Genomic DNA, 72,089 nt, shown 5'->3' with positions numbered 1-72,089 from the left:
GGTCAAACAGTTAATGGTCAGAGATAAGGGAAGGGCCTTAGTACGATAAGTTCTCATGTTCCGTGTTGCATAGACATACATAAAGAAGCATAGCAATACAATAGTAATCATGTTTGATAATAATCAATTTAAATACAACATGCAAACAATAGTTTTTCTGGACATGCTTGTCCACCCCAAAACATAAAAACTGAAAGTAGGGGAGTGCGTGAATACTCACAATGTTTCGTGTAGGCACAAGTGGTACTTCAGAATGCACCAACGTCTTACTACTGGGATCCTACGACATCAAACACACACTAGTGAGTTTCCATGTCGAAATCTAATGCTAATATACTAAACTCAACATATAGTGAAATGCCAATTTATGTTTTAGTATTAGATTTTATATTAATTGGTTACACTTTTTCTGAAATAATGTGTAAGTGGATGTAAAGATTCATCATCATAGAGCATGCTGCATCATGTTGAAGCTATTATGAAGTTATATTTTGAACAATGTTGTTTTGGAAAAACTTGTACTTTTGTTTCTTTTAAGCTATGGGTTGTAAACTTTTAAATACTGCTATGGTGATGTATCTTTATCTTTGGAATGAAACCGTTATCGTTGTCATATCTTGCGTTTCCGCTTTAGCGGGGTGTGACAGAAGTGGTATCAGAGCTAAAGTTAGAGAGAACATTGGTTTTTCTTTAAGAAAACACAACCTATAACTAAAACTTACAAAGAAATTCTTTTTACATCAAACATATTACTAGAATAATTAGGTTGGGAGTTGTACCATTGGACCTCGATTAAACATAGCCTGATCACCTATGTTTAATTAAGGAAAGATTTATACAAAGCCTGAGCTAATTATAATGGGAATATGCTCAACAAAAGTACTTGAGAAAACTTTATTTCAAAAATTCAAAACGGTTAATTTTGGTGTGTGTAAGCATTGCATATTATAGGCATACATTGTCATTTATTTTATATCTCATTGAAACTATGTCTCAGTCCACTATGTCAACATCGTCATCTTCCAGTGCTACCCCCTCAGCTAATGAGTCCGGCTACGTCACTGTTATCCCTCGAAGTAATCCCCCCGCCTCGGTAGAAGAAGACCTATCGGAGGACACAGAAGATACAGGGAACTCGGTGGAGATCAGCAATGATAACGCACCAAGTCAACGACGCGAGGCATCACCTTCATCGGTGTTGCCACAGCCACCACTTTATGGGCTTCGCATTCGGAGGACGGCGAGGAAGAGTGTACGCATTCCAGGAAGGATAACCACCAACTCAGCAGGATTTGCCACGACAGGACCCAGCGTTGCAGGACTGAGAGCACCGCCACCGCAGCAAGTTATAGTGATACCTGTCAGGTAGTCAGGTATGGCCCCGGAGGAGTCCCGGAGGATGCATTCGATGGCAGCGGATCCGCGCCACAACCTCGCTGTAATAGCCGGGCATCAGGAGGTGTTGAACGAAGTGATGATAGGGATGGAAATCATGTTTCAGCATTCGATGGAGGCTGCTGACACTGCTAGTGCTGCTAGACGAGAGGCAGGTCATGCGATGACAACATATTATGTGTTTGGTGGGCTATTACTGATTGTGGTGTTGATGCTTCTTGTTGGGATAGCGATTGGCTTTTGGTTCTGATTTCAGTATTTTATTTTATTTTGTCATGAAATGAAAACCCATGTTGGGTGTCTTTTGGGAAAAACATTTAAAACTTTATTTTGGGATTGATGTATTGGTTTGGTTTTAAGATTATCTCAAATGGTAATGAAGAATTTTATTTTATGTTTGAAAACTTTTACTATGAGGTCAAACCCTAGAATTTATTTTGTAAATGGTTGAATAAAAGAGATTTTTCTTTTCTTTTCTTTCAAAAATCTATATGCCTAGTATTAATGCAAACCAATGATTTGACAACACTTACAGTTTTCAAAATAGTAGTGAACTACATATTATACATTATTTTATGTATTTATACGTATTTCTACTCTTGTGTCTTAAAACCATGTCGGAAGGCCTAATCGCGGGCGCCTACAGAACGAAACACCCGATGTTGCTCAAGTTATAGCACAACAACTCATTCAAGCAATCCCAAACATTGTTGCTCAAGTAACTATAGTACTTAATGCTAACCAAGGAAATAGTGGAGGAAACCGGGGAAACAATGAAAGAGAATGCAACTACAAGTCATTTATGGCCTATAAACCTAAGGAGTTCCATGGAAAGGAAGGTGCGGTTGGGTTGCTGAAATGGATTGACAGCATGGAGTCAGTCCTTCACATTAGCAAATGCCTCGAGCGCAACAAAGTTGAGTATGAAACTTGCCTACTCCAAGAGAGGGCATTAACCTGGTGGAATACTCTAGTGCAAACCCGAGGCCGTACAACGGCATATCAGCTAACGTGGGAAGACCTAAAGAAGCTGCTGATAGAGGAGTATTGTCCCAAGGATGAACTTCAGAAGCTTGAATCTGAATTCTGGAACCATTCTATGGTTGGAACACAAATAGAGAAGTACACAGTCCGATTTCATGAACTAGCAAAACTGGTACCTCACATGGTTACTCCTGAGGAGAAATGGATAGATCGTTACATCTGGGGTCTAGCACCAGAGATTCGGGGAATGGTTACCTCAGCAAACCCAACTACTATTCAAAGTGCAATAAGTCTAGCAAATCGACTAACCAATGATGTGATAAGGATGGGAGCAACGACAAAGGAAAGATCTAGTAGCAAGAGGAAGCCAGCAGATCAGGGAGAGAAGAAGTATGGAGGCAAGTCAGGGAGGAAGCAGAAAGTCTCAAGAAACTTTATGGTAAGAGCCCAGGAGCAAGAACCAGTGAAAACTCAGGAACAGGGAGTCATGGAAGTGCAGGAGAGAAAGCAGTACTCAGGACCACTTCCGAAGTGCAATAAGTGTAACTTTCATCACAAGGGAGCTTGCCCAGTGTGCCAAAACTGTAAGCAAACAGACCATTACTCAAAGTATTGTAAGCTGAATAAGGAGGGAAAAGGGCATGTTACGAGTGCGGGAGTACTGATCATCTCCGTAGAGCATGTCCCAAACTAAACAAAGGGCCTGGTAACAATGGACAAGGCCAAGCCAGGAAAAACTTCCAAGGAAATCAAGTTGGACGGCCAAGAGGTGTAGCCTTTGTGATTGGTGCAGAAGAAGCTCATCAGAACCCTGAAGTGATAACAGGTACGTTTCTCCTGAAGAATCATTTTGCATCAGTAATATTTGATGCGGGAGCAGATAGGAGTTTTGTTTCTTTAGCATTTAGACCCTTAATTGGCTTGAAATCGAGAAAGATGAGGAATGCTTATGCTATTGAACTTGCTGATGGGTATGAAATTAGGGCTAATGATATAATTCCTGGTTGTACTCTGAATTTAGTTGATAAACTCTTTAGCATTGACCTAATTCCTATAGAGCTAGGTAGTTTTGATGTGATAGTAGGGATGGATTGGTTATCCAAAAATAGAGCGGACATTGGTTGTTATGAGAAATTCATTAGAGTGCTTCTCCCTAATGGAGAAACCCTTATCATACACGGTGAGAAGCCAGGAAGAAGTTTAAACATAGTATCAAGCATGAAGATTCACAAGTACCTGAAGAAAAATTGTATTGCATTCATGGCCTACGTGCTAGAAAGAGAACCTGAAGCTAAGCAACTCAAGGAGATTCCAGTGGTTCAAAACTATCCCGAGGTGTTTCCGGAGGAATTGCCCGGTCTACCCCCTTACAGACAGGTCAAATTTCGGATAGACTTAATTCCCGGAGCGGCACCGGTAGCAAAAGCACCATATCGCCGTGCACCATCCGAGATGCAAGAACTGTCCGGACAACTTCAAGAACTTCTAGACAAAGGGTTTATTCGACCAGGTTCTTCACCTTGGGGAGTCCTAGTTTTATTCGTCAAAAAGAAAGATGGTTCGTTCCGAATGTGCATCGATTACATAGAACTGAACAAGTTGACAATCAAGAATCGATATCTCCTCCCTCGAATAGATGACTTGTTCGATCAGTTGCAGGGCGCTTCCTACTTCTCAAAGATCGACCTTCGGTCAGGGTATCATCAACTAAGAATTCACGAAGGGGACATTCACAAAACAGCATTTAGAACCCGTTATGGACATTATGAGTTCTTAGTCATACCTTTTGGACTAACGAACGCACCCGCTGTTTTCATGGATTTGATGAATAGGGTCTGTAGACCATACCTAGACAAGTTTGTAATTGTATTTATCGATGACGTACTTGTTTACTTGCAAACCAAAGAAGATCACAATAGATATCTAAAGCTAGTGTTTGAGCTGTTGAAGGAGCAGAAATTGTATGCCAAGTTCACTAAGTGTGAATTTTGGATTCGGGAAGTACATTTTCTTGGTCATGTGATCGGCGAAAGAGGAATTCATGTAGATCTAGCTAAGATCGTGGCAATCAAGAAATGGGAAGCCCCCAAAACCCCGACAGAAATACGGCACATTCCACGTCTCCAACCTTAAGAAATGTCTAGCCGACGAAGCATTGATAGTACCCCTGGAGGAAATTAAGATCAATGATAAGCTAAACTTCGTTAAGGAACCGATAGAAATCCTTGACAAGGAGGTAAAACAACTTAAGCGGAGTAAGATCCCGATTGTGAAAGTTCGATGTGTAATAACCCGAAATTTCCGTATCATCTCTTGTAACTCTTTCGTAGTACAATTCATGCAACTAATCGTCGTTTCCAAATTCGATTTCCGGTCTTCTGTTTAATTAAGGCATTAACTGGTACGGATATAAAATGACTTAATGGGTGTCTTAATACATTTAGAAATCATTTTAACACCCCACTTTAGTGATCGGAATATTTCTAGAATTTACCGTATCGGGTTACGGCAACCTAATCGGGTACGACCAAAAGCCTCGTCTCACGCCGGTATCATGTAGAATTCCACCGTGTCAAAAACTTAGACACTATATAAAGTGTTTTAAGACTCCATTTGAATCCTTTGGCCATTTTCTCATAAAACTCTCTCAACTTCTCTCCTCATCCATAATCAAAGGTCCAAAACAAAGATTTAAGGCTTCCAATCAAAGAGGTAACTCCCCTAACTTGTTATTCAACCACTTTAGCCTTCAAATTGATGTTTAAACTTAGTTTTGGGACCAAGAACATGATATTACGGCCAAGGATCAAGCTTGGTCCGTAAACTCCTCAAAATGGGATTTTTGAGCCAAATTACCCTTCCAAATCATAGTTGGGACTTAGATATGACATTAAGGCTTGCTAATCGGGACTTGAAACATCTAAAAAATGAATTATATGGGACAAAAGAGAGTTTACGGCCAAGGCTCCTTCTTGGGCCATAAACTCCTCTAAAATGGGGATTTAGTGCATTAAAACATGTCCAAATGCCTTGAAACTCAACCAATAGCCTTGTGGTAAATCCTAGATTCATCTAAAAGTAGTTTAAGGGTTTGTAACACATCAAAAATTCCACATATAGGATTTTACGGCCTAGGAGCATACCCTTGGCCGTAAACTCATGAAACTTTGTTAAATGATGCATCAAATTCACTTTAAGGGTTTGCATAAATTTCTAGAATCACATGTGATTGTTTTAAGCATCAAAAACTACTTTTTGTTAACCATAATAGAGTTTACGGCCAGAGAGTATGCATCTGGGCCGTAAACTCATACAAAGGTGTTAAATGAAGCCACAAGTTGATACCAAACCTTAGAAAATTACTTAGAATCACATGTGATTGCCCCTTGTGCCTTAAAACAATTTTTCTTGGCCATAGGTGAGTTTACGGCCGTAAACTCCAAGGGTGTGGCCATAAACTCCCTTTTAAGTGATATAATTCCATTCAATCGATTCCAAGGTATTTTAGAAATCCATTCCAACAATCCCCATGTCCAAACAAGCCATTAAACCCTCCAAATGACACCAACATGAGTTTTTGGCTGTAAACTCATGTGTGTGTGTGTGTTTTATGGTTGTAAGCTCCTTAAAATGTTTACTCTTGGGGAGTAAACTCAAGTCCCAAATCCCTAGTGCCATTACACGTCCGAAGATGTCACCCGGGTCACTCCAAACGCTCATTTTGAGATGATTAACCTCGTCGGAGTGTAATGTTCCATATAATTAGTGAATGTATCCCTAATTGAATATATATGGACATTATTTTATTTTAGATAGGGACATCGCGAGTAATCACTCCCTGAACCAACGTCTAGTGTCCAAAAGTGACGCATTTCCGATTCCGGTGAGTTCATACCCTTACTTTTTTTTTTCACTGTTTTCACTATTTTCAGGGGGGAACACAAGAAAAGTACAAGGGAATTCTTGTACTCAAAACATGTTTTCAAATGTGTGTTTCATATTCCATATGCTTTTAATACTGATTACTACAACTGATAACCATTTGAACATGCACATCACGTAACACATATTTGTGAAATGGGTCTTTAAACTGTTATGTTTTACACATATTTCACAAATGGATTTCCACAATTTATCAGTTAAAAGCATGACATTAGACATTTGAATCTAATACTTGTACACTGTTTTGTCCTCGGTAACACTCCACACATATACGCGAGTGGAGGACTACACCCGTAACCAGAATCTCTGGTATTTAGAGAGCGTGACTTGAGTGTATAGATCTATATGGGGCTGACTACCCCATGCCTGGCTGCTAGCTACAGCCGAACTGAAATGGTTCAAGGGTGACGAAAATCATAAGTATGTGGACTACTTATTGCCACATGTGGACCGCTTATTGCCACAGGTTTAGTCCGTCGTATGGTTTTGGAACTCGCAATTAGGATAACAGAGATTTACTTAAAGTAATAATGAACCACTTTATACATCTTTAACATCTTTCACGTACAGTAATCAACATTCAGGAAAGTATGGGACTTTCCTGGGGAAAACATGGAACCTAACCACGTTTACATCTTTTACATCTTTTACATCGTTCACATTGGAAACCAACATGCAGGAAAGCATGGGGCTTTCCTGGGTATCTCCTACATAACTAGAAAGTGTAACAAACTGGGTAACATTACATCTTTTACCATTGGTAATTTACAATAAGGAAAGTATGGGACTTTCCTGGGAATACATTATAAGTAAACAGAACAGTTTAACAAGCCGGATAACCAAACTATACATTTTCACATGAGTAGACATGTTTTCAGTGTACAAACTTACTCTACTTTACATTTGTGAAAAAATAACCAACTCTTAAGAAAATATGGGATTTTCTTGGTGTGCGTAACATTTCAGAAAACAGAAAGGAAACTTGAACATTTCACAAACAGAAACCACTTATGAACTCACCAGTGTTATGCTGATTTTTAAACCGCTTGTGTTCTCAGGTCAGCGTTAGCACATGTACCCGAAGATCCCTTTTTGGTCAGAAGACGGAGTACATGAATTCCCGTTTCATTTTTTTTATATATATGCTATGTATCACAACTGTACAAACTTTACTTTTGAAGCAACTGTAAAACTTTTCTTATGTAATGTAATGGTTGTTTTACTTTACTTACTATGTGCATTGGATTTGATACTCAATGTGGAGTCAACCCCGTAAATGTTTCCGCCTTCGGTTTTCGGGGTGTGAAAGATTGGTATCAAAGCCCTTGTTTATAGTGAATGAAGTATACCAAACCTTACATGGTATAAAACTATAAACACTAAAGGGGCCTAAGTGCTCTGAATTAAAAGTATCTTCAAACTACAAGTATTTTCAAAAAAAGTATACAAGTATACCGAACCGTCGTCATTCGTAACCACAAGTAGAACAGAACATAAGTAATTGGGCGTTGTATGCTATGGTTAAACTCGGGCAGTTATGTAGTCGTGTCTAGGGTAAATATAGCCTGGCCAAATATATTCATTCGAGACATGGCCAACATGTGCTTGGGAGTGACTGTGGTATGCGACATGCCTAAAACTTACCCTAATATCCCAAACATCGAACCATTTTCGAAATCAAATCATGAAATACTATGGGAGTATTTCTCAAGCCAATCCTCTGTAGAATTCCTTATTCGAGTGACTTTTTGTGATTATTCTTAGCGATAAAATTTATCTGTTTCGATAACTCTTTCCTGCTTTATCGCTTATTCGGATCATATAACTGCCATATCTATCGATTCAATGTAGAGGACTTACCATCCTCTCTTTCTTGATCTTATTAGATCAAGATGCCGCCCCGAAAGAGACCCAGCTCAAAGAACAACAACAATCCTTCTTCGCCACCACCTCCTCCCCAATTTGACCTAGCATCGCTCCAGACGGTCATGACTGCTGCAATGGTGGCAGCCATGTCACAAATGAACCCTGGTTGTTCAGGAAGTGGTCCCCAATCCCAGAACCCCGAAGTTAGCTAGGGACAGCAAAGAGGGGGTTCCTATAAGGATTTCATGAATGCGAAACCAACATCCTTCAATGGCGCTGGAGGTGTCATTTCTTTATCCCGATGGTTCGAGAAAATCGAGTCCATCTTTGAAATTTGTGCTTGCGCAAAATCTGATAAGGTCAAGTTCGCGGCCTGTACCTTCGTTGATAAAGCCTTGACTTGGTGGAATAGCCGAGTCAAATCTCTGACCTTACTTGTAGCCAATGCCATGAGCTGGGAAGCCATGAAAGAACTCCTCATTGTCGAGTACTGCCCCCGTGGTGAAATGCAAAAACTAGAGCACGAGCTCTGGAACCTGAAGATGAAAGGTTCCGACATTGCTGCATACACTTCCCGGTTCGATGATCTCGCACTTCTCTGCCCGGAATTAGTCACTCCTGAAAACAAAAAGATCAAAAGGTTCATTTGGGGATTATCCCAACCAACAAAGAGTCATGTTTTGGCTGCCCGTCCGGATACCTATGATAGTGCCAAGACTTTAGCTCAAACTCTGATTGATCACAGCGACGACGATAAGGAAATCACTACCACTTCTGAGCCGACTCAAAGGAGTGGCGAAAAGAGAAAATTCTGGAAGAAGAAGAAGGGTCAATCTTCTCAAGGATCTTCCAAGAAACAACAGACATTAGCAGTCCATGCTACTACTAACCCTATTGTTGCTGCTTCTGTTGTGGGATCCACAACTCCAACCCCTACCCGTAAATATGCTGGTAATCTTCCTCTGTGTGACAAGTGCAAATACCATCATCATCCTGGTCCCTGCCGAGAACTATCCTGTACCAACTACGGTAAGAAAGGGCACACAGTTCGATTCTGCAAAACTCCTACCCAATCAGCCAACCAATCATCTGGAGCAGGTGTTAGTCAAGCCTGCTACAACTGTGGAGAAGTTGGTCACTTTAAAAGGAACTATCCCAAGAAGTCAACTGCTGATAACACCGGAAGGATTCTAACCACGGGACGGGAGGAAGCAGTCGTTGATCCCACTATTGTTTCGGGTACGTTCCTTCTCGACAACTCATATGCTAGTATTCTTTTCGATTCGGGTGCTGAAAGGAGTTTTGTTAGTCATGCATTCAAACATAATCTAAAACGTAATCCCCAACCACTAACTGAAACGTTTACCGTCGAGATGGCTAACTGTGAGAAAGAAAGCGCTAACGATGTATTCATAGGTTGTATGCTTACCCTAAATGATCACTCATTTCCTATAGATCTCATGCCCGTTTCCATTAAGAGCTTTGATGTTATCATTGGCATGGATTGGTTGAGTTCCAATCATGTTGATATCCTTTGTTACGAAAAAGCCATTCGTCTCAATCTTCCTTCAGATCAAACTCTCGTAATCTATGGCGATAAACCCAGTTCCAATCTTCATATCATTTCCTACATCAAAGCTCGAAAGCTCCTACGAAAGGAGTGCATTGCATTCTTATCCCATGTGATCAACGAGAAACAAGAAGTTAGAGACCTTGTGAGCATCCCCGAAGTCAGTAACTTTCTTGATGTGTTTCCCGAAGAGCTTCCAGGAATTCCTCCCGGGCGTCAGGTCGAGTTCCGTATTGACCTAATTGCTGGAGCCACTCCCGTAGCAAAGTCTCTGTATCGTTTAGCTCCAGCAGAAATGCAGGAGTTATCTAGTCAACTCAATGAGTTGCTCAGTAAAGGATTCATTAGACCGAGTTCCTCACCCTGGGGAGCTCCAATACTGTTTGTCAAGAAGAAAGATGGATCCTTTCGGATGTGTATCGACTACCGTGAGCTGAACAAGTTGACCGTTAAGAACCGATATCCTCTTCTGCGAATTGATGACCTCTTCGATCAACTCCAGGGACTCGGTATGGACATTACGAGTTCGTAGTGATGCCCTTCGGTCTAACCAATGCACCGGCAGTGTTCATGGATCTGATGAACCGGGTATGCCGTCCCTTTTTAGACAAGTTCGTCATCGTGTTCATTGACGACATCCTCGTCTACTCCAGGAGCGAAGAAGATCACAAGCAACACTTGAGGTTAGTGTTGGAGACCCTTAGATCCGAAAAGCTATACGCGAAATTTTCCAAGTGTGAATTCTGGATACAGAAGGTAACTTTACTCGGTCACGTGGTAAGCGAGGAGGGTATTCACGTAGATCCTTCCAAGATTGAAGCGATAGAGAATTGGTCGACACCGAAGACACCCACAGAAATTCGTCAATTCTTGGGTCTCGTTGGCTACTATCGGAGATTCATTTAGAATTTTTCCAAAATCGCCAAACCCTTAACCACTCTAACACAGAAAGGTGTACCCTTTTGCTGGAGTGATAAACAAGAAACTGCATTCCAAACATTGAAGAGAGCCCTATGCAGCGCGCCTGTTCTGTCCCTGCCCAAAGGGACAGAGGACTTCGTTGTCTACTGTGATGCATCCAATCAAGGCTTAGGCTGTGTGCTTATGCAAAGAGGAAAGGTGATTACTTATGCTTCAAGACAGCTGAAAGCACACGAGGTCAACTATACCACACATGACTTGGAACTAGGAGCCATAGTCTTTGTATTCAAGATTTGGAGACATTATCTCTACGGAACCAAGTGCACGATCTTCACTGATCACAAGAGCCTGCAGCATATCTTTGATCAGAAAGACTTAAACATGAGGCAACGGCGATTGGTAGAACTACTCAGTGATTATGAGTTTGAAATCCGTTACCACCCCGGCAAGGCCAATGTGGTAGCAGATGCCCTTAGCTGAAAGGATAGTGCAGACCACAAAGTGAAGAACCAGACGATAACCATCCATTCCAACTTACCCATGCAAATCCGAGAAGCCCAGTTAGAAGCCCTCAAACCCGAGAACATGTCAAATGAAGCCTTGAGAGGAATGGAAAAGAAACTTGAGATTAGAGGTGACGGAGTTTACTGTTTCATGGATCGAATCTGGATTCCCAAGTCCGGAGGATTCAGGGAAATAGTCATGGAGGAAGCACACAGAACCAAATACTCTGTTCACCCAGGTTCTGACAAGATGTACCTAGATCTCAAGAAGCAATACTGGTTGCCAAACATGAAAGCTGAGATAGCTACATTCGTGGGAAACTGTCTGACTTGTGCCAAAGTCAAAGTTGAACACCAGTAACCCTCGGGTCTGCTCCAACAACCCGAAATCCCCGAATGAAAATGGGAGATGATTACCATGGACTTCATCACCAAACTACCCAAGTGTTCTAGTGGGTACGATACCATTTGGGTAATTGTCGATCGTTTGACAAAATCCACTCACTTCATTCCAATCAAAGAGTCATACAAGATAGAAAGACTCGCGCGAATCTACATCCAGGAGGTAGTACGTCTACACGGTGTACCTGTATCCATTATCTCTGATCAAGATAGGAGGTTTACCTCCAGATTCTGGCAATCCCTTCAGAAAGCCCTTGGAACCAATCTACATATGAGCACAGCGTATCATCCTGAGACCGATGGACAGAGTGAGAGAACAATCCAATCCCTGGAGGACATGCTTAGGGCATGTGTCATTGACTTTGGAAAGTCGTGGGACACACATCTATCCTTGATCGAATTCTCATACAACAACAGTTACCACACCAACATTAGGGCTGCTCCGTTTGAAGCCCTATACGGTCGTAAGTGCAGATCCCCTCTGTGTTGGGCCGAGGTAGGGGATACACAGTTAGCCAGGAGTCGAGTCCCTGACAGTGCTCTCACTGGTCCTGAAATCATCCGCGAAACCACCAAAAATATCATTCAAATCTGTAACCGATTGAAAGCTTCACGAGATCGCCAAAAGAGTTACCTTGATAACCGTCGAAAACCACTAGAATTCCAGGTTGGAGACCGTGTCCTGTTAAAGGTCTCACCCTGGAAAGCCACTGTACGCTTTGGTAAGTGTGGGAAACTTAATCCAAGGTACATTGGACCCTTCGAGATCCTCTCCAGGATCGGTCCAGTTGCCTATAAACTTCGTTTACCTCTCGAACTCAGTAACATTCATCCTTTCTTCCATGTCTCAAATCTCAAAAAGTGCCTATCCGATGAAACCCTAGCGATTCCCATAGACGAGATCGAGATCAATGAAAACCTCAACTTTGTGGAGGAACCGGTCAAAATCATGGATCGAGAAGTCAAACGTACAAAGCAAAGTTGCATCCCGTTAGTGAAGGTTCGCTGGAATGCCAATCGGGGACCGGAATTCACTTGGGAACGGGAAGATTCAATGAAACAAAAGTATCCACAACTCTTTCCAGAATCATGGTTTGTATCTTGTCTTGTGTTTTAAACTTTGAATTTCGGGACGAAATTTCCTTTAACGGGGGGATAATGTAACAACCTTAAATTTCCGTATCATCTCTTGTAACTCTTTCGTAGTACAATTCATGCAACTAATCGTCGTTTCCAAATTCAATTTCCGGTCTTCTGTTTAATTAAGTCATTAACTGGTACAGATATAAAATGACTTAATGGGTGTCTTAATACATTTAGAAATCATTTTAACACCCCACTTTAGTGATCGGAATATTTCTAGAATTTACCGTATCGGGTTACGGCAACCTAATCGGGTACGACCAAAAGCCTCGTCTAACGCCGATCGAAAACAAAGATTTAAGGCTTCCAATCAAAGAGGTAACTCCCCTAACTTGTTATTCAATCTCTTTAGCCTTCAAATTGATGTTTAAACTTAGTTTTGGAACCAAGAACATGAGTTTACGGCCAAGGATCTAGCTTGGGCCGTAAACTCCTCAAAATGGGGTTTTTGAGCCAAATTACCCTTCCAAATCATAGTTGGGACTTAGATATGACCTTAAGGCTTGCTAATCGGGACTTGAAACATCTATAACATGAATTATATGGGACAAAAGAGAGTTTACGGCCAAGGCTCCTTCTTGGGTCGTAAACTCCTCTAAAATGGGGTTTTAGTGCATTAAAACATGTCCAAATGCCTTGAAACTCAACCAATGGCCTTGTGGTAAATCCCTGATTCATCTAAAAATAGTTTAAGGGTTTGTAACACATCAAAAATTCCACATATAGGAGTTTACGGCCTAGGAGCATACCCTTGGCCGTAAACTCATGAAACTTTGTTAAATGATGCATCAAATTCACTTTAAGGGTTTGCATAAATTTCTAGAATCACATGTGATTGTTTTAAGCATCAAAAACTAATTTTTCTGAACCATAATAGAGTTTACAGCCAGAGAGTATGCATTTGGGCCATAAACTCATACAAAGGTGTTAAATGAAGCCACAAGTTGATACCAAACCTTAGAAAATTACTTAGAATCACATGTGATTGCTCCTTGTGCCTTAAAACAATTTTTCTTGGCCATAGGTGAGTTTACGGCCGTAAACTCCAAGGGTGTGGCCGTAAACTCCCTTTTAAGTGATATAATTCCATTCAATCCATTCCAAGGCATTTTAGAAATCCATTCCAACAATCCCCATGTCCAAACAAGCCATTAAATCCTCCAAATGACACCAACATGAGTTTACGGCCGTAAAATCATGTGTGTGTGTGTGTTTTATGGTTGTAAGCTCCTTAAAATGTTTACTCTTGGGGATTAAACTCAAGTCCCAAATCCCTAGTGCCATTACACGTCCGAAGATGTCACCCGGGTCACTCCAAACGCTCATTTTGAGATTATTAACCTCGTCGGAGTGTAATGTTCCATATAATTAGTGCATGTATCCCTAATTGAATATATATGGACATTATTTTATTTTACATAGGGACATCGCGAGTAATCAATCCACGAACCAATGTCTAGTGTCCAAAACCGAGGCATTTCCGATTCCGGTGAGTTCATACCCTTACTTTTTTTTCACTTTTTTCACTGTTTTCAGGGGGGGACACAAGAAAAGTACAAGGGAATTCTTGTACTCAAAAATGTTTTCAAATGTGTGTTTCATATTCCATATGCTTTTAATACTGATTACTACAACTGATAACCATTTGAACATGCAGATCACGTAACACATATTTGTGAAATGGGTCTTTAAACTGTTATGTTTTACACATATTTCACAAATGGCTTTCCACAATTTATCAGTTAAAAGCATGACATTAGACATTTGAATATAATACTTGTACACTGTTTTGTCCTCGGTAACACTCCACACATATACGCGAGTGGAGGACTATCATATTATTACTAGTAAATTTGTTAATCCTGTATGATTGGAGACACGTCCTCGACGAACACTCCACAGAGATACGCAAGTGGAGGACTACACCCGTAACCAGAATCTCTGGTATTTAGAGAGCGTGACTTGAGTGTATAGATCTATACGGGGCTGACTACCCCACGCCTCGCTACTAGCTACAGCTGTACTGAAATGGTTCTAGGGCGACGAAAGTCAAAAGTATGTGGACTACTTATTGCCACAGGTTTAGTCCAATGTATGGTTATGGAACTCGCAATTAGGATAACAGAGATTTACTTAAAGTAATAATGAACCACTTTATACATCTTTTACATCTTTAACATCTTTCACGTACAGTAATCAACATTCAGGAAAGCATGGGACTTTCCTGGGGAAAACATGGAACCTAACCACATTTACATCTTTTACATCTTTTACATCTTTTACATCGTTCACATTGGAAACCAACATTCAGGAAAGCATGGGGCTTTCCTGGGTAACTCCTACATAACTAGAAAGTGTAACAAACTGGGTAACATTACATCTTTTACAATTGGTAATTTACAATAAGGAAAGTATGGGACTTTCCTGGGAATACATTATAGGTAAACAGAACAGTTTAACAAGCCGGATAACCAAACTATACATTTTCACATGAGCAGACATGTTTTCAGTGTACAAACTTACTATACTTTACATTTGTGAAACAATAACCAACTCTTAAGAAAATATGGTATTTTCTTGGTGTGCGTAACATTTCAGAAAACAGAAAGGAAACAGAAAGACCACGACACAAAAGACCGTGTGACAACCCAAAATTTAAATCTTGTACAAACCATTCAATCCAATCAAAAGTTATTCTTGTTCTTGTTAACTTTTGACACTATTTTGAGCATTCTGAACTTATTACATAAAGGGAATAAGTGAATGGAAGTACCAACTAAAGTTGAAACCTATCAAGCAAGCCATAAACCCTCAAAAGAGGAGTTTATGGCCAAGGACCATGAGTTTATGGCCGTAAACTCATGGTGGCCGTAAACTCCATGATATATATGTAGCCTTTAGTCATTTTTCTTTATTTTAACCATTCCAAGACCAAAATTTCGGAATTCTCTCCCAAGGATCTTGAGACTTTTTCTCCAAATCTTCACAAATGTAAGTATATCACTTCATCTATGTGTTAATACATCACTTATCCTTGATTCACTCTGGATTTCATCCAAAAATTCATCTTATTGAGTCTAGATCTTCAAGATCATCAAGAACACCAAGAACACTTAAATGTTTTGGGTCGAAAACACCCCCATTTTCCTTCAAAACGTAATTACACTATCCTTAACTTGTTGTACAATAGAATCACTATTTAAACATCTAGACAACTTGAAGAAATCATGATCAAAAGGGTGTTTACGACCAAGGCAATCTCCCTTGGCCGTAAACCCTAACTTGTGGTGCAAAGTTCCCACAACACCTTCCAAAGCCTTGAAACTAAGCCTAGAGCACTTCCAATATGATTATAGGACCTTAAACGCACAATATGCTACAAAAATACCATGAGTTTACGGCCGTAAACTCATTGGGCCGTAAACCCATGGGCGATGGAGGTTTACACTTGGGTCGTAAACTCCAATTTGAGGCCTTACAACTTTAGATGCAACCCTTTATACTTCTATCACTTGAACCTAAGTGTTTCCCATGTCCTAGGATGTCTTTACTTGCTTGATTAGTTGTTAAATCACTAATTAGATACATGTATGTGTCACTATATGTTAAATAGGATTCGTGTGTACTCAAGTCCTCACTTGACACTTAGAATCCTATCCAGCACTTCCATCCAAACCACTAACAACAGGTGAGTTCATACCCTTGAATATACCTTTTTAAATGATTTTAAATGCTTTTATCGGGGGGATACAAGTTGAAAAATTGTAGTTATTATATCAACCACATGTGATTAACAACTGTCAATCAAATAGATTTTCTTACTTTTCAAAATGTGTTATCAATCAAACTACTTTTCAAACATATTTTCAAACTCTTTTAAATGCTAAATCCTTTATCAGACTCTTTCTTTTTAAGTTATATTATTGTTAAATTCATGTCTATACAGATCTAGTTATATAAGTAAGGTCATTGAAGGCTTTTACTTCAGTTCCATGCCTTTGGAGTAGCAAAGGTATGCAAACATGCTAAATCATACAAACAACAGTTCAAGTAAACTATAATAGGTATAGTTTAGGAGATCACTACTACTATTACAAGAATATACCATGATTAGAAACCAACATAACTTACTAATATGAGGAACAAACAAGATCATATACATATACTAGTACAGAGAAGTGAACATATACATATACATTTACAAGTAAACAAAAGGAACATACACCAACATAACAATTAGATTAAGAGATTACTTCTACATGGCGCATATTGCACCGTCGTCATGTTAGTAACCATAGACTCCTGGACGGAGAGCGGCATTGTGTGTATAGATCAATATGGGATAGAGTATCATGCACCCCGACTGTTAGCTACAGTCCCCAGCCGACCAAGCCAAGGGGTGACAAATGTCACATTTATTTCGACGCCAGCAGGTCGTCTTGTTCTACAGTCGTCAATCAGTATGGTTACTAATCTCATTGGACCTTATAATTCATTGGCTATAAGGTAATTAGTACTACAGTAGTTTCCACATACAAAACTACAGTATTATAACATTTTCCCTATTACATTTACCTTGAAACATTTTCTTAATAAACGATAATGTACAAACTATATCATGATAATGATAGTTAGACTTGGGAAAATACATAATCTTACTAACAAAAAAACCGAACATTGGGTCATGGTAGAAGGATACAGTTTAGTAGAAAATATGGGATTTTCTATGAAGATACGAAAATTTTACAAACATTTAAAACAGACATTATACTACAAGTAAACACTTACAAACTTTTACTACAAACTTATATTGTGAGCATTTTCAACATACATTTTACAACATTAATGACACTAAATACTTATGAACTCACCAACATTGTATGCTGATACTCTCTTTCAAAATAACTTGTATTCTCAGGGAACCAGTATGACAGGTACACCCATGCAGCTTTTAAAGGACGGAGTGGATCGAAGACTCGTCTGTATTTCCGATTGTACATTTTTGGTGTCATTTAAACTTTACAAAGGAACACACATGTATTTAACTATTATATTAATGCAATGGATGTTGTTTCTTGTTTACTATTATGCATTGTTATGATATTGTACATGACGTCCTCCACCCCTGAACGTTTCAGTCGTTCCGGTTTTGGGGTGTGACAGACCAAATTGCACCCAAGTCAAAAAACACACAAGCAGACATAGAGTTCACTAAGAAGGTACTTGGTATAATCATAAACTTAAGCAAACCATAAAATAATTGATAGAATAATAAATGAAAACATACCAGTAATGACGACCGACGCCGCCCTGGCCTCCTCCTTTGTGAGATGAAAAAGACATCTTCGAGCCCTCGTGGCTCCACCCTACCCTAACATCCATATGTGATCCCTAAAGTAGTTGGGGTTGGAGCCTACACCGGTCTAGCAGCAAGCAATGGACATTGAGCCTTCACATGGCCCACCTAATCACAATGGCAACAAAGCCTTATAGTAGGTAATAGGGTATGCTGGTAACAATTCCTCACATAGTGCCCCTCCATGCCACACTTGTGGCATCTAGAAGAAGAATATTGAAAAACACCCTCATGAATGTCTCCGTACTTGCCACAAGTGCAGCCCTTCTGTCCTCCATATCATGAATTAGCGGCCTTGAACCACTTTGATGCACGCTGGGACTAAGTCGGAGCCGGGCGTTGCACCATTGTTTGGGTCTTTATCTCAATATCTCGCTTCCTTGAGACATCCTAGAGCTTAGCAAGGTTACTATATCAGTGGGTAGACGCACACTTCTAGATATCCATCTTGAGCATGCTCAAGTATGAAATCATTTGGGCCTGCTCCATAGAATTGTTAAACCTGGTTTTCACGCACGATTTAAACAAGTAAAATTTTCACTGCTGGTGGAACTAAAATTATCGCACATGGAAGCAGTGTCGAATCGTCAGTGAAACACCTAACAGTCAATGCCTTATTGCATCAGGCACATTCTAGTAAAAATAGAAATTATTAAAAAGGGGTTTTGAATCAAACATAAAACAAAACTAAAACTTGCAGTGATATTAAATTAAACAAAAATCAATATCAAAAACAATTTCAGCTCTGCTATGACTTTCCTAATTATGCAACTAACCCATATATGATTATTTGAGATGTGTTCTATCTAAGCAGACACTGAGAAAAACTAACAAGCTCTTGTATAGTCTCTTTTACCTAAACTAGTTAATAAAAGCAAGCTCTTTAATTAACCCTGACTTTTTACTATTCAATTAAACAAGGTCTAAATTAAATTAGAAAATTTGCATTAAGTAAAATTCCCAACGATATCTAATACTTCTCACAAGCTCGAAAGCATAAAGATATAATTTTTTAGCTTATAACAAAGTCAAATCCTAAACACTGAATCGATTTATTACTTGTTACTTATTACCAATTAACTATAGAACAATTACAAATTCTACTATCTGATTAACTAGAATGATTAAACCCTAATTAGGTTATCAGACTAATAAGAATTTAAAACTAAACATCCATTACGAACAAAACTCAAGAATCATGATAGAAACACAAGTCAAAAACCAGATCTAATGATCAATCACATGAAAAGTACTAGTCTAATGTAGAATTGAAAACTAAGGTTTTAGCCATACATAGCTAAACATATGATGAAAATAGATTAAAAGAGACATCAAACAGCTACTCTTACTAATCTAATTGAAGGAGATGATCCATCGTCCTCAGATCTTCAGAAGTCGTTAAAATCGGAGAAGAAACACCTCCAAAATCATATTTTCGCCATCTAAAACTCCAGTATTTGACTAGGGTACCAAATTCCCCTACTGGAAGGTCATTCGAGTCTTTTTATCAGCCCAATAGGGAAAATGACAATACATGTGATCCCATGTAGCAAGGTTGCGATCGCATATTTTTAAGAAAACACGTCTTGGGCCTATTAAATGAAGTAGAATGTAATTCTAGGCTTTTTTGGAAAATTTTCAATCGCATGTACATAGGTTGCGATCTCATGTTTTGAGTTTTTACTTCAGATGACTTCCAGAGACTTATTTTGACCCTAGGAAGCTTCGTGGCAAACATGCGATCACAAGAAAAACATGTGATCATACATGCGATCGAGTTTTTGGGCCATGCAATCACAGATTTTTCCTTCTTCACAAACATTAAAGTTGTCCCAAATTGTATATAGTTTTCATAACATTTTGAATCTTATTAATCAGAGTTATGGTTCATGAGATATGGTCAAAATACCGACATGGGGTCAAAGCTGACAGCAACATCCTTTAGCTTTAGATTGTAGAATCTTTCTTCATGTGATCAATTCGATTGAATGCTTCTTAATCAAATAATCTCTCAAGTATTCCTCAACATACTTATTGAGTTCCAAATCTATTTAGGCTCCAAATATGCATCCACCTGCTCCCAAAGCAATGCTTCCGTGAACTCAGAAATATGGGTTTCAAGGTGAGCATTCCTAATTTCTTTTACTCTTCTTGGGTGATCTAGATACCATTCATCTTTAGTTGCAGAATGCTTTGACTCTATCGCTAACTTCTCGATCAGCTCTCATAGTTTTGTTGGTGTCATATCGCCTAGAGATCCTCTACTTCAAGCATTTATCAAGCGTCTCTCCATGGGTGTCAGACCTTCATAGAAAGAATTATAGAGTTGTTAATCACTGATTCTGTGTTGGGGGCAACGAACCAACAACTTTTTGAATCTCTCCCAGTAGGTATATAGAACTTCTCTTTTTTCTTTGTTTGATCCCAATGATTTTTGTTCGAAGACTAGAACGTCACATTTTTGGAAATTTCTCTAAAACCTGGTTCGCGAGCTTGGTCCAAGTGGTGATGGAAGTAGATGGGAGTTCATATAATTATTCCCTTGATTAATCTTATAGCATAAAGTGGAATTCCCTTACTTTTATCTGGTCTTCAGTAACTGCATGCAGCTTCACTCCTTAATAAACCACATGAAATTCCTTGAGGAATTTATGTGGGTCTTTGTTTTCCAATCCGCGAAATGTGGGAAGAAAATGAAATCAACCCGGATTTAAGTTCGAAGTTCTGGGCTTCTGGAAATGTAATTCAAAGGAGCTGCTAATTGACCTCTTGGGTGGCCTACTCTCTAAGAAACTTTTATGCTTCGTCTCCATTCATGGTTGATCCTTCAGATTCAAATTCTGAAGAATCTATAGGTTCAGATTTAACAGAAGAGGGTTGGGAATATGTTTTATAAGGGCTATTTTGAGGAGAAGATGGGGGTACCATCCAAAAAAAGGATCTGATTCGCTCCACAAGGGAGTGCGTTGTAGTGTGGAGGCTTCTGGGGGTATAGAGGATGATGAACCAAAGAGATCAGCTTAACGTTTCTTTCTTGTTGTTTGTTTTTTCAATCTCCTTGCGGTTCTGTCGATTTCTGGATAAAAAAAGTAAAGGTGTGCCTGAATGAAATGTAACGCTTAGTTTATGTGTTATTTATTTTTCAGCATTTTTAGACTTTTAGGCTGGAACTCGATGAGTTAGGGAGTTCCAACTCGTCGAGTAGACATCATTTTTGATGCAGAATGAAGGGTCTACTCGACAAGTTGGAAGGCCCCAACTCGACGAGTAGACACTGGAAACGAAAACCCTAATTTTTAAGGTTGGCACCCTATTTAAAGGCCTTAAGCCTCACTTGTAGCATCCCTTATCACCCCCATGTCAAGAGAAACCCTAAATTGTGTCTCATCTCCCATTTTCAGTGTGTGAGGGATTAAGGAGTTCCTTTTGGTGTTTATGTGAAGACGCTTGAAGTGGTTGGTGTTGGGTTTTGAGCACTATAACACTCCTATGGTTGACATGAAAACCTAAATGCTTTGGATATATGTTTTCTCTAATTTTACATGCATTTTCATTTCAAAAGCATTCACCCTAGTTAGCATACAATTGAAGCTATATAATAAAACTTAGTTTGGATGTATACCTCTTGAGTAGGGTAGAGTTCTTGACCTTTGAAAGCTTGAGCCCCTCAAGTGTGATGCCACTAATGGTTCACACAAACCACTATGCAAGAGGAGGCTTTTAGAGAATAAAATACTTGACTCCAAAGAGTGTAGAGCCGATTTTGGCTTATGGGGTCTCTATTTATAATGTGGAAAATGCTACGGTTATACTTTATAAACCCTAATAGCCCATGACTTTCCACATTCTCATGCTCCATGGGTTTAACATCCATGGACTATCCATGGATTAGTTTAGCCCATAATCATGGATCATTAGCCAACATTCCAAGAACCATTGATTTATATAATCAATCCCAATATATTTAATTAGTCTCTTTTGATCAAAAAATTAATTCCAAATTAATTCTTGATCAATACTAATTAAATAATATTAATATATTATACTTTTAATATGTTAATAAATCACAAATAACCTTATTCTAAAAAATGCATCCTATCAAATTGTATTGGTGAAGGAAACCCAAATGGACTAGGCTACTATCAGGCCAAGTACATCCCAGTTATAGTTATGGGCATAGACACCAAATCAAACAATCTCCCACTTTGATAAATCTAATAACTATAGCTTCCAATGTAACTTCAGGATCTGACTTAGCAATCGTAAGCTTTCAAAAGTCGTTGTGTAACAACGTGAAAATTTAAAACAAACTTTTTGTTTTTAAAATGCATACTTTTCATAACACTTTGTATAACAATCTCATTTGTTTAATTTTCAAAAAATAACTCCATATTGTATTAATTAAAAATCCAGGATCTTCAAATAATACTCTTCTTACGGTGTGTACAATCAAGCTGTTGCCGTCCCGTTATCCTGAGAAACCTGAAACACATATCTCATAGCACAGTAAGCACGAAGCTTACTGAGTTCCCCAAAATACCACGTAACACATATTAGCCACTCGAAGCTATAACTCTGTATGACCCTCTGGTCAATGTGTCTAAGTGGGACCCCCGGTCCCGTAACTCTATGAACCCTTTGGTCCTAACTCTGTGGACCTTCCGGTCCTAACTCTGTAAACTCTGAATCATACATAGCAAAAATCACATAGAAATAATGCAGTGTACATCATATAAATAGCATACAAGATACTCTTTCACGTAACTCTAATTACCACTCTTGGTAAAGTATAGTGAGAAGACTCACCTCGGATAACTCGGATAATCTCGTACTCGAAATACTGATCTAGCCTCCACCTAATCCATATAAACAATTTCCTCAAATAAATAATGACTCTCAAAGTCTAGATTAAACCCTTTCTATAATCCCACAGAAGGGTAAAAGACCATTTTACCCCTTCCATACCCAAAAGTCCAAATGTTGACCAACACCCTAAAAGTCAACGAAAGTTAATAGAAGGCAGTACGCAGGGCATACCAACTCTTGTATGCAGGACGTACTCCGGCTATCCAGAATCGGGGAACTCGACCCCCTACGCGGTGCGTACTGGGTTTACGTCCAACGTAAGTCCCAGTTTCACACTTCCATGGTTTTTGGTCTGAATAGGTTAAGACAATAGCTCATAACTCAGATCTAGGCACTCTCCTTCCTCTTAAACCATAAAGTCGAAACCTTTAATCCTTTGCACTCTACTTCCTCTTTCATCATTAAGTCCTTAACTCATGCATGACTCTAAGTTAACGACCAAGTTTGGAGCTTTATGGATCTACAACACATATTACACTGAAATGGGACAAATCTAGGTCCATGGAGTCCCTTTTCTCATAAAGTCTCCACCTTTGGAACTTAAACCCTAAAAATGCTCCTAAATGATTCCCTTAACAAAGAGACCAATTTTGAATCTTTATACCTCTATTAGAAGCTCCCAACTCAGTTTACATCAGATCTAGAAGCTTGGACTCCAATCTTTCTTCTTCAAGGTCTCCTTTTCTTCTTCATCAACACACAAGAACACTTTTGAGCTCAAACACACACACTCACAGCTTTGAACGAAGGTTAGGGCTCACTTAGGGTTTCACTCTCTGGAATGGTGGTTAGGATGGAGACCATAGCATTCCTTTTATAGTTCTCATAACTTATTTAGGGTTTAGAATATAGGCTCATTATGCCCAGCGTAACGGATAAAGTTTGCGTCCAACGCCAACTCACGAGTATGCACAGTGTACTATTCAGTACGCCCAGCGTATTCGTCTGCTACACTTTTCTTTTATGGACTAAACTTGACAACTTGGAAAGGAAGAAGGGTTAGAGATATTCCCAAATTCCCGAATGTTACAATTCTCCCCCACTTGAATTAGATTTCTCCCTCGAAATCATTCCTTAACCACACATAGCTCGAACCTATAATTCGAGAAACACCACTGCAAGGACTTCATATTCCACCAGTATCTTTATCCATGAATGCCTGAATCCAAACAGGAACTCCCAATTCCGGAACAAACACCGACCCCTCAATCCTGAGATACCCCTTTCTAACCTTCCCAAAATTAGGAAACTCTAGTGGCTTGGCTGGCTGCCAAACCGCCCACCTATGCTATCACCATGCTATTCACCCCTCGAACATCAAACCTTAATAACTCACTGCCACTCTGATTTTATCAAAAGAAAATACAACAATCGGCTACCGATCACTCATACCAATGTACCAACATCCTGAAACATCCCCCAAACAATGAAAGGATTCACATCCCACCAGGGCTTATCCACTAAGCCACTATCAACACCCTGTTCTCAGACATGAGAAAATTCATTCTCCCTCAGAAGTCCTCAAACATCCAAAAATCGCAATCCTTCATTTTCTCCCAGATATCTCTTTTTAACAATTAGCACCAGGTCCGCTCCGACCCCGCAGTCGAACCTCCAAGGGTTACCCCCAACAAATACTACAATCCTAATTGATGATCAACTCATCCCCGACCCCTATCGTCTACTGATCAGAGTCCCATGCATCTCGCGGTACCTCCCGCACCCAAGTACTGGCCTTCACAGGTCCATAATATCATATGACAACAATACCCCTCAACATGGACCCCACCTCAGAATCCAGAATCTCATCTCGCTTACCCAATGCACCACCAGAGCGAAACTAAAACTCGAGAGTCTAGTCCGACCCGTAGTTAGAACCACTCATCCCAATGAGCCACTCAACTCGTGACCCGCAAGCCATGCGTACTTCACATATCTAATTCCTTCAGATTGAGATGTCCACACCTTACTCAGAATATACTCATTCCCGATCATTGAGGAGACCCCGGTCTCGCCCTTGGTCCGACCACGAGGCTCACAAAAACTCATAAACTAGGGTTACTCAAGCCTAAAACTCTTTTGCTTCATGCTCTGATCAAGATTGCTTCATCATAACAACCTCTCGCTGACTATTGAGTATTATGGCTCCCCATAGCATCACAACAACCTCCTACTGACTAGTAAGTACTATGGCTCCCCGTAGCATCATGTAACACCCAGGTTTCGGGGCTAAGCATTTTTAGATGATGTAATAGTCTAGGTCAACTACTGTAACTCTTTTTGATGTAATAATGATGAAATATTTTAATTCTATGTGAATTATGTGTATTTGTGTGCTTATTACTTTATTATAAATACATATTTAATACAGAATAAAAATAAGCATCAAAATTAAAGTGTGAAATAAGTCTTATATCTCTATGTAAATTCGTAGTGGTCGAAACAAGGATTCTGGGGATATAAAGAACGCCAAAATCCGAGTTATAACGAAGAAGTTATGGCTCGCCGAAGTTTTACGCCGAAACCGGCACGACACTGGGAGATGTAAATAGTGAATTTATGATGGAGAAATTTTTAGCCTTAGTGATCTAAACAAAAGTCGTAGAATATGTTAAACCGAGAAAATCGATAAAAAGAACGCCCAAATCTGACTTGGTATGAAGAAGTTATGATTTTTCTAAGATTCGGCTTAGCAGTGCACAGCCCGAAACTCGAATTTTAGTTGGAGTGGTTTTTGGCTTACGCGATATAAATGAGAGTTGAAGATCTCATTAATAGGAAATCAAAGGTAAAAATACAGACGAAAACAAAATCCGTATGTAGAAGTTATGAATTTTACGCGGACGTTTAACAGTATAATCTCCTTGTACTGTTAAATTTAAGATTAATCGAGAATTAGCCGACAGAGTCAAAATGAAAGTTATAGATCTTATTATTACCTATGCGTGGATATAAATAACATCAAAAACGGAGATAGTATGTGAAAGTTACAGATTTTAGACATCGGAAGTGTGTTGTGCGAAAATGGGTGATGTGGCACAATCTTGGTCGTTGCTTTTTACCCAAGTCTTGCCACTAGATGGTAACATGTGGCACCAAGTTCAGCCAATTTTCACCCTATAAATACCACCTCTCCCACCTTCTTCACACCTTTCTCATTCTTTCTTTTCTTTACTCTCTCTCTCTCTCTCTCTCTAGAACCTCTCTCTAGCCCCGAAATCCCCCAAAAAGCCTAGGGAACCTCCCTAGCACGAGGCCAAAGCCCCGGAGTGCTCGACGGCTCCGAGAAGAAGAGCTTTTCAGCTCAGAAACGCTGCTCCAAGCAAAGCCTGGTTTTCTATAAAACCCGCTGTAAGTGAGCTACGTCTACGCTATTTTTAATATAGCTTTTATTTAATTATAGTAACGTTATTAGGAACTTATAATAAATACTTGGACTATTATTATGAGTTATATAAGTATTTTTTAACGCTTATATAATAGTAATAATAGCTAGACTATTAATTAGTCTCAGCGAATAATAGACTAAACTCTAGTGGTAATAATACTAGGTTTCGTTGAAGGAAATTCTTTTTAAGAAGCGAAGCGCTGTCTGAGTTCGGAATCACCACCTTTTCAGGTGAGTGCATAGTTACTTTCAGCTTACACATAGATATAAAGTATTTTATATAAATTATGTGCTATATGAATATTATCTGAATACTTGTTATCTATGCTGGATGAACGTTTTATACATGTTTTCAATCATTTAAATTGTATATGTATTTTATATCTACAAAATGTGTTGGGTGAAACATGGGTAGATGTAATAGTTGCTGTGTGACAAAATAAAATAATGAGAGGCTAGCAGGCTATTCTAGACAGTCCAGTCATCTAGCGGAGTATAGATGACGACCACAGACTATTCTAGACAGTCCAGTGGAACGCTAGCAGGCTCGCAACCTGTAGGTGATTATTTGAACTATGTGTTTAATTGAATTGTGTGCTCACCTGTAACATCCCAAAAATACGGTCTAAAAATTTCGTTTTAAATTAGTAATCAAACCATATTCATCAAACGTCATATAAAAACAAATCATAAACAATGTATCTCAAAAAATCTTAACAATTGTCAAATATATCAGAGTATAAACATCCCAGGCTGAACGAATGGTGTGTGCACTGCAATCATCCCGAACTCCTCTTTTGAAAACTAAGTACATGAAACCAAAACTGAAACTATAAGCACGAAGCTTAGTGAGCTCCCCCAAACTACCACATACCATACAATAACATATAAACACATATTGGGCCTTGCCCACTGCATCGGGCCGAATCCCGGAAACTGGATCGAACCAAAGTCCGGAAGAGACTGGGACCTTGTCCCCTGCATCGAACCGAAGTCCGGAACTAACTGCATCAGACCGAAGTCCGCAACTGACTGGGACCTTGTCCCCTAAATCGAACCGAAGTTCGGAACTAACTGCATCGGACCGAAGTCCGGAACTGACTGGGACCTTGTCCCCTGCATCGGATCGAAGTCCGGAACTAACTGCATCGGACCGAAGTCCGGAACTGACTGGGCATAGCATAGCATAGCAAAAACACATATCAAATAGCATAACACACATGATCATAAACTCATATACTGCATACTATGTCAGGCCGTAGCCCATAACACTTAACACATAAATCCTGTCTGAGCCACGAAGGCATCAAACAAACTAACAACTGCATCGGACCAAAGTCTGGAAACTACTTCAACTAAACAGGCTGGTATTAGACCCGTTCCTACTGGAAGGAAACTCACCTCACACTGCTGAAGTCCCGTAGACACAATCCCACACTGCTGAAGTCCCGCAGACTTAACCCCAACTGCTGGATGACAGATTCCCGAATTGTCAACACCAAAATAACACCCAATTAATCATTGGGTTCTAACACATAACTATAAGTACATGCTTTGGATAATTACTACATTACCCCTAGCTTGGCTTACCCAAGCCCAAGGCCCAATCGATAGGCCCAAAGTTAACTAAGGATCAAATCCCAACATATGGCCCAATTTTCCAAATTGGGCCCAAACCTCCACATGGACTTCCCTTAAGGCCCAATTACTCAGTCCGGTCCAACATGTCTCATTCAAAGGGCCCAATATCGTACAACCATCTAGGACCAAACTATGGCCCATCTATGGCCCAATTTTAGAAATTGGGCCCAATTCTTCATATGGGCCTTGCCCTAGAGCCTAACTAATTACTCTAGTCCATTTAATTATTCTTGGATGGTCCAACACAAAGCCCAAGTGAAATTAGGGTTTCTCATAAAATAATAATTAGGGTTAAGTGTTTCTCACTCAACCCATTAAGGGCTTAACCCACTAAGGACTTAATCCATTAAGTCCATTATTGCTTAGATTAATTTCTGCCAATGATTATTATTTAATATTTCACTTATTAAATAATTCCCGTGTGTGTGTCCTGATAATTCCTCAAATGTTAGTATCTTCTCAATTAGCCCATTAAGGACTTAGTCCATTAAGTTCTTTACTCTACTAGATAAATGGCATGGAATAGTTTGGGCTTAAAACACAATCCAATCCCAATGGCCCAAAAGTGGGTCCAAAAAGGTCCAAGGCCCAAATGCTAACAATTAAGGTCTTCCACCCAAACATGGCCAAATAGGCCCAACACCAATCTCTAAGCCCATTAGGGTTTGCTAACGGGGCACCACCCACTACCACCTCGGGTAGTGGTGGTTGATGGCGGCACACGGCGGCGGCCACCAACTTAGGGTGGTGGTTTTGATTCATTTCATTAATCTTTCACTAAGTACAATTACAATGCTTTTAATCCAGAAATAAACACACACACACACTAACTAACTAACTAACTAACTAACACACACACATACAACTACCCTAGTGGTGGTCGGCGGTGGCAGAGGGTGGCAGAAGTGAACACCCATGAAATTAACAGAGCATACTTGTACTCACGTAAACATGAACTGGGTAGCTCTTTGAGGTGGTGAATGGCGGAGCAACAACGACAACAAACTCATATCGGCGACAGCCACCATGGCGGGCTGCCATGGTGGTTCTTCGTGCTTCCCACTGAATAGAAACCCACCACACGCACCCATAATCCCACCGCAAACCATAACTCAACCACCGTTTCACGATGGCATGCATCGGATACGACGAAATAGAAGGCAAAAGGTGGCAGCTCTCATGAGAACGACAACGAAAGAAATGGAGAGGAGAAGAGAGAGAGATCCACGCATCTTCACCCGAGAATAGAAACCATGACAGGAGGTTGCAGAAATGACTGTAGGGCAGTCTAGCGAGCACACGGTGGTAGCAACCCACATATCTTCATTTCCCGGTGGCCCTCATGGTCGTCGGTAGCAAGAGTTTCAGTGGGGTCTTGCGTCTTCCACAGTAGCGAGCAGCTGCGCCAGTGATCGGGGGAAGAAAGGGGGTGGTAGTGGCGGCTGGAAGTAGAGAATGGAGAGGGTGGCGGCTGGTTAATGGCATTTAGGGTTAGGGTTAAGAATGAGCAATGCAACAGTTATATATCGTACCTTATCAAACTTCCTTCCATAATGGCAGGAATGGCCCCTCTCCATAATATATATACATATATATATATATATATATATGTGTGTGTGTGTATATATATATATATGTATATATATATATATATATTCAATCCTTATCCAATATTTACCCTTTAGCCCTTGATCCCATAATTTCCTTTCAGAATAAGTCCCGAAATTACCAACCAGCCTCCCTTAAGCCTTCAAACCTTTTTCAATTTAAGTCCTTTAATTACCAAACACACCCTGACTTCTGAAATCCTTTTCAAATTAAATCCAGAATTTACAATTTTAACCTCCAACTTCTAAATTCTTCACAAATTGGTCTGGGACTTACATTTATTAATTTATTTAAATAAGCGGGGCGTTACAACTCTCCCCCACTTAAATTAGATTTCTTCCTCGAAATCATTCCTTACCATCTCTTATATGCCAAACTACTCTAGTAAAATGGTCACCATCCTCGGCACACCCTAGCCCTACTAGGGTAGCCATGACCAATCTTCATAATGATGGGTTTTGAGCATTCTAACACTTCCTAAGTGTACATGCAACCCTAATAACCTTGGATCTATGTTTGTCTAATTATCATGCAAAGTTGAATTCCAAGGTTATATTCCTATCTAGCATACATGGGGAACAATTTTATCTTAATGTATAGATAGAATAACTTACCTTGTTGTTGTTTGTGTTCCTTGAAACCTTGTGAGCCTAGCACCCCAAGTGTGATGCCTCAAATGCTTCACACAACACCAAATGCTCTTGGAAGAACTTATGAGAGAACATACACTTCTCAAAAACGGCCAAGCCCTCTTATTTCTTAGTGTCACCGATTTTAGGTGGAGAACATGTTTCTTATATAGTGTTGACACATCTAGGGTTAAACCCTAATGTGTCATGACTCTTCATTTCCATGACCCATGGGTTTGTAACTCCCATGGAGCATCCTATGGTTGGAACCCAACTTGATAATCCATGGAGCCTCTTAGCCCACTATACAAGATATGGATGATTTACATAATCAACCCATATATTTAATTAGTTATCTTTTGATCACATAATTAATTCTAAATTAATTCTTGATCAAACTAATCAAATAATATTATTGATATATTAGAACTTATAATATATTAATAATCTCCAAGTGTTATTTCTCTCATTTAGTCTATCCAATTGCACGGTGCCATGCAACCCAAATGGACCATGTCGGGTCGGGTCAAGTACATACCAGAAATAGTTATGGACTTAGACACCTTACCAACAGTCTCCCACTTGGATAAGTCTAATATCTATTACTGCAAGTATGACTTCAGGAACCGATCGGCAATCGTAGCTCTTTACAAGGTTTCTCGGAACTGAGAAGATGATGGTACGCCATTTAAGATAAGTGATCATATAATCCTCTGTTCTAGATATCAGTCGGACAAATACATGGAACAATGTCTTACTCATTGTCCAACAGTTTGTTTCCTGATTTCCGATTTGTTTGACAAAGAACTTCATTGAACACATCAATTTAGTTCTGACCGGGCCCGGTACATAGGTCAAAACAAAATCATCGAGGGGCCCAGATATCAGCTTCTATTCCAAGAAGGAACAGATAAACTTCGAATCATATGTTTGTTCTACCACTCATTGAATTATACACAAGAGCGCGATTTATAACATCGAGTTACCAATGCGTTTTTTCGTACAATCAATGCATAACCAACTTGTAAGTAACAAATCATATCTCTAGGTTTGAAGACTTATACGATATTACCGTCTCACGATCACTCGAGATAGAATTCCATGAAGTGATTCCAGTGAGCGTGGGTTGAGTCCAATGCTCAGAACTTTTGAGCACTCATAATTGCTGTAGCCTTGTCCAAGACCTCTACAACCAAACATGACAGTCTTGATTGACATCTACTTCCGACATATGACCGACTGTGGAGGTTTGAATAATATGTTATACCAAACAAAAATTATTCCGGAAGTCAAAACATGCAAAAGAAATATAGTAAATGATCGACAAGAGATAGCAACACTTTACTCATAAATAAAACACTTTTATTCATCATCAGATGTCAATTACACTTTACAAATTTCGAGGTTATCTAACTACTAAATCTAATATCATCCTTCAGCCCTATGCTCCGAGCATGCTGGAGATGCTTAACCCGAGTCAGTCCCTTCGTGAGGGGATCTGCCGGATTCTCATCTGATGATACCCTCTTTGCCACGAGGAGTCCTTCTTCGATCCGATGTCTGATGAAATGGTATTTTCTATCGATGTGTCTGGATCTCCCGTGATCCCTTGGTTCCTTGGCTAAGGCAACAACACTTTTACTATCACAGAAAATTTCCATTGGCTCTTTAATAACTGGTACAACTCCAAGGTCTACAATGAAGTTCCTCAGCCATAATGCCTCCTTTGCCGCCTCGCTAGTTGCAATATACTCCGATTCACAAGTAGAATCTGCCACTGTCTCTTGCTTGGAACTCTTCCAAGAAATTGCTCCTCCATTTAGGGTAAAGACCCAGCCCGACTGAGAGCGGAAATTATCCCTACCAGTCTGGAAGCTAGCATCACTATACCCTACAACTCTCAAGTCATCACTCCCACCGAGGGTAAGGACCCAGTCCTTAGTCCTTCGTAGGTACTTGAGAATATTCTTTACCGCAGTCTAGTGTGCCTTGCCAGGGTTCCCCTGAAACCTGCTAACCATGCTCAGGGCAAAAGCTACATCAGGTGGAGTACACTTCATAGCATACATGATCGATCCTACAGCCGAAGCATAAGGTACTCGACTCATTTGTGCTATCTCAGCCTCAGTGCTAGGGCTTTGTGTCTTACTCAGTTTGGCGTTACTCTGGATGGGTAACTCTCCTTTCTTGGAGTCTTGCATTCTGAATCTCTTCAGCACCTTATCCAAGTAGGTACTTTGACTAAGTCCAATTAGTCTTTTACTCCGATCTCTCAAGATCCTTATCCCTGAAATATAGGCAGCTTCACCAAGATCCTTCATAGCGAAACACTTTCCAAGCCAGGACTTTACTTCCTGCAGGGTTGGAATGTCGTTTCCTATGAGTAGTATGTCATCCACATACAATACCAAGAAGCTAACTATACTCCCACTAGCCTTGACATACACACAAGATTCATCTTCACTCCTAGAAAAGCCAAATTCCTTGACCTTTTCATCAAAGCAAAGATTCCATCTGCGAGGTGCTTGCTTTAACCCATAAATGGATTTCTCAAGCTTACACACTCTATTGGGGTACTTGTTGCTGACAAAACCCTTTGGCTGAATCATGTAAACATCTTCAGCCAACTTTCCATTAAGGAAAGCGGTTTTGACATCCATTTGCCAAATTTCATAGTCATGAAATGCGGCTATGGCTAACAGAACCCGAATAGACTTAATCTTGCCTACCGGAGAAAAGGTCTCATCATAATCCACTCCAGGAATCTGAGAGAAGCCCTTTGCAACCAGTCTAGCCTTATAAGTGTGTACTTTACCACCCATGTCGGTCTTCTTCTTGAAGACCCATTTGCACCCTACAGTCTTACGACCTGGTACATTCTCAACCAAGTTCCAAACTCGATTGTCATACATGGATTGTATCTCGCTATCCATAGCCTCTTTCCATTTAGCAGACTCGGGGCCTGCCATGGCTTCCTCGTAGCTGTTAGGGTCATCTTGACTTACTAGTGTTCCATCACTAATAAGTGTCTCACCTTCTGCAGTAATATGGAATCCATAGTAATGCTCAGGTGCACTCCTAACTCTCGTGGAACGCCTCAGAGGTACAGATTCGTCAATTGGCTCACAGGAGTTTCCTCCTCAAGTTGAGGGCTAGAGTTTGAAGTTCCTTCACCACTTGACTCTTGAATTTCTTCAAGATCAATTTGCCTCCCACTGTCTCCTTGGCTTATAAACTCTCTTTCTCGAAAGACTCCTCTTCTTGCTACAAAGACCACATTGTCACTAGGTCTGTAGAAGAGGTAACCAAAGGATTGCTGTGGGTAGCCGATGAAAATACACCTCTCGCTTCGAGGTTCAAGCTTATCATGAGTCTCGCGTCTCACGAAAGCCTCGCAACCCCAAATCTTGATGTGGTCAAGTTTAGGTACTTTACCAATCCACATCTCGTGAGGAGTTTTGGCAACTTTCTTTGTAGGGACTAGAATAAGGATATGGGTGGCAGTCTCTAAGGCATACCCCCAGAATGAGATTGGTAGCGAAGCTCGACTCATCATGGAACGAACCATGTCCAACAAGGTTCGATTATGCCTCTCAGCCACACCATTCAACTGCGGTGTCCTGGGAGGTGTCAATTGTGAGACAATCCCACATTCCCTTAGATAGTCGAGGAACTCTGAACTAAGATACTCACCTCCCCGATCGGATCGAAGCATCTTAATGTTCCTTCCCAATTGATTCTCGACTTCCTGTTTAGATTCCTTAAACTTCTCGAAAGTCTCTGACTTATGCTTGATTAAGTAGACATATCCATATCTACTGTAATCATCAGTAAAAGTCAAATAATAACGATTAGCATCCCTTGTGGCATGTTTGAATGGTCCACACACTTCCGTGTGTATCAGGTCCAACAAACCTTCACCCCTTTCACACGAGCCTGTGAAGGGTGACTTTGTCATTTTTCCAAGTAATCATGATTCGCAACTATCATTTGACTTTAGGTCAAACGACTCCAAGACTCCATCCTTTTGGAGTTGGCCTGTGCATTTGCTTATATGTCCAAGACGACAATGCCATAATGATGCTTTATCCAAGTTATTATTATTAGTAGAATCAATACACAAAACATCATTTCCTAAGTTATCTACAACAGACACAGCTTCATACACACCATCACAAGGTAATGTTTTAAAATAAAGAACATTATTAAAGAAAGCATCAATAGAACCAACTTCATTATTAAACGAAAAGGTAAACCCTTGTTTGTACAAAGCATGAAAGGAAATAATATTTCTTGCCATTCCTGGCGAGTAACAACACTTATTCAAATCTAAACTAAACCCACTACTTAGCGATAAAGTATAAACTCCAATCTTGGTGACAGGTGAAGCTTTCATGTTCCCCATGATCAAGTTTATTCTTCCTTGCTCCACATCCTCACTTCTTCTTAGTCCCTGCAAGTCACAACAAATATGAATACCACAACCGGTATCAAGGACCCAAGATTTCGAATGGGGTGAGTTATTAGAAATGATAGTGTAAATACCTGCATGGTTGGGTTTGACTTTCCCATCCTTCACATCCTGCTGGTACTTTGGGAAGTTCCGCTTCCAATGAGCTTTTTCATGGCAATAGAAGCATTCAACCTCTTTTGGGTCAGAAGAAGGAGTAATGAAACCTTTCTTGGTTCCACTTGAAGAAGAGCCATCAAGGGTCCGAGCCTTGGTACCCTTCGAAGATCTCTTTCTCTTCCTCCCTCGACTTTTCCTGATTGCCAAAACTGGAGTTGAGTTTGGAGTAGGAGTGATAGCAACCGACTTCCCCTTAAGACCTGTTTCTGCAGTCTTGAGAAGTCCCTGAAGTTTGCTGAGAGTGACCTCTTCCTTATTCATGTGATATGTCATGCGGAATTGATCATAGCACGATGGTAGGGAGCGCAAAAGTATATCTATTGCTAGCTCATCAGGGAGGTTCACATTAAGTTTCAGCAATCGATCCACATACCTTTGCATTTTCTGCATGTGGCTCGTGACGGAATCCCCGTCCTTCATCATGGTTGTTATCATGGAGCATATGATTTCGTACCTCTCTTGTCGTGTACTTTGATGGTATCTTTCCATCAAATCTTGGTGCATTTCATCAGGGTAGAAATCCTCATAGGACTTTTGGAGTTCTGCTGTCATTGTGGCCATCATGATGCATGCTACTTTCGTAGCATCCCTTTCATGTGCCTGAAAGTCAGCGATCTCCTGAGGAGTTGCAGTGGTCTCATCAATCTCCTTAAGCTCCTTGTCAAGGACATATTCTTTGTCCTCGTAGCGGGTAATCATCCTGATGTTTTTGATCCATTCATTGAAGTTGGATCCATCAAAGGTGACTTTCCCACACAAACTCATAAGAGTAAAGGAGCCATTAGGATTCGAGCCAGAAGCATTATTTGAAGACATCTGAAAGAGGAGAACAAGTTTAGTATAGATTTAAGAGAGTCCTTAATAAAACACCCAAATGTAATATTAAGGCTAGGATCCAATCACAATATAATATAACTTAGAAGAGGTATGCCGTAATCTAAGCTATACCATATTTGAAAGGTAGGTGAATGACGATTCACCAATTTCCACCACGAAAACCGAAATATTAGATATTAGGTTTTATTGGTTTTTTAGAAACTCCTAGATTCTTTGAGATTCAATGAACTTTTCAAAGGCATGTTTCAATCTCGAGAGTGCCCTCCAAGTTTTGTGACTGGGATACCGAGGATCACAAAACGAGGTGTGAAGTAACCATGCAAATCACTTGGTACCCTTAAAGTTTATCACTCAATCGATGTGCTGGTAAACCACACACGCTCCACCGATACTATAATAAACCTTAAGTCACCCTTTACCTACCTTGTTAAGTCCAAGTTAGTGTGCCGGTTAACCACACACGCTCCACCAACGACTTAGACAAAGTGTAAAGTGTAATTTCATGGATTAGCACCTTATTCACGTTTTCCTAAAGTAACTAAGATTGGGAATTTAATAAAACATTTAGTTACTTTATAATATTCATCATACTTTGAATGAGAGTTTATAAGTCCTTTTCTAACCTGTTCGGCTAACGACCCTCCACCAGTCAAGCAAGCGGTGGGTGAGAGTAGACACCCATTAAGTCACCATTTTATAGGCAACAACCTTATACCCACCTTATAGACCGGCTTCGTGAATGAGGCGTACTAGCGGTAAGACGACTTTATTCTTATACATATATATATAATTATTAAATCATCATAATATAAGTATAAGGGTTGAATTTTAACTTTTAAAATTCTAGGGGTTGGAACTTAAAGTTTTAACTTAACTTTTCTTGTTCCAAAACTTGAGGGCAAGTTTTGTAACTTTCAAAACTTTTCATTTCTTGTAACTTATGAGTTTAATAGAGTAATAAAATGAAGACTCTTCATTTTTCTAACTCTTGTGTTTGTTTAATGGTTTTAATTCAAGTGTGACTCTTGGTTTTCCATAACTTGAGGACAAGTTATGGACTCCGTTAAAACACATTCTGATCAAGAATTAATCTACCACATAGGTTACAAATAATTCCTATGATCATCTAAAACATTATAAGAACAAGAACATGTATATGAACACAATCAAAAATTACATTTAAAACTTTGTAATTTTGATAACTAGTTGTTTTGAATGAATTAGAAAGAACATTACACCATCAAAACAAGTTTTCAAGTACCAAAACAGTTTAGGGTAATGTTTCTAGTCCATTTCCAGCAACTAAAATCGAAATTCTGCAATCAGTCGATCCTACTCGCCGAGTGCATGAATTTACTCGCCGAGTTGGTTGAAGATACACGTGAACTCGCTGAGTCCCCCCTATAGAATCGACGAGTCCACTCGTAGACAGCAAGATTTTCGACTTTTTTTCAACTTTTAAGCACCAATAAAAAGCAAACAAGCCTAGGCTCTGATACCACTGATGGGTTTTGAGCATTCTAACACTTCCTAAGTGTACACGCAACCCTAATAACCTTGGATCTATGTTTGTCTAATTATCATGCAAAGTTGAATTCCAAGGTTATATTCCTATCTAGCATACATGGGGAACAATTTTATCTTAAAGTATAGATAGAATAACTTACCTTGTTGTTGTTTGTGTTCCTTGAAACCTTGTGAGCCTAGCACCCCAAGTGTGATGCCTCAAATGCTTCACACAACACCAAATGCTCTTGGAAGAACTTATGAGAGAACACACACTTCTCAAAGACGGCCAAGCCCTCTTGTTTCTTAGTGTCACCGATTTTAGGTGGAGAACATGTTTCTTATATAGTGTTGACACATCTAGGGTTAAACCCTAATGTGTCATGACTCTTCATTTCCATGACCCATGGGTTTGTAACTCCCATGGAGCATCCATGGAGCATCCTATGGGTGGAACCCAACTTGATAATCCATGGAGCCTCTTAGCCCACTATACAAGATATGGATGATTTACATAATCAACCCATATATTTAATTAGTTATCTTTTGATCACATAATTAATTCTAAATTAATTCTTGATCAAACTAATCAAATAATATTATTAATATATTAGAACTTATAATATATTAATAATCTCCAAGTGTTATTTCTCTCATTTAGTCTATCCAATTGCACGGTGCCATGCAACCCAAATGGACCATGCCGGGTCGGGTCAAGTACATACCAGAAATAGTTATGGACTTAGACACCTTATCCAACACATAAAACCCTCAAACCCTCAGGTGAACGAATTCCTCGCAACAAGATTACATGTGCTGTATCTGAAATTTGCTATCTCTAGATGATTTGAATCTCTAACAGGCCACTCATACTGAATCATTATAGATGAATCCGGTCCTCTTGTCTCTTAACTACCTACCCATCTCCTGATAACTCAAGGCTCCAGCTAGAAAAATAGAATCACCACTACATTATCCCTGTGATTCACTTATACTCGGCCAATGCTCAGCTGTTTCCACTGTGAGTGACTTGTCACTATCCATTTCAACAAACTATTCTATCCGCACTTGCAACCTAAACATAATTACTAACACCGCCGAAACACTAAAACTGTATGAACACTGAGCTGCCCGAAGCAGTATGTTGCCACATGGCTGCTTCCCCAAATCTATATCTAGGCCTTCCTGATCTCAATTGACTCGCCAATCATCTGAAATATCGGGTTCCAACTTGACTACGGAGCCAAAGGGCTCCCTACTTAGTCGCCTCACACGACTTCTGAACAAATTCCTTCTCTAGAACTAGTTGCCACTAGTTACCATGCCACTAAGGCTCTAGTAACTTGTTGATCTAACTGATCGAGTCCATACGTCGACTCCTGACGTCACCAAACCCAAGGCTAAAAGTGATTGCTACATGACCACCGGTAGCCTTATGCCATAAATAACCTTAAGCAGTCCACTACTTCTTTGCTCTCTTCTCTGTAGTGGCGCTTCTATGGTCTTATCATTGGCTTAACCAAGTCTAATACGTCTGGGAAACTCCGAAATCCAATCTGTGGATTTCCATATCCTCACTGCTATACCCAAATTGGTGGGTACTACTGTCCTTTCCGTGTCCTAACGACGCACTCATGCTATCTAATAACCTAGTGAATGCTACGGATACACCCGTAGACTTACAACACTCTAACACTATCTGGCTGCTAGTGAATGCTACGGCTACACCCGCAGACTTACAACACTCTAATACTATACGACTGCTAGTGAATGCTACGACTACACCCGCAGACTTACAACACTTTCCATACAGGATCAAACACACTCTTGACCTGCACTCAACTGAACTTATGTCCTGACTGGAATCCCCAACCGGGTTCCCTAAGGCTTGCTAGCAAACATTCCGAGAACGCGATCTCAACATTGGTGAGTTTTTCCGAACTTCCATATCACACTCTCCTCGAACCATGCAGCCACATGGGCTGTCTTCCTTTCAGACAAGGATGTAAGACTTATCCTAGTCTCAAAACTGCTTCCACTTCTGAATCCTTGGGCGATTCTCTCCCACTTTGATTCAACTAATGCCTTACAGCACACAAAACTAGAAGAATTCCCAATCCTTCTCACCATTCTATGCTCCATCTGCTAAAACCACGCTTAGCATTGCTAGTGTTCAACACCAGTAATCTAAGAGATCACAAAACTTATAAAAATCTAAATAAATCTCCGGTAATAATCCACTCAGCCCATGAAGCTCCGAATCTCAGTTGGAGACCTCGAAATCTCCTACTGCATCACGGTCTCTATCTTGGCTGGATCGACTAGAACATCCTGCTGATTGACAAGGTGCCCAAGAAATTGCACCTCGCGCAACCAGAACTCACAATTGGAGAACCATGCGAAAATTATCTCCCTCCTCAAAGTCTCTAGCACTTCCCTCAGGTGCTCCTCGTGCTGCTCCTCAATCTTGGAATAAATCAAGATGACGTACTCTCCCAATCCCGCAATCTGGGGAATTGGTCTATCACTATTCGCTAATGCTTCTCATTATGCAATTGGCATATGAAATCTCTTAAATATACAATTCATACATAAACTGAAGATAACTCAGGGTTACACTTACTCAAACCTCTAGAACGAAAGGCTCCCTTGTGCAGTTTCCCGCAAGTGCTGCACCAAATTTGGTCCTGTCGGTCTTTCGAAAGCTAATCTGAAATCTACGGTCTCCTCCCGAGACCCCTCACTATAAGCAACTGATTTGGTTCCCTCTTACCAATGTGCTCCAAGTCCATATCCCGCTCTCAAGCTCTAGAAGTCATATCATTCAGGGTCTTGCACCCCGAGATACTCACAATCTCCCTGTTATCATTCTACAATATGTTTTGATAACTTACCTTCTTCATTTCCTCATCTGCTGCATACTGTGGTACCATATAAGCTCATTCCCAAGACTTGGCAATGATCTCTTCCACACTCTCAGTCTTCTGGTGGAGATCTAACAACTCTTGTGCCAACTACTATGCCTCAATCGCCTGGGCACGCTCTGCCCAGAATCTGGTCTAGAAGTCATCCCATGACATAGCATCAACCACATCCTCACTCAACTCACTACCAACCTCTTCCTATCAATCTCATGTTCTACCCCTCAGGAGATAGGAAGTAAGTCAGATCTTGTCTCCTTTCGAGACAGTGTCTGGTACGAAAAGCGTTGGTGACATCCGCCAACCCTCTACTGCTAACAATGGGGTCCCTAACCCCCATGACAATCTGAAGCCTCACAAACTCTGAATTCTCGAAACATCAACGTACGGGTCTCTATCATGACTGCTATCTCAGTGCAGAATGCACTCGTCCTCTCATCACAAATCTCTATAATTCCCTCCTTGATCACACTGAGGATCACAGGAGTCTGGTCAGTGATTCTGTGCGAAATTCTCAGATGAAATGAACTCCTTCATCTGATCATCAATCTGCCCGGCTCCAGAGTCCGAGCTTGATCCCCTGTCGACACCAGAACTACCATATGGTCTATCACGTAGCGTCACTATACTCAGGAACATGCCATCACTAACACCACAATACTCATCCAAACTCGAGGGATCTCACACACTACAAGTTCCCTGGATTCATCTCAACCTTCCTTGATTCGAGTACGGATCCTCTACTTTCAGTAGTACGGGCCCATACTACCTTCCACATCTATCTATACTTTCCTCAAGTACTGCCTCGACTCCACCAAGTCACTTCTATTGCTACTGATCTCTACTACTCTTATCCTAGGCTTTCCCTAGGGAAATCTCTGACTCCACCCAAAACCAGTCCTCAGCTGCTGAAGGCCTCCTTGTAATTCCAATTAGCCATTACCTGAATACCATCACATGTGATGAGGCTCAGATAATCCTTCGAGTAAAAGACTCGTCCCTACAACGGTTAGACTCAGACAAGAGCTGCGCAATAGAGCCAAATCCAGCACTCTGAGATTATTCAACCCTGATCACATGTGATGTGAAGTATTCACCTAATGGATAACTCCCATCACTCAGAGTCCCACAAATCACAAAGCAAGCAGCATTTAGACACACGAAACCACTCAAACAATTCTATTCTCGTGACAAGAAACTATACTAGAATACAATGCTAAGTTCATACTATCAGGCATAACCTAAACAGGCTATCCTACTACTCTCTACTCAATACTAGCATGCAATTCTCATAAAGCTGGAACATATAAAGCAAGCACATAAGGCATCCTCCTAGATCCTTAATCCTATTCTAGCATGCTGTTCTACTGAAACTGAAACTGATAATCATAACATAAACTTGTACGGGTAATTCGGGAGTACTTACTTGAGGTCGGCTGATTGCATACACCACACCCTTTTTCTCTTTTCAAAGTTCTTCTTTTTCTAAAAATTCTTTTCGCTTTTTCTAAAACTCTTTTCTTTTCTCAAAAATCCCTTTTTACAAAAACTGATTTTCCTTTTGAAAATTCCCATACCAATTCCTTAGTTTGAGTTCAGACACACCCGAAAAATGTGCCCAAATCCCTCAAACCAAGGCTCTGATACCAACTTATAACATCCCAAAAATACAGTCTAAAAATTTCGTTTTAATTTAGTAATAAAACCATATTCATCAAACGTCATATAAAAATAAATCATAAACAATGTATCTCAAAATATCTTAACAACTGTCAAATATATCAGAGTATAAACATCCCAGGCTGAACGAATGGTGTGTGCATTGCAATCATCCCGAACTCCTCTTTTGAAAACTAAGTACCTGAAACCAAAACTGAAACTGTAAGCAGGAAGCTTAGTGAGCTCCCCCAAACTACCACATACCATACAATAACATATAAACACATATTGGGCCTTGCCCACTACATCGGGCCGAAGCCCGGAAACTGCATCGGACCGAAGTCCGGAACTGACTGGGACCTTGTCCCCTGCATCGAACCGAAGTCTGGAACTAACTGCATCGGACCGAAGTACGGAACTGACTGGGACCGTGTCCTCTGCATCGGACCGAAGTCCGGAACTGACTGGGACCTTGTCCCCTACATCGGACCAAAGTCCGGAACTAACTGCATCGGACCGAAGTCCGGAACTGACTGGGCATAGCATAGCATAGCAAAAACACATATCAAATAGCATAACACACATGATCATAAACTCATATATTGCATACTACGTCAGGCTGTAGCCCATAACACTTAACACATAAATCCTGTCTGAGCCACGAAGGCATCAAACAAACTAACAACTGCATCGGACCAAAGTCCGGAAACTACTGCTACTAAACGGGCCGGAACTGTGGCCTTAGACCCGTTCCTACTGGAAGGAAACTCACCTCACACTACTGAAGTCCCGTAGACACAATCCCACACTGCTGAAGTCCCGCAGACTTAACCCCAACTGCTGGATGACAGATTCCCGAACTATCAACACCAAAATAACACCCAATTAATAATTGGGTTCTAACACATAACTATAAATACATGCTTTGGATAATTACTACATTACCCCTAGCTTGGCTTACCCAAGCCCAAGGCCCAATCCATAGGCCCAAAGTTAACTAAGGATCAAATCCCAACATATGGCCCAATTTTCCAAATTGGGCCCAAACCTCCACATGGACTTCCCTTAAGGCCCAATTACTCAGTCCGGTCCGACATGTCTCATTCAAAGGGCCCAATATCGTACAACCATCTGGGACCAAACTATGGCCTATCTATTGCCCAATTTTCGAAATTGGGCCCAATCCTTCATATGGGCCTTACCCTAGAGCCTAACTAATTACTCTAGTCCATTTAATTATTCTTGGATGGTCCAACACAAAGCCCAAGTGAAATTAGGGTTTCTCATAAAATAATAATTAGGTTAAGTGTTTCTTACTTAACCCATTAAGGGCTTAACCCACTAAGGACTTAATCCATTAAGTCCATTATTGCTTAGATTAATTTCTGCCAATGATTATTATTTAATATTTCACTTATTAAATAATTCCCGTGTGTGTGTCCTGATAATTCCTCAAATGTTAGTATCTTCTCAATTAGCCCATTAAGGACTTAGTCCATTAAGTTCTTTCCTCTACTAGATAAATGGCATGGAATAGTTTGGGCTTAAAACACAATCCAATCCTAATGGCCCAAAAGTGGGTCCAAAAAGGTCCAAGGCCCAAATGCTAACAATTAGGGTCTTCCACCCAAACATGGCCAAATAGGCTCAACACCAATCTCTAAGCCCATTAGGGTTTGCTAACGGGGCACCACCCACTACCACCTCGGGTAGTGGTGGTTGATGGCGGCACACGGTGGCGGCCACCACCTTAGGGTGGTGGTTTTGATTCATTTCATTAATCTTTCACTAAGTACAATTACAATGCTTTTAATCCAGAAATAAACACACACACACTAACTAACTAACTAACTAACACACATACAACTACCCTAGTGTTGGTCGGCGGTGGCAAAGGGTGGCAGCCACCACCTCACGGTCGTGGTGGTGGTTGTCCTCTTGGACTCCGATCAAGTGAACACCCATGAAATTAACAGAGCATACTTGTACTCACGTAAACATGAACAGGGCAGCTCTTCGAGGTGGTGAATGGCGGAGCAACAACGACAACAGACTCATATCGGCGACAGCCACCATGGCGGGCTACCATGGTGGTTCTTCGTGCTTCCCACTAAATAGAAACCCACCACACACACCCATAATCCCACCGCAAACCATAACTGAGCCACCATTTCACGATGGCATGCATCGGATAAGACGAAATAGAAGGCGAAAGGTGGCATCTTCACCCGAGAATAGAAACCGTGACAGGAGGTGGCAGAAATGATTGTAGGGCAGTCTAGTGAGCACACGGTGGTAGCAACCCACATATCTTCATCTCCCGGTGGCCCTCATGGTCACCGGTAGCAAGAGTTTCAGCGGGGTCTTACGTCTTCGACAATAGCGAGCAGCTGCGCTGGTGATCGGGGGAAGAAAGGGGGGGGGGGTAGTGGCGGGTGGAAGTAGAGGATGGAGAGGGTGGCGGCTGGTTGATGGCATTTAGGGTTAGGGTTACGAATGATCAATGCAACAGTCATATATCGTGCCTTATCAAACTTCCTTCCATTATGGCAGGAATGGCCCCTCTCCATAATATATATATATATATATATATATATATATATATATATATATATATATATATATATATATATATATATATATATATATATATATATATTCAATCTTAATCCAATATTTACCCTTAGCCCTTGATCCCATAATTTCCTTTCAGAATAAGTCTCAAAATTACCAACCAGCCCCCCTTAAGCCTTCAAACCTTTTTCAATTTAAGTCCTTTAATTACCAAACACACCCTGACTTCTGAAATCTTTTTCAAATTAAATCTAGAATTTACAATTTTAACCTGCAACTTCTAAATTCTTCACAAATGTGTCTGGGACTTACATTTATTAATTTATTTAAATAAACGGGGCGTTACGTCACCAGATGTACTCCATCCCCCACATGGTTGCCTTAAGGACATTTATTGCTGAGAAATCCCCTTAGCAGTAGTGTCCATCCCGATGATCGTCCTTAGACTAGGTCCCTTGTGTTAGATGTCTTAGGGACGTAAAGTGAGGATAACGGAAATGGGTAATGGGGTTTATTTGGTTTGATAAAGTTAATGAACTTATTTATTGTGGGTTGAAAACCCTATGTGCTCACCAGGCTCCCAAGTCTAACCCACTTAGTTTCTTGTATTACAGGTAGTGGCGCATGAGCATAGACGTGATGTTTTGGATGAGGGATTACGGATATAGGCCTGTAGATATGAAATAATGTAGTAAGGCCTATGTTGTATTGTTTATACTTATGTACTGTATCGAACATGACATCCTGAGTCTTTTTAATGAAATACATTTCTAAGGAAATGATTTTGATAAATCATTATCATAATATTGTTTTGGGATAAATTCCGCAACTCTTTTATTAAAAGACTACTCTGATTTTGAAATAAAGTATAAACAAAACCGGTCTTTTCTGGCCGTGATTTTGGGGATGTCACACATCACAACACCCTCTCTCTGGCTAGTGAGTACTATGGATCCCCGTAGCATCACAACACCCTCTCTCTGGCTAGTGAGTACTATGGCTCCCCGTAGCATCACAACAACCTCTCTCTGACAAGTGACTACTATGGCTCCCTATAGTATCACAACACCCTTGCTCTGATAAGTGAGTACTACGACTCCCTGTAGCATCACAACAACCTTCCACTGACTGATGGGTAGTACGACTACCCATAGTACCACAACACCCTTTCCATTTGGTGAATACCACGACTTCCCGTAGCATCACCACACCATCTCGCTATCTGGTGGATACTACATCTCCATATAGTATCACCACATCCCTTTGCACTAAATCATTGAAACTACAGCTCTCTGCATTCTCACCCCACTAGCTCTTACCACATCACAATCTCATCCTCAGGTCGACACCAAACTGCGATCATTAAATCATGCCCTGCGGACCATCCATAGATAGGTGCATGCACCTACCCAAATTTGGAACCACTATAACTGAAGATAATCATCATAACAAAACACCTTTCCTTGCTGCAATCCATTGCCTTAGATAATCCACTTGCTGTCATTAACCAAAAGGGCACCCACTGGAATCATAGATGCTTGACACACCACTTGCCGTCTCAACTCACGATCCAAAAGTATCCGAAATCCAAGACTTTAAACTCAGATACCTTGATACACCACCATAGAACCTCAGAATTTCTAACCTCAGCCACTGATCTTCCTAATATACAACCCAAAATTCGGAATATTTCAAATTCTCACTTTGAAATAAGGAGGGATCGTCAATGACCCAGAACATGTTGACGGCAATCTGAAACTCCTTCCCATTTTGCTCATACCCATGCTAGAATACTCATAATGGCCCTGAAATTGGTTGTCTAATCAAATCTTGCCCTTCCCAAACTGCATAATAGCCCAAACATTATACCAGCATTCCTCAACCAACGAACTAACCCTACGAGCCAACCACCATGATTTCACCATCATAACCTCAAAGAATTCCTATCCACCACAAGGTCTCCCACTAATGGTCACTTGCCATGCAGACACTTATCCTTTTTCAAACATATACCACCTGCATTATCTCGCTCTGCACTTCGCCTCGATCAACAATAACCTTGGACTCATGAATCCGCACCGCAGGTCTCTATATCCATATTTCTAACCATTCTCGAACGAATCTCTGATCCCCTCAATAAAATATCCGATTCTCCCCCACTTAGGGTTCGAACCATCACCAATTGGCGCACCGACAATCTATCCCACAGACTGTTTCCACCAATAACATCATACCTACTCTTGGAAGGTGCTCCGCAACCCTTAATGATCTCCCTGACAGAGACCAAGCAACTCCAAATACCGGAATCTTAGATGAAACCCTCAACAATTACCATCATGAATACCTCTAGTCATTTAGAATCTCACACCATTCCATCACCGGACCTCCCAACTGTCCAGTATTAACCCTGACTCTTAGTGTGAAAATAATGAACTATCATACTCCTCATCATCAACTCCTCGCATAACGCTCCGACACGTCCCTTATCATAAGAGCAGAAACCACATTTCCACTCTTTATACCCATCAAACACAATAAGAGTCACCGCCCTAATATACTCCTCTTGATCGTCTGACACTGCAGCTAACACATTCCCTACTATACTCAAATAGGGTGTATCCTGGTCCTTGACCATCTTAGTCCCCAATGAGAACCTGCTCAACCTATATCATTACCTCGTGGCAGACCTACTGCCAGATACTCTGATTGAAGATCACCATCAATGGGATCCCACAGGGCTCACCCTCAAACTCATAAACCGAAATCTCAACACCTCTTACGTCTCCCACATGAAACGAAAATAGCACCACTCGGGTCACAGATGGTGACATCTCCATTATCGACTGATTGCTCAACTCAGCCGCAATCCTCCATAAACGCCATCTCTACTCATCCTTGAGTCTTGCAACTCCATATGAAATTTCACGAAAAATCCCTTGGAGTTATTTCAACTTCCCTCTCAAGGGATGCTTTGTTGAAACTCGTTCAACATGGTCCCCTGGCCCGATTCTCTATCGCACCCGATCTTAGCCCAATCAATCACGACGAAATAACTAAAAAATGAAACGCAAGAATTACCTACTACAAATCATGATACTCGAACCATGACATCACCTCCTGATCTACTACCATTCATGGTACTCGAACCATGATATCACCTCTCAATCTGCTACCGATCATGGTACTCGAACCATGACAACACCTCTCAATCTACTACCAATCATGGTACTCTAATCATGATATCACCTCTCAATCAGCCACTAATCATGGTACTCGAACCATGACATCACCTCCCGATCTACTACCAATCATGGTACTCGAACCATGACACATCTCTCAATCAGCCACCAATCATGGTACTCGAACCATGACATCACCTCCCGATCTTCTATCGATCATGGTACTTAAACCATGACATCACCTCTCAATCGGCCACAAATCATGATACTCAAACCATGACATCACCTCCTGATCTGCTACCAATCATTGTACTCGAACCATGACACATCTCTCAATCAGCCACCAATCATGGTACTCGAACCATGACATCACCTCCCGATCTTCTATCGATCATGGTACTTAAACCATGACATCACCTCTCAATCGGCCACAAATCATGATACTCAAACCATGACATCACCTCCTGATCTGCTACCAATCATTGTACTCGAACCATGACATCACCTCTCAATCGGCCACCAATCATGGTACTCGAACCATGACATCACCTCCCGATCTGCTACCAATCATGGTACTCGAACCATGACATCACCTCTCAATCGGCTACCAATCATGGTACTCAAACCATGACATCACCTCCCGACCTACCACCGATCATGGTACTCGAACCATGACATCACCTCTTGATCGACCACTCTGAACGTCTGGAGTACTCCCTGCATCGACTATAGGTCCTGTGCTTTCAGTAGTACAGGCCCATACTACCTACCACATCTACTCGTACTCTCTACACGAACCATCCCAGACTCCCTAAGTAGTTACTAAACCTTCTCAATGACCAATCCTAATATGCATGCTTGCTCCCCAGCGAAATGCTCTACTCTGTCAGCATACTCATCTAACTAAGGTCACTTCTTAGGCTCTTCCTAGGTTCTCACACTTCTTCGCCATTAGCTGCGGAGAAACTCCTTATGATGTCAGTCATATACCTCCTGAATATTGTCACATTCACTTGGTAGTTGACTCCCATCATCGGGGATTCCACAAAGCACGAAGCAAGCAGCATTCAGGCATCGTATGACATAGAGCATAACTGAACACATCAATTTAGTTCTGACCGGGCCTGACACATAAGTCAAAACAGAATCATCGAGGGGCCGATGATATCGCTTTTATTCCTCTTAGGATAAAAGGGAACAAATAAAGTTCTATATTATATGCTTGTACGAACTACTCATTAAATCATGCACAACGATACGTTTTATAACAACAAGTTACTGATGCATTTTTGTATCATCAATGCACAACCAACATGTAGTCAACAGCTCATATATCTTGGTTTGAAGACCTATATGATATTATCGTCTCACAATCACTCGTGATAAATTCCATGAAGTGATTTAAGTGAGCATGGGTTGATGCAATACTTAAATCTTAATTCAGAAGAACTCATGAATGGTGTAGCAAACCTGTTGCTATGCCTAACTCCTTGTAAGTAAACCCCAAAAAACCATACAATTATTTGATATTACGATACGATAGAACAACATGCTAATACTAGGCTAGGGATCTTTAGGAATTGCATGATAAAATTGTCTGATTACATGATGCCAGCTAGCCTAGGGTTTTCCTTATATGAAATTGACATCCTTACTATAGTTGCTTGTGTATTCATGACAGTTGTACATAATTAAGATATTATCGCCTGATAATGTTTGGTTTGGCCTTATGTTCTGTTCTTGTTTGATTAGGGGCTTAGGGTAGGATCAGATATTCCAAAGTCTATAGGGTCCAGCGTTATGAATGGCTAGCATACATTGGTGCTACAGGGTTGGTGGATGTTTCATAGATGGGTGGGTTGTCAGAGGCTGGAAGGCTAGTTATCTGATATTTAGCATTTCTCTAGGAGTGGGGATTGAGTGCCCACTATGATTATGTATACTATTAGGGCATTGTAATGATACTCGAGACAAATACAGGTAGGTGTGGAAGGTAGTATGGGTCCGTACTACTGAAAGCATAGGACCCATACACGTAGCAAGGAAGTCACAACCCCTAAGGTTGACTTGGGAGTTGGTCCCCTATCATTATATGGATTATCAGAGGTCTTTCTAGTGTGTTACCAGAATGCTGGTTACAAGACGTCTTGAGACCGGATCCAGGTTAGGATCGGGAGCTGGCATCTAGGATAGGCCAGCATTGTTAGAGTACTATGTTAGTGAGATCATCTAGGAGGAGGTGATCGGGGTTGTCCAGGGACATTTGTCGGAGATGTTTGGGTTTATTAAGCCTGACATGGTTGAGTATTTCGTTGAGCTCTATGCAACCCGTGCTAAGACGGTCGTCGCAGCAGCTATAACAGCTGCAACGATAGCAAGGGGTGGAGTTGGTCGAGGTTTCCAATACTTGGACTTGTTACTGGGATATATTCTTATGAGTAGAGGGTTGCAGTTACTTGGGACTAGGGAGATATTTTGTACTCATTACATTCCGCAGGCTGAGCAGGAGTGGCTATCACAGAAGTTTCTGGATTTGAGGCTTCGGGGGTTTTACCTGAGGCCGAAATGCCAGTGGAGGGGACTCTAAAGGGGAGTGATGATTATGTTCACTAGGAGTTTTGAAGATAGAAGTAGAATGCTTTATTGATGTTTTGGAATGTCAATTTATAGGGCAAGGATTGTGCCCTTTCAGTTTTTGAGCTCGAAGGAGTGAGCAGACTTAGGACCCCAAGACCAGGTTCTATTCTAGCTCGGAGTCAGTTAGTTGTAGAGGTTGGCAACATTGTTTTAGCGGTGGTGAGCACATGTGGGTCTATGTGGCATAAGTATCTTGTGAAGCGTATACGATTACCGTCCCTACACATATGAGCTAAGATCTTATTCGCCTTGGTTCTATCGTATCAGGAAGTAAGGATTGATTGTGCGATCGATTCCACTTTTTGGGTTGGAGATTGTCTTGGGAGTTGTTTGTAGCAAAGTATAGGGTATAGATTGTCTCAGCTACTACACTCCAGTTGTGGAACAACTGAGCTAGCGATCAAGGCAGGGTGCGAGACCCTAAATGATATGATTTCAAGAGCCCAAAGGTGGGAGACTTGTTTTGAGCACCTTAGGAAGAGGGGTATTATATGGGAGGTCTGCGGACAGGGTCCCATAGGATGGTTATTCAGCATTTTTAGGATTCAGCGGTTTTAGTAACTGTTATTGATTGGCGGATGAGAGCGCCAAGGGAAGTAGCTCGTTGCTGAGATATTATTTGGAGCACCTATCTTTAGGTCTTCAAGGTTTGAGTGTGGGATCATTCAAGTATTTAGGACTGTTGGTTTCACTAGGATTTAGGAAGTGTTCAACTAATTCTTAAAAGTGTGTGATCATTTAGGATTGGCTGGTAATGGATCACTAGTTGGAAAGAGTTGGTTGCCATCGGATCGATCGTTGGAAAGTGAGAACGATTGAAGAATTCTTCAACTTTATTGTATTGTGAAGACTTAGTCGAATCTAAGTGGGGGGAGAATTATCTTGGGATTGAGAAGCAGGAGCGGTTTTGGAATTAGCATAAGTTTCACATCCTTGTCAAGGAGGAAGACAGCCCGAGTGGCTGTTTGGGTTTGAGGGTTGTGTAAGTTGGGAGTCCAGTAAACTCCCCAACATATGAATCGTGTCTTCTTGGTGCTTGATAGCAGAATTTGGGGAATTATGTTAAGATTCTAGCGATGAATTAAGTTTAGTTGTTTGTTAGGTCGAGTGTGCATTCGACCAATATGTAAAGTGTTGTAAGACTGCGGTGGTAATGTAACACCCCAATTCTGATATGATATTTATATTGTTATTTATTGTTATATTTCTTCAAGTTTTAAGGGGAACTTGATGAGTCAGTAGCTGGACTCGTCGAGTAGGGTCGCGATTTCGAGCACACTTAAGTTGGCGACTCAGCAAGTCCATATTCCGGAATCGGCGAGTCCGCCAGTCTGGATGAAACCTAATTTCAAGTGTTTTCACCCTATTTAAACAACTTTTCGGGCATCTAGTTAGCCCCCATCACCCCTCATAGCATCATTCTCGGACCCTAGAGTCCTTTTTTCATTTTGTGTGATTTTGGTGTGTTCTCTGAAGATTTTGAGAGATAAAGGAAGGTAGATCAAGAGGAGAAGAAGGAGATCCTAGATCCTTGAGGAATTTCAGAAGAAAGTAAGGTATATCTTGGCCCTTTTCTGTTTCTATGCTTAAATCTCCTTTGTGAAGCCATTCTTGAACCATTTCTTAGCTTAGTAGTAGCATAGAGGACTCACGGAGTTGATTAACCTTTAGATCTAGCTAGATTTTATTTCCAGGAGCTTAGATCTAGCACCTTTATGGATCCATTTTGCATAAAAGCTCTAGATCTACTATTATAGTGTGCTTTTAACCTTAAAACCTTCATTTGATGTTATTTACATGTAAAGTTGGAAACTTTACGTGTAAATCAAGTCCCAGGAACCTAGATCTATTAATGGCATGGACTAATTTCAAGTAGAATTGAGTATATAGTATTTTCATGCATACGACTCGGCGAGTCGTTCTTCTGACTCGGCGAGTCGAGTCGCGAGTCCTCTGTGTTTCCTTTTTCGAGTTATGCCGAGTGGAACCAGTGAATGAGAGGTGGACTCGGTGAGCTAGAGGGTTAGACACATTCGTGGAAGAACTCGGTGAGTCAATGCCCTGACACGGCGAGTCCAAGGCCATCTTCATACTTCAACAATAGACTCGACGAGTTGTTCATACAACTCGGCGAGTCATAGCTAGAATGATCACCTGATGAAGGAGAACTCGACGAGTTGTTCATACAACTCGGCGAGTCGGATGCAGATTGTCGGAGTGTTAGTAGCGAAGAGGAATTCGCTGAGTTTGCGCCACAACTCGACGAGTAATAGCGAGTGGAATCAAGGAAGTAAGAGTAAGGACTCGACGAGTTGGTGGCCCAACTCGACGAGTTAGGTCAACTGAAGGTTGACGTTGATAGTTAGGTTGACTTGGACTAGGGGTAGGAGAGTCATTTTACCCTTAGTATTATTATTATCATTATTTGATTGATGGTGCTCATGGATATTCTAGCCGGGGTGAAACTAGAGACGCATCAGACAGATTCCGGAGCAGTCCTTTCAGCAACTAGGCTATGAGGTGAGTTTCCTTCCAGTAGGAACGAGTCTAAGGCCACAATGTCGGCCCGTTTAGTTAGTAGTAGTTTCCGAACTTCGGTCCGATGTAGTTGTTAGTGTGTTTGATGCCTCCGTGGTTCAGACAGGATTTATGTGTTATGTGTTCCGGGCTATGGCCTAGTGTAGTATGCAGTATATGAGTTTATGATGATGAGTGTCATGCTAGTTGATATGTGTTTATGCTATGCTATGATCAGTTAGTTCCGGACTTCGGTCCGATGCAGTCAGTTCCGAAGCTCGGTCCGATGCAGTTAGTTCCGGACTTCGGTCCAATGCAGCTAGTTCCGGACATCGGTCCGATGCAAGGGACAAGGTCCCAGTCAGTTCCAGACTACGATCCAATGCAGTTTCCGGGCTTTGTCCCGATGCAGTGGTCAAGGCCCAGTACGTGTTTATATGTTATTGTATGGTATGTGGTAGTTTGGGGGAGCACACTGAGCTTCGTGCTTACAGTTTCAGTTTTGGTTTCAAGTACTTTTGCAAGTAAGGGGAAGAGCTCGGGATGATGGCATCGCACACACCACAGCTTCAGTCTTTATCCTGGGAGTTTGTTTTGATTCGTAGTATGATTTTATACAGTAAATAGTGTGAGAAGTGTTGTAAGTCTGCGGGTGTAGCCGTAGTTTTCACCAGGTTAGCAGATAGTGATGTAAGTCTTTAGGTGTAACCGCAACATTCACTAGGTTGGTAGATAGCATGAGCGCATTGTAAGGATGTGGAAGGGATGGTAGTACCCACCAGTTAGAGTGTAGCAGTCAGGGTATGAAAATGCACAGATTGGTTTATGGGTTTCCCCAGAGGGATTATACCTGGTTAAGCTAGTGACAACAATGTAGGAACATCACTATAGTTATGAGATTAAGGAAGCAATGGATTGCTTAAGGTTGCATGTGATGTAACACTACCATTGGTGATGTAGCAATCGCTTTTAGCCGTGGATTTGGTAACGACAGTGTCACACCCCGGCAATCGGCGGAAACACCGGGAATTGTAACGTCATTTCTCGTATCATAGTTATCAACTTCCTGAAAACACATGTAATTTAAAATACGTCAACATAAAGTTGGTGAGTTCACAGGTTTTGACTCCATATAAAAATAATACATATTCAGAGTTTCAAAAGTATAGTTTTGAAAGTATTATTTTGACTCTCCAAGGTTTAGTATATATATCCTAGGTATAAAAGTTTACTTACCAAATAAGTATATACCTATAAGTCTCATATACTGTAAATATAAGTGTTTGTAATTCCATACAAAAAAAGTTGCTACGTATAATTCTTATTTCAATTCTATACGAGTAAAACCGCTACGTATAAATCTATTTCAATTCTATACGAGTAAGTATGATAGGTATTGTGGTCTACTTAATATGAGTATTAACTAGGGTATAAGCAGGGGGGAACTTATGTTGGGTTTTGAGCATTCTAACACTTCCTAAGTGTACATGCAACCCTAATAAACCTTGGATCTATGTTTGTCTAAGGTACATGCAAAATATTATTTTCCAAGGTTTATAACCTATCTAGATGAATTACATATCTTTTGTTGATTGTTGATTCCTTGGAGTTTGAGAGCCAAGCACCAATAATGCGAATGCCTCAAATGGAAATCACAAATCACCACAAACTTGGAAAATGTATGAGAGAGTATACTAATACTTGGAAATCAGCCACCACTATTACACACACACTAGGGTGCAATTTCATGCAACATAAGCTTGTTTATATAGTGTGCATGGTTAGGGTGAAACCCTAATAACCCATGTCTTTTCCTTTCCAAGGATACATGGGTTAAAAGCTCCATGGATCATCCATGGACTTCCATATAAGCTTAGCCCATTAACAAATGAGTATTAGCCCACACCATATAAATATAATAGCCCATGATTTAATTAGTCTTCCTTTTAATCACTAAATTAATTCATAATTAATTCAAGATTAAAACTAATTAAATAACATGACTTTATATTAATATATTATAACTTATAATTTATCAATAAATCATAAGTGTACAATTCTCATAAAATTATCCATAAATAGTTTGGGTGAAGTGCAACCCAAATGGACCATGCCGGGTCGGGTCAAGTATATACCAAATAAGTTATGGACTTAGACACCTTATCCAACAGACTCCTACTTGGATAAGTCTAATAACTATATTTGCCTATATTACTTCAGGAACCAACCGGTAATCATAGCTCTTGAAAACTCTGTTGAACTATGAAGCACCATTTTAGATAAGTGATCATATAATCCTATGTTCTCATGATATCAGCCAGACAAATACATGGAACAATGTCTTACTTATTGTCTAGAAGTTGCTTCTCGATTTCTGATTTGTTTGACAAAGAACTTAACTAAACACATCAATTTAGTTTTGACCGGGTCCGGTACATGGGTCAACACAAAATCATCGAGGGGCCCAGATATCGCTTCTATTTCTAGAAGGAACAGATAAACTTCGACTCATATGCTTGTTCTACTACTTGTTGAATTGTACACAAAGGCACGTTTTATAACATCAAGTTACTGATGCATTTACGTGCAATCAATGCACAACCAAATCATAGGTAACAACTCATATCTCTAGGTTTGAAGACTTATATGATATTATCGTCTCACGATCACTCGATATAAATTCCATGAAGTGATACAAGTGAGCGTGGGTTTATTCCAATACTCATAACTTATGAGCACTTGTGAACGTTGTAGCAACCATTGCCACGTCTAAACGCATTTACCCATCTACAACCTCGATTCCTGACAGTCTTAATTCATACATACTTCCAACATATGAACGACTGTGGAGTGTTTAAATAACTTAGTCATTCGAAAGAATAACCTATCTATTATGGAAGTCAAAACATGCAAAGTGAAACACAATAATAATCGAATACAATATGGTCTCAGAACCCTTTTGAATATAAATAGAACCACCTTTTATTTATACTTGACCCGACCCGGCATGGTCTATTTGGGTTGCACTTCACCCGAACTATTTATGGATAATTTTATGAGAGTTATACACATATGTTTATTAATATATTGTAAGTTATAATATATTAATATGAAGTCATGTTATTTAATTAGTCTGAGTCTTAAATTAATTATGAATTAATTTATAGATTAAAAGGCAGACTAATTAAATTGTGGGCTATTGTATTTTATGGTGTGGGCTAACACTCATTTGTTGATGGGCTAGGCTTATATGGAAGTCCATGGATGATCCATGGAGCTTTTAACCCATGGATCCTTCGAAAAGGAAAGGTCATGGGTTATTAGGGTTTCACCCTAACCATGCACAATATATAAGCATGCTTATGTTGCATGAAATAGCCACTAGTGTGTGTGTGTGTTTGTGTGTGGCTGAATTTTCAAGGTGTGTATACGCTCTCTTAAGGTTTTTCAAGTGTTTGTGATGATTTGTGATTTCCATTTGAGGCATTCACACTATTGGTGCTTGGCTCTCAAACTCCAAGGAATCAAACTCATCAAAAGGTATGTAATCTCATCTAATTCTTTTATGTTTAAAAGTACCCCATGCCATGTTAGATAGGTTATGAACCTTGGAAAATTATTATTTTGCATGTATTTACACAAAAATAGATCCAAGGTTTATTAGGGTTGCATGCACACTTAGGAAGTGTTAGATTGCTCAAAACCCAACAGTGGTATCAGAGCCTAGGCTTGCCTTTTTGATACTTGATGCAAAATAGTGAAAAAAGTCGAAATTTTTGCTGTCTGGGTGATGGACTCGCTGAGTCCATGGGGGGACTCGCCGAGTCCAAGGCAAAATTCATCCTACTCGCCGAGTAGGTTCGTGCACTCGGCGAGTAGAAGGTTCAGAATGCAGATTTTCGACTTTTGCTGCTGGAAACGGACTAGAAACTTTACCCTAAACTGTTTTAATGTTTTAAAACTTATTTTAGTTGGTGTAATGGTTGTTCTAATCCATTTACAATGGATTATATCAAAATTTCATGTTATATGTGTTCATGTTTTCTTGAAATTTTGATGTTCATGTTCTTATAAATTTAGAAGATGATAGAAATTATTTGATGAATTGTTTAGAATTAATTCTCAATCATTTATGTGTTTTAATGGAGTCCATAATTTGTCCTCAAGTTATGGATATCCAAAGGTCACTTTTCTTTAACACACATTAATAAACACATAAGTTACATAAAATGAAGAGTCTTCATTTTTATGAACCTTTAATTCATAAGTTATGAAATGAAAAGTTTTGAGTTACAAAACTTGCCCTCAAGTTTTGGAATTTGGAAAAGTTTCACACACTTTAATAAACTTTAATTCCAACACTTAGAGTTTTTAAAGTTAAAATTCAATTCTTTTACTATTTATAACATTAATGGTTAATTATTATATATATGTATAAGAACAAGTCGTTTTACCATTAGTAGGCCTCATTTATGAAGCCAAGGTTGTTGCCTATAAAATGGCAACTTAATGGGTGTCCACTCTCACTCATCGCCTGCTTGACTGGTGGAGGGTCGTTAGCCGAACGGGTAAGACAAGGACTTATAAATTATCATTAAGTATGATGAATATTATAAAGTAACTAAATATTTTATTTAATTCCCAATCTTAATTACTTTAGGAAAAATGTGAATTTGGTGCTAGCCCATGGAATTAACACTTTGTACCTTACCAAGTCGTTAGTGGAGTGTGTGTGGTTTACCGGCACATTAACTTGGACTAGTAAGGATCACGAAGGGTGACCTAGTTTTATCATAGATCGGTGGAGCGTGTGTGCTTTACCGGCACATTGATTAGGTGATAATATTAAGGGTACCATGTGAATTGGTATGGTTATTCACACCATGTTTTGTGATCCTCGGCATACCAGTCACAAAACATGAAGGGCACAATCGAGATTGAAACATGCCATTGAAAAGTTCAATGAATCTCAAAAGCATCTAGGAATTTCAAATCCAATTAAAACCTAATAAATCATTTTCGTTTTTCGTGGTGGAAATTGGTGATTCGTCATTCACCTACCTTTCAAATATATTATTACTTAGATTACGGCATACCTCTTCTAAGTATAGTATATTGTGATTGGATCCTAGCCTTAATATTACATTTGGGTGTCTTATTAAGGACTCTATATATCTAATCTAAACTTGTTCTCTTCTTTTCAGATGTCTTCCCACCACAATGCTTCAGGATCCAACCCAACTGGTTCTTTCTCTATCATGAATCTTTGTAGGAGAGTCATCTTTGATGGTTCCAACTTCATAAATTGGATATGGAACATCAGGATGGTGACTTGTTATGAGGACAAGGAATATGTTCTAGAAAAGGAGTTAAAAGAGCTTGATGAGTCCACTGCTACTCCTGTAGGGATCGCTAAATTCAAGACACATGAGAGAGATGTTACTAAGGTGGCATGCATCATGATGGCCACGATGACAGCCGAACTCCAAAAGTCCTATGAGGACTTCTATCCTTTTGAGATGCACCAAGACCTAATTGAAAGGTACCATCAGAGTGCTCGTCAGGAGCGGTATGAAATAATCTCCTCCATGATAACAACCCGCATGAAGGATGGTGAATCCATCACGGGCCATATGCAAAAGATGAAAAGGTATGTGGATCGTTTGCTCAAGCTAAACATGAACTTCCCTGAGGAGTTGGCAATCGACATCATTTTGCACTCCTTACCTTCTTGTTATGACCAATTTCGTATGACATATCATATGAACAAGGAGGAAGTTACCCTTAGAAAACTTCAAGGACTCTTGAAGACCGTTGAAACCAGTCTTAAGGGCAAGTGGGTTGTTACCTCTACTACTCTTACTCCAACATCTACCCCTGTTTTGGCTATCGGGCAAGGCAAAGGGAAAAATAGGAAGTCCCCTTCGAAGGGTACCAAGGGAAAGTCTCTTGAAGGCTCCTCATCAAGGACCAAGAGCAGTTATGTCACTCGTTCTGCCATTCCCAAGGATGCTGATTGCTACTATTGCCAGGACAAGGGGCACTGGAAGCGAAACTGCCCTAAATACTTGCAGGATCTGAAGGATGGGAAAGTGAAACCCACCCACGCAGGTATTTACACAATATTGTCTAATAACTCACCATATTCCAACTCTTGGGTGCTTGATACAGGATATGGTATTCACATATGTTCAAATTTGCAGGACCTAAGAAGAAGTGAGGATGTGGAGCACGTGAAGATAAACTTGATCATGGGGAATAGGAAGGCTTCTCATATTTCCAAGATTGGGGTTTACACTTTGTTGCTGAATAATGGGTTAAAATTAGATTTGAATAAATGTGTGTACTCGCCATAAATAGCAAGAAATATTATTTCTTTTCATGGTTTGTAAAAACAAGGTTTTACCTTTTCATTTGATAATTAGTGTGGTGGTATTGATGCTTTCTTTAATAATGTGTTTTATTTTAAAGCATTACCTTGTGATGGTGTGTATGAAACTGTGTCGGTTGTAGAAAACCTAGGAAATAATGTGTTGTATATTGATTCTTCTACTAGCTTAGATAAAGAATCATTATGGCATTGTCGTCTTGAACATGTAAACAAGAAACGCATAGGCCAACTCCAAAAGGATGCAGTCTTGGAATCATTCGACCTGAAATCAGATGATAGTTGTGAATCTTGTCTAGTTGGAAAGATGACAAAATCACCCTTCACTGGTACTTGTGAAAGGGGTGAAGGTTTGTTGGACCTAATACATACCGATGTATGTGGACCATTCAAAACCGCCACAAGGGATGTTAATCGGTATTATGTGACTTTTATTGATAATTTTAGTAGATATGGTATGTCTACTTAATCAAACATAAGTTAGAAACCTTTGAAAGGTTTAAGGAATTGAAGCAGGAAGTAGAAAATCAATTGGGCAGGAACGTTAAGGTACTTCGATCCGATCGAGGTGGTGAGTACCTTAGCACTGAGTTCCTTGACTATCTTAAGGAGTGTGGAATTGTCTCACAATTGACACTTCCTAGGACACCACAGCTGAATGGTGTAGCTGAGAGGCGTAATCGGACCTTGTTAGACATGGTTCGCTCTATGATGAGTCAAGCTTCTCTACCAATCTCTTTTTGGGGGTATGCCTTAGAGACTGCCACCCATATCCTTAATCTAGTCCCTACAAAGAAGGTTACCAAAACACCTCATGAGATGTGGACTAGGAAGGCTCCCTAATTGGACCACATCAAGATTTGGGGTTGTGAGACTTTCGTGAGGCACGAGACTCATGATAAGCTTGAACCCCGAAGCGAAAGGTGTATTTTCATCGGCTACCCACAGAAATCCTTTGGTTATCTCTTCTACAGACCCAGTGAGAATGTGGTCTTTGTTGCGAGAAGATCGGTCTTTCGTGAAAGAGAATTTATAAGCCAAGGAGACAGTGGAAGGCAAATTGACCTTGAAGAAATTCAAGAATCAATTCGTGAAGGAACCTCAGACACTAGCAATCAACCTGAGGAGGAAACTCCTGTTGAGATGGCTGACACACCTGTACCTCCGAGGTGTTCCACTCAGGCTAGGAACACACCTGAGTTTTATTATGTTTTTCGTATTACTACGGAAGGTGATACATATATCAGTGATAGTACACTGGTAGATTTGGATGAACCTAGCAGTGTTAAGGAAGCCATGGCAGGCCCGAAGTCTGCTAAATGGAAGGAGGCTATGGACAGCGAGATACAGTCCATGTATGACAATCAAGTGTGGAACTTGGTTGATAATGTGCCGGGCCGTAAGACAGTCGGGTGCAAATGGATCTTCAAGAAGAAGGCCGAGATGGAAGGTAAAGTGCACACTTATAAGGCTCGACTGGTTGCAAAGGGTTTTACTCAGACTCAAGGTATTGATTATGATGAAACCTTCTCACCGGTAGCTAAAATTAAGTCTATTAGGATTATGCTGGTCATTGATGTGTTTCATGATTATGAAATATGGCAAAAGGATGTCAAAACCGCTTTTCTTAATGGAAAGTTGGCTGAGGATGTGTACATGAATCAGCCAGAGGGTTTTGTCGGTGCGGAATACCCAAATAGAGTGTGCAAGCTTGAGAAATCTATTTATCGATTGAAACAAGCATCTCGTAGCTGGAATCTTTGTTTCAATGAGAAGGTCAAAGAGTTTGGGTTCTTGAGAAGCAAAGATGAGTCCTGCGTGCATGTCATAGCTAGTGGGAGTATAGTTAGCTTTTTGGCACTGTATGTGGATGACATACTCCTTATAGGAAATGACATCCCAACTTTGCAGGAGGTTAAGTCCTGGCTTCGGAAGTGCTTTGCTATGAAGGACCTAGGGGAAGCTGCCTATTGTTGGATAAGGAGTCTAAGTCCATAACTATTTCTGGTATGTACTTGACCCGACCCGGCATGGTCCATTTGGGTTGCATGGCACCATGCAATTGGATAGACTAAATGAGAGAAATAACACTTGGAGATTATTAATATATTACAAGTTCTAATATATTAATAATATTATTTGATTAGTTTGATCAATAATTAATTTAGAATTAATTAAGTGGTCAAAAGAGAACTAATTAAATATATGGGTTGATTATGTAAATCATCCATATCTTGTATAGTGGGCTAAGAGGCTCCATGGATTATCAAGTTGGGTTCTACCCATAGGATGCTCCATGGATGCTCCATGGGAGTTACAAACCCATGGGTCATGGAAATGAAGAGTCATGACACATTAGGGTTTACATGGTGTAACCCTAGATGTGTCAACACTATATAAGAATCATATTCTCCACCAAAATCGGCTACACTAAGGAAACAAGAGGGCTTGGCCGATTTCAAGAAGTGTGTGTTCTCTCATAAGTTTTTCCAAGAGCATTTGGTGTTGTGTGAAGCATTTGAGGCATCACACTTGGGGTGCTAGGCTCACAAGGTTTCAAGGAACACAAGCAACAACAAGGTAAGTTATTCTATCTATCATTCAAGTTAAAATTGTTCCCCATGTATGCTAGATAGGAATATAGCCTTGGAATTCAACTTTGCATGATAATTAGACAAACATAGATCCAAGGTTATTAGGGTTGCATGTACACTTAGGAAGTGTTAGAATGCTCAAAATCCATCAGTGGTATCAGAGACTAGGCTTGTTTGCTTTTTATTTGTGCTTAAAAGTTGGAAAAAAAAAAGTCGAAAATCTTGCTGTCTACGAATGGACTCGTCGAGTCCATAAGAGGGACTCGTCGAGTTCACGTGTATCTTCAACCAACTCGGCGAGTAAGTTCATGCACTCGGCGAGTAGGGTCGACTGGTTGCAGAATTTAGACTTTAGTTGCTGGAAATGAATTAGAAACATTACCCTAAACTTTTTGGTACTTGAAAAACTTGTTTTAGATGGTGTAATGTCTTTGATAATTCATTTACAACAACTAGTTATCAAAATTACAAAGTTTTAAGTGTAATTTTTGATTTATGAATAAGTTCATATTCATGTTCTTGTTCTTATGATGTTTTAGATGATCATAGAAATTATTTGTAACCTATGTGGTAGATTAATTCTTGATCATAATGTGTTTTAATGGAGTCCATAACTTGTCCTCAAGTTATGGAAAACCAAGATTCACACTTGAATTAAAACCATTAAAAACAAACACAAGAGTTATAAAAATGAAGAGTCTTCATTTTATTACTCTATTAAACTCATAAGTTACAAGAAATGAAAAGTTTTGAAAGTTACAAAACTTGCCCTCAAGTTTTGGAACAAGTAAAGTTAAGTTAAAACTTTAGTTCCAACCCCTAGAATTTTAAAAGTTAAAATTCAACCCTTATACTTATATTATGATGATTTAATAATTATATATATATATATATATATATATATATATATATACATATATATATATATATATATATATATATATATATATATATATATATATATATGTATAAGAATAAAGTCGTCTTACCGCTAGTACGCCTCATTCACGAAGCCGGTCTATAAGGTGAGTATAAGGTTGTTGCCTATAAAATGGTGACTTAATGGGTGTCTACTCTCACCCACCGCTTGCTTGACTGGTGGAGGGTCGTTAGCCGAACGGGTAAGACAAGGACTTATAAATTCTCATTCAAAGTATGATGAATATAATAAAGTAACTAAATGTTTTATTACATTCCCAATCTTAGTTACTTTAGGAAAATGTGAATAAGGTGCTAATCCATGAAATTACACTTTACACTTTGTCTAAGTCGTTGGTGGAGCGTGTGTGGTTAACCGGCACACTAACTTGGACTTAACAAGGTAGGTAAAGGGTGACTTAAGGTTTATTATAGTATCGGTGGAGCGTGTGTGGTTTACCGGAACATCAATTGAGTGATAAACTTTAAGGGTACCAAGTGATTTGCATGGTTACTTCACACCTCGTTTTGTGATCCTCGGTATCCCAGTCACAAAACTTGGAGGGCACACTCGAGATTGAAACATGCCTTTGAAAAGTTCATTGAATCTCAAAGAATCTAGGAATTTCTAAGAACCAATCACAAAACCTAATATCTAATATTTCGGTTTTCGTGGTGGAAATTGGTGAATCGTCATTCACCTACCTTTCAAATATGTTATAGCTTGGATTACGGCATACCTCTTCTAAGTTATAATATATTGTGATTGGATCCTAGCCTTAATATTAACTTTGGGTGTTTTATTAAGGACTCTCATAGATCTATACTAAACTTGTTCTCTTCTTTCAGATGTCTTCAAACAATGTTGCTTCTGGCTCGAATCCTAATGGCTCCTTTACTCTTATGAGCTTGTGTGGGAAACTCACTTTTGATGGATCCAACTTCAATGAGTGGATCAGAAACATCAGGATGATAACCCGCTACGAGGACAAAGAATATGTCCTTGACAAGGAGCTTAAGGAAATTGATGAGTCCACTGCAACTCCCCAGGAGATCGCTGACTTTCATACTCATCAAAGAGATGCGACCAAGGTGGCTTGCATCATGTTGGCCACAATGACAGCTAAACTCCAAAAGTCTTATGAAGATTTCTACCCTTATGAAATGCACCAAGATTTGATGGAAAGATACCATCAAAGTGCACCACAAGAGAGGTATGAGATCATCTGCTCCATGATAACAACCATGATGAAGGACGGGGAATCCGTCACCAGCCACATGTAGAAATGCAAAGGTATGTGGATCATTTGCTGAAGCTTAATGTGAACTTCCCTGAGGAGCTTGCAATAGATATCATTTTGCACTCCTTACCATCGTGCTATGATCAATTCCGCATGACATATCACATGAACAAGGAAGAGGTCACCCTCAACAAACTTCAAGGACTTCTCAAGACCGCAGAAATAGGTCTTAAGGGGAAGTCGGTTGCTATCACTCCTACTCCAAACTCAACTCCGGTTTTGGCAATCGGGAAAAGTCGAGGGAGGAAGAGAAAGAGATCTTCGAAGGGTACCAAGGCTCGGACCCTTGATGGCTCTTCTTCAAGTGGAACCAAGAAAGGTTTCATTACTCCTTCTTCTGACCCAAAAGAGGCTGAATGCTTCTATTGCCATGAAAAGGCTCATTGGAAGCGGAACTGCCCAAAATACCAGCAGGATGTGAAGGATGCGAAAGTCAAACCCAACCATGCAGGTATTTACACTATCATTTCTAATAACTCACCCCATTCTAAATCTTGGGTCCTTGATACCGGTTGTGGTATTCATATTTGTTGTGACTTGCAGGGACTAAGAAGAAGTGAGGATGTGGAGCAAGGAAGAATAAACTTAATCATGGGGAATATGAAAGCTTCACCTGTCACCAAGATTGGAGTTTATACTTTATCGCTAAGTAGTGGGTTTTGTTTAGATTTGAATCAATGTTGTTACTCGCCAGGAATGGCAAGAAATATTATTTCCTTTCATGCTTTGTACAAACAAGGGTTTACCTTTTCGTTTAATAATGAAGTTGGTTCTATTGATGCTTTCTTTAATAATGTTCTTTATTTTAAAGCATTACCTTGTGATGGTGTGTATGAAGTTGTGTCTGTTGTAGATAACTTAGGAAATAATGTTTTGTGTATTGATTCTACTACTAATAATAACTTGGATAAAGCATCATTATGGCATTGTCGCCTTGGACATATAAGCAAGAAACGCATAGGCCAACTCCAAAAGGATAGAGTCTTGGAGTCATTTGACCTAAAGTCAGATGATAGTTGCGAATCATGCTTACTTGGAAAAATGACAAAGTCACCCTTCACAGGCTCGTGTGAAAGGGGTGAAGGTTTGTTGGACCTTATACACACAGATGTGTGTGGGCCATTCAAACATGCCACAAGGGATGCTAATCGTTATTATTTGACTTTTACTGATGATTACAGTAGATATGGATATGTCTACTTAATCAAACATAAGTCAGAGACTTTCGAGAGGTTTAAGGAATTTAAACAGGAAGTCGAGAATCAATTGGGCAGGAACATTAAGATGCTTCGATCCGATCGAGGTGGTGAGTATCTTAGTTCAGAGTTCCTCGACTATCTAAGGGAATGTGGGATTGTCTCACAATTGACACCTCCCAGGACACCGCAGTTGAATGGTGTGGCTAAGAGGCGTAATCGAACCTTGTTAGACATGGTTCGTTCCATGATGAGTCGAGCTTCGCTACCAATCTCATTCTGGGGGTATGCCTTAGACACTGTCGCCCATATTCTTAATCTAGTCCCTACAAAGAAAGTTGCCAAAACTCCTCACGAGATGTGGACTGGTAAAGTACCTAAACTAGACCACATCAAGATTTGGGGTTGTGAGGCTTTCGTGAGACGCGAGACTCATGATAAGCTCGAACCTCGAAGCGAGAGGTGTATTTTCATCGGCTACCCACAGCAATCCTTTGGTTACTTCTTCTACAGACCTAATGACAATGTGTTCTTTGTAGCAAAAAGAGGAGTTTTTCGAGAAAGAGAGTTTATAAGCCAAGGAGACAGTGGGAGGCAAATTGATCTTGAAGAAATTCAAGAGTCAAGTGGTGAAGGAACTTCAAACTCTAGCCCTCAACTTGAGGAGGAAACTCCTGTTGAGCCAATTGACGAATCTGTACCTCTGAGGCGTTTCACGAGAGTTAGGAGTGCACCTGAGCATTACTATGGATTCCATATTACTGCAGAAGGTGAGACACTTATTAGTGATGGGACACTAGTAAGTCAAGATGACCCTAACAGCTACGAGGAAGCCATGGCAGGCCCCGAGTCTGCTAAATGGAAAGAGGCTATGGATAGCGAGATACAATCCATGTATGACAATCAAGTTTGGAACTTGGTTGAAAATGTACCAGGTCGTAAGACTGTAACGACCCGTTCCCGGTATGTTAATTTATTAGTAATTGTTTTAAACATTTGCAAGAGGGACTCGGTGAGTTCATAGCCTGACTCGCCGAGTAGGGTCGCGACTTCGAGCACGTGTTAGCTGGAGACTCGGGGAGTCCATATCCCGGACTCGGCGAGTCCATCCGTCTGGGTGAAACCCTAAATCCCCGGGTTGCCCACTATTTAAGTCACCTTATAGCCCCATTCTTGCCTCCTTCACCTTGAGAACACTGTGAGAAAAACCCTAGTTCATCCTTGAGAGTTTATAAGTGATTTTGTGTGATTTGTGAAGGCTTGAAGAAGGAGAAGAAGAAAGGAGCAAGGAGAAGAAGAGTTGTGCAAGATCCAAGGGCAAATCTGAGTTATTTGGAGGTATTTTCGGATTCCCCTCTTGTTTTATGCTTTAAACCTCCATTAGAACTCTTCTAAGAACTAGTTGATGCTTGTTCCGAGCCTTGTGCTTTCATGAACGCCCTAATAAGCCGAGATAACCTTGGATCTATTCATTGAGAAGTCCCATAGTCCAGATCTATTGCCTTTATGAGGATACTTTGCATATTAACCCTAGATCTATCCCTTTTATGCATCTTTTAGCCTTATTTTCCCTTATTCATGTGTTGTACACGTAAAGTTGGAAACTTTACGTGGTAAACCAGCTTATTGGACTCAGATCTATCATTTGTATGTGTTGGATTCAAGCAAAATTGGGTGAAAAACAGTTGCATGGCGGCAACTCGGCGAGTCGGGAAGAACGACTCGGCGAGTTGAGTCGCGAGTCCCCGATTCCTTCATTTTTTAGCAGTGTTGAGTGGAACCAGTGAGTTAGAGAGTGGACTCTGCGAGTTGAAGGTAGACTCAGTAATGGAGGGACTCGGCGAGTTGTTTATACAACTCGGCGAGTCCAAGGCAATCTTCTTAAGATCAAGAACAACTCGTCGAGTACGTTTATACGGCTCGGCGAGTCGGATGAAGATTGTCTGAGTTCTTGGATCAAGAGGGTACTCATCGAGTCGATGCCATACTCGACGAGTAGCAGCGAGTAGGATTGAAAAGTGAGAGTAGGACTCGGCGAGTCAGTCCAAATGAGAGTAACTTTGACCAAGGGTAAAAGAGTCATTTTACCCAAGTGCAGTGTTTAGTATTTGATTGAGTGTGTTTATGGACTTGTAGCCGGGGAGATACAGGAGCAGCAGCCGGCAGCCAGTTTACGAGGTGAGTTTCCTTCCAGTAGGGACGAGTCTAAGGCCACAATTTCGGCTCGTTCAGTTAGCAGTAGTTTCCGGACTTTGGTCCGATGTAGTAGCTAGTATGTTTGAGGCCTTCGTGGCTCAGACAGGATTTGTATGCTATGTTTTATGTGTTAAGTGTTATGTGTTCCGGGCTACGGCCCGATGTAGTATGCAGTATATGTGTCCATGCTAGATGATGTGTTATGCTATGCCATGTTCAGTCAGTCAGTTCCGGACTTCGGTCCGATGCAGGGGACAAGGTCCCAGTCGGTTCCGGACTTCGGTCCGATGCAGATAGTTCCGGACTTCGGTTCGATGCAGTTAGTTCCGGAGTTTGGTCCGATGCAGTTAGTTCCGGACTTCGGTCCGATGCAGTTAGTTCCGGACTTCGGTCCGATGCAGGGGACAAGGTCCCAGTCAGTTCTGGACTTCGGTCCGATGCAGTTTCCGGGCTTCGGCCCGATGCAGTGGGCCAGGCCCAATATGTGTTTATATGATACTGTATGGTATGTGGTAGTTTGGGGGAGCTCACTAAGCTCCGTGCTCACAGTTTCAGTTTTGGTTTCAGGTACTTCCGCAAGCAAAGGGAAGAGCTCGGGGTGATAGCATCGCACACACCACAGCTTAGCTTTTATCCTGGGGATGGTTTTAGTTGTCTTGATTTGATATAGTATGATACAGTTTTTCCGCACACTATTTTATTATGATTTGGGATACATCGCGTATGTTTTTATGTTATGATACTCAGATTATGGTTTTGATTACATTGAAAAACAAAATTTTTGGGTCGTATTTTTGGGTTGTTTCAAGTTGGTATCAGAGCCCTGGTTTGAGGGATTCGGATACACTTCCGGGTGTATCTGAACTCAAACTAAGGGGAAATAAAAGATTTTATTTTTTAAAAAATAAATAAATAAAAACGTTTTACAAAAAGAATTTTGAAAGCACTTAGAAGGAAAGAAATCGTTTTTTTTAACGAGATAGAGGTGTGTGCATGCGATCAGCCGAGCTCAAGTAAGTACTCCCAAATTACCCATACAAGTTATTTGTTCAGTTTCAGTTTCAGTAGAACAGCATGCTAATATAGGACTAAGGATCTAGGAGAATGCCTTATGTGCCTGCTTTATGAGTATTGCATGCTAGAATTGAGTAGACAGCAGTAGGATAGCCTGATTAGGTTATGCCTGATAGTGGGAGCTTAGCATCCTATGCTAGTGCAGTTTCTTGTTACGATAATAGTTTTGCTTGATTCTGTTTCCCTTGTCTGAATGTTGCTTGCTTCGTGCTTTGTGGGAATTTGAGTGATGGGAGCTAGCCATTAGGTGAACACGTCACACCACATGTGGTCAGGGTTGAATAATCCCAGAGTGCTGGAACTGGCCCTATTGCGCAGCTCTGGTTTGAGTCCAACCGTTATAGGGACGGGTCTTTTACTCGAAGGATTATCTGATCCTCATCACATGTGATGGTGTTTAGGTAGTGGCTAATTGGCATTATGAGGAGACCTTCAGCAGCTGAGGACCAGTTGTGTTAAGTCTGAGGTTTCCCTAGGGCAAGCCTAGGATGAGAGTAGCATAGAATAGCAGTAGTAGAAGTGACTTGGTGGAGTCAAGGCAGTCCTTGAGGAAAGTACAGATAGATGTTGAAGGTAGTATGGGCCCGTACTACTGAAAGCAGAGGATCCGTACTCGAATCAAGGAAGGCCAAGACAAGACCAGGAAGCTAGTAGTAGTATCACGATCCCTTGTGATATTTCAGTGTTTTGATGTTGTTATGATATGTTTCAGAATGGTAGTTTTGCGCCCGAGACCAGCAGTCGGCAGCTCAGATGCCGGAGGGGGATCAGGATCGGGATCAGGCCCAGAGGTCGGGCAAATGGATGAGCAGACCAGAGAGTTCCTTTCTTCTGAGGTTACCCGCATCATACTGGAGCAGACTCCTGTGATCTTCGGTTCAATCAAGGAGGGTATTTTAGAGCTGATGGACGAGAGATTGGGTGGTTTTCGTGCTGAGATGGCGGCCATGATGGGGTCGCGCACACTTACGTTCAGGGAGTTCAGGGCATGCGGAGCTCCAGACTATCATGGGGCGCGGGACCCCATAGCGAGTACCAGATGGTTGGCGGATGTGGCCAACGCTTTCCGCACTAGCAGGTGTCCCAAGGGGGACAAGGTCGGATTGGCGTCCTGTCTTCTGAAGGACAGGGCACGGGATTGGTGGGAGGAGGTTGGACATGCCATCGGGGATGATGCAGCATTGGATGCCATGACCTGGACTGATTTCTCTACTAGGTTCAGGGCGGAGTTTGCACCGGTCATTGAGGTGTAGCAGCTAGCTAGGGAGTTTCAGGACCTTACCCAGACTACAGAGACGGTGGCGGAGATCACCGCCAAGTTCAGGGAGAGGGCTATTCTTGTTCCTCAGTATGCAGCCGATGAGGAGATGAAGAAGGCCCGTTATCATGAGATGTTGCGGAGTGATATCAGCATGTTTGTGAGCCGGTCCAGTTGTAAAACGCTGGACGACATGATTGCTAGAGCTAGGGAGAGGGAGATTGATCTCGAGATGGAGAAGAAGAGGAAACCGGAGGCGGTTTCGGGTTCAGGCAGTGTGGGTAAAAAGCCCAAGGTTTCAGATCACAGGTCCAGGAGTCAGCAGAGCCACGGTCGGTGTGGCAAGTGTGGGAGATTGCACGAGGGGGCATGCAAGGCAGGGAGTTCCGGCTGCTACAAGTGCGGTCGGATTGGGCATTTGAGTAGGGATTGTACGGCCCCTGCTACTACGGTTACAGCATCAGATCTGATTTGCTTTCAGTGCAATCAGAGGGGACATAAAAAGTCCCAGTATCCCAGTTTAGCTGCAGCGGGGAAGGTGGTTGCACCTTCCCTTGCCACCTTGAGGATTACGGATGGCCGGCAGGGCCGATCTGATGCGCCAGTGGCGAAGAGCAGGGCGTTTCAGATGACAGCAGAGGAGGCGCGAGCGACTCCTGATGTGGTGACGGGTATGTATCTTTCCTTCACCTTTTAATTATCATTATCGTTTGAATATTACTTGATGATATGTTTTATTTAGGGTCGTTCTCGGTGAACGGCAGCTCTGCTTTGGTATTGTTCGATTCGGGGCTACCCGATCATTCGTATCGCTTGCGCTTAGCAAGAGATTTAGCAGAGCTCTAGGGGAGCTAGATTTTCCATTAGAGGTTGAGATAGCAGATGATAGGACCGTGAGGGTCGGCAGAGTACATAGAGGGTGTTCCCTTCAGAAATTTGATGAGCAGTTTTCAGTGGACCTGGTTCCTATTCCCCTGCGGGGGAATAAAGTTATTGTGGGTATGAATTGGCTAAGCCCCAATGGGGCGGTGATTGATTGTGAGCTTCAGCTAGTGAGGGTTCGCACTCCCAGTGGGGGAGAGATAGTGATTCAGGGCGAGAGGCCCCAGTGAGGACCGACCTTTTGTTCCGCCGCAAGGGCGAGGCGCTATGTTCAGCAGGGTTGCGCCGGTTTTGTAGTTTACGTCTTGGATGCCCGGGAGAAGGGCAAGACGACGATTGATGATGTTCCTATTGTTCGGGACTACCCGGATGTATTTCCCGAGGATTTGCCAGGGATACCTCCTGAGAGACAGGTTGAGTTCAGGATCGACCTAATTCCTGGTGTGGCTCCGATAGCCAAAGCACCGTATCGACTAGCTCCCCCTAAGATGCAGGAGTTGTCTACACAGCTGCAAGAGCTGTTAGACAAGGGTTTCATTCGGCCGAGCAGTTCGCCTTGGGGAGCGCCGATCCTGTTTGTGAGAAAGAAGGATGGGTCGCATCGTATGTGCATTGATTATCGGGAGTTGAACAAGGTAACGGTGAAGAACCGTTACCCACTTCCGAGGATAGATGACTTGTTTGATCAGCTTCAGGGAGCGTCTTGGTTCTCCAAGATCGATCTACGCTCCGGTTATCATCAGATGAGGGATAGAGATGAGGATGTACAGAAGACTGCTTTCAGGACCCGGTATGGTCATTATGAGTTCGTGGTGATGCCATTTGGGCTCACCAATGCCCCAGCCGCGTTCATGGACCTCATGAACCGCGTGTGCAAACCGATGCTGGATCGGTCGGTGATAGTATTCATAGATGATATCTTGGTATATTCCAAGACACAGGGGCAGCACGAGGAGCACCTACGGGAGGTGTTGGAGACCTTGAGGAGGGAGAGACTCTTCGCAAAGTTCTCCAAGTGTGAGTTCTGGTTGCGCGAGGTGCAGTTTCTTGGTCATCTCGTCAACCAGAAGGGTATTTTGGTAGATTCGGCCAAGATAGAGGCCGTGATGCAGTGGGAGGTCCCGAAATCTCCATCCGAGATTCGGAGCTTCCTAGGGTTGGCAGGGTATTATCGGAGATTTATTCAGGACTTCTCCAAGATAGCAGTGCCGCTCACCCAACTAACCAAGAAGTCGGTGGTATTTCGTTGGGGGCCTGAGCAGCAGGCGGCGTTCGAGACTCTCAGACAGAAATTGTGCGAGGCTCCGATCCTTACCTTGCCAGAGGGAGTAGAGGACTTCGTAGTCTATTGTGATGCTTCCATCACAGGTATGGGAGCAGTATTGATGCAGCGAGGCCATGTGGTAGCTTATGCCTCGAGACAGTTGAAGCCTCACGAGGCTAATTATCCTACCCACGATTTAGAGTTGGGGGCAGTTGTGTTTGCCCTCAAGATTTGGAGACATTACCTTTATGGGGTCCATTGTACTATATACACGGATCACAAGAGCTTGCGATATTTTATGGATCAGCCGAGTCTGAACATGAGGCAGAGGAGGTGGTTGGACG

Source organism: Lactuca saligna, chromosome 8, assembly GCF_052625555.1.
Source record: "Lactuca saligna cultivar CGN05327 chromosome 8, ASM5262555v1, whole genome shotgun sequence".
Lineage (NCBI taxonomy): Eukaryota > Viridiplantae > Streptophyta > Magnoliopsida > Asterales > Asteraceae > Lactuca > Lactuca saligna.
This window is presented reverse-complemented; position numbering follows the sequence as displayed.